The sequence below is a fragment of the Hibiscus syriacus genome, unplaced genomic scaffold, assembly GCF_006381635.1.
Source record: "Hibiscus syriacus cultivar Baekdansim isolate YM2019G1 unplaced genomic scaffold, ASM638163v2 tig00000340_pilon, whole genome shotgun sequence".
Taxonomy (NCBI): Eukaryota; Viridiplantae; Streptophyta; class Magnoliopsida; order Malvales; family Malvaceae; genus Hibiscus; species Hibiscus syriacus.
The window spans coordinates 2,430,999-2,503,087 of NW_024061783.1; the positions used below are offsets into that span (position 1 = coordinate 2,430,999).

At 36.6% G+C, this 72,089-nt stretch overlaps 2 protein-coding genes, 1 non-coding gene and 3 pseudogenes across 3 annotated transcripts; 4 read left to right on the forward strand and 2 right to left on the reverse strand.

Moving 5' to 3' along the window:
- Nucleotides 1-16,614: 16,614 nt before the first annotated feature.
- On the reverse strand, nt 16,615-18,638 carry LOC120202427 (annotated as a pseudogene).
- A 2,024-nt stretch (nt 18,639-20,662) lies between these two features.
- On the forward strand, nt 20,663-21,330 carry LOC120187620. Its single transcript, XM_039191320.1, has 2 exons — nt 20,663-20,988; nt 21,136-21,330. The coding sequence occupies exons 1-2, from the start codon at nt 20,663-20,665 to the stop codon at nt 21,269-21,271; spliced, it is 462 nt and encodes a 153-aa protein (XP_039047251.1). The 3' UTR covers nt 21,272-21,330.
- A 23,952-nt stretch (nt 21,331-45,282) lies between these two features.
- On the forward strand, nt 45,283-54,256 carry LOC120202436 (protein TSS-like). Its single transcript, XM_039202861.1, is given in 27 exon segments — nt 45,283-45,611; nt 45,846-45,881; nt 45,884-45,906; nt 45,986-46,078; nt 46,258-46,330; nt 46,412-46,672; nt 46,764-46,828; nt 47,063-47,194; nt 47,380-47,421; nt 47,523-48,047; nt 48,139-48,296; nt 48,428-48,941; nt 49,115-49,177; nt 49,266-49,367; nt 49,460-49,780; nt 49,866-49,958; nt 50,053-50,154; nt 50,251-50,355; nt 50,436-50,569; nt 50,944-51,127; nt 51,217-51,348; nt 51,437-51,549; nt 51,691-51,769; nt 51,852-52,173; nt 52,176-53,396; nt 53,399-53,550; nt 53,553-54,256. Coding segments are annotated over 27 exon segments (5,379 nt in total). The 5' UTR covers nt 45,283-45,541; the 3' UTR covers nt 53,817-54,256.
- A 1,626-nt stretch (nt 54,257-55,882) lies between these two features.
- TRNAQ-UUG lies at nt 55,883-55,954 on the reverse strand. The gene has a single exon. It is a non-coding gene; the product is annotated as a tRNA-Gln (tRNA).
- A 7,507-nt stretch (nt 55,955-63,461) lies between these two features.
- On the forward strand, nt 63,462-67,310 carry LOC120202444 (annotated as a pseudogene).
- Nucleotides 67,311-67,771: 461 nt separating this feature from the next.
- The window catches only part of LOC120187705, an 8,265-nt pseudogene continuing 3,947 nt past the window's right edge, over nt 67,772-72,089 (forward strand).

A 72,089-nucleotide genomic window follows, 5' to 3' on the forward strand; every position in this document is an offset into this window, starting at 1 on the left:
CGCAATTTACCCTTGTCGCAACCGTCTTTCTGGTTGAGCCCCGGAATTGGGCTTCGACTTGGATTAATTGGTTTGGAGTCGCCACCGATCATTTATTTTATGAAAAAATGGGTTGATCGGATACCTTATTTCTTACCTGATCTGCGTCGTACCAAAGATGTGTCGGATCCGGGAGTCGGTTACGGTCAATGAAGGATTAGCACCCTTGAACCACCCTTTCGGTACTATGTAATTTCCAGTTGTCTTTAATTAAGAAAATTGTAATTTAAACTAAAAGGTAAAATAACAATCCGAATTATTTACCTCTGACGAATTAAAATGTATCCTTTAAAAGTCAAAAGACGTGTTAGATAAAAAGAAAATTAAATAATTAAGAAAGAGAAATCGAATGAAATAAAGAAAATAATAATAATAATAAATAAAACGTAAAATAAAAAAAAATTAATGATAATATGCCAATCCTAGGCTCATGTTTCGAGAGTGTCAGAAACTGAGCACCTAAACATTGACCCATGAACATGTCCCTTTTAATTAATTAATGGGCGGTAGACTCTTGCTTTCTAAAACTGTGAGCTAGTCAAGTCTCAAAATAATATATAGTAAAATATAATTAATAATAAAAATGGAAAACAGACAAAACAAAACAAAACGTATATATATATAATAAAAAATATATATGTAAGTAACGTTATGTGGAAAAATAATTGAAAAAAACAAATAAAAATTAACACATGTATATAAGTAAAAAATGTTAGGAAAGAAAAATAATAATAATAATAAAAATGAATAAACGAAAGAACTAAAAAGTAATATCTATATATGAAAAGGAAACGAAAAGAAATAATAAAATATATATATATATATATATATATAAATAAAAATGTTAGATAAAAAAATTAAATAAAAGAGACTAAATTGAAATAAAAATAAATTTAGTGGCCAAAATCCGAAAAGAAAATCAAGATATAAATGCGATTGGGGGGTTAAAATCAGGCTTTAAAAACAGTGAGGGACCAAAGTGGGGACTTTCCCACTAATTCTTAAAAACACGCGGGTCAACATAGGCAACGGGTCGGGTCGGTTGGCTCGATGGGTTTAGTATAAAATCCAAAAACATTTTGTTTAGCTTCATTTCTCCACCTTTTCTCAAGAGAGCCCCCCTCCTCTCTTTATTTCTCTGCATTGTTCATCCAAGGGGATGAACACGCCACCGTGGGTTCATGGGAACCCAGAAATCGGCGCTGCGCCGCCTCTCCACCGCCGTTGATCGGCGGCAATTTTTTTATTTTTTAAAACTTCGAAAGCTTTTCGATTTTCCTCTTTTAGAATCGAAACTATTTTTGAAAAATCACCCCAGAAAAACATAGATCTAGGAAAAAAGTTTTCGAAAGATAAGGGCCTTACTTCGTTCATCGGCCAAAACTCATTGTTTTGTGTTTTTTTCGAATCGATATGAAGTGGAAACGAGCTAAAACCCACATGCAAACGAAGCAAACGAGTAAAGGTAAGGACATTTCACCTCTTTTATTGCTTTTCGAACTATGTACAAGGCTTGGATTTATCTCTGTTTTTGGTATTTCTCGTGCAAATCCTCGGTGAAATCGTGTGTGATATTGTGTACAGCCGTGTATGTGCTCACGTGTAAACTCTCTCTGTAAATCTTGTGATTTTTGTCTCCCCTCTTTATCGTGAGAATTACATGTTTATTTATAATAAAAAAAACTATACTTAGAATCCTATTTTAACTAGAATCCTAATTCTTGTTGTCTTCTCTTGTGATTTGCTTTATGCGTGACGTTGGTGAGGTTGAGGAATTCACGGCGCTGAGAAAATCGGATGAGGGAAACGTGGGTGGCGAGGACTCGTGAGGCAAGGATTACGGCGCTAAAGAGGGAAGCTGCTAGGGTTTCTGGAAACACTAGCTCCAGCTGGGTTGCGTGCGTGGGCTTGCTATTGTATTCGGGCACCAATTGGGCCTGAAAAGAGAAAAAAAATGTAAATAAATGTATTAGATATAAATGGATATATAATATAATTTATAATATAAATCTATATTATATAATATAATGACGCTTGAATGACGAAATTTAGTGTCTTTAGCTGTCCCTCTTTGCTCATTATCGTGTAACGAAAATAGAGCAAAGATTAAAAGACATAAATTTCGTCCCTATCGAATATCCTCTGTCGTAGAGTTGAAATTCGATGTTGAGACTGGTTTTTAAAACACGAGATGACTCCCTCGTCGTGAGGTTGAGTTAAAACTAGAAGATTCTGAGCCTGAATCCTTCGTCGTGAAATTGAAATCGAACTCGTGAAGTTGAAATCGAACTCAGAGTTCTGGAGGTAGCTCATGGATCGTCTTCTAGCCAAAGATACTTCGTTGTGAAGCTGAAATTGGGAAATTGTTTATTGACAACCAGCGGTCCCTTCGTCGTGAAGTTGAACTTGCGTTGTCTGGAGTCCAATATCCTTCGTTGTGAAGTTGAAATTGGCTCTGAAATTGAGAAGTTGACAGTCAGCGGTCCCTTCGTCGTGAAGTTGAACTTGTACTGTCTTGAGTCCAATATCCTTCGTTGTGAAGTTGAAATTGGGAAATTGTTTATTGACAACCAGCGGTCCCTTCGTCGTAAAGTTGAACTTGCGTTGTCTGGAGTCCAATATCCTTCGTTGTGAAGTTGAAATTGGCTCTGAATTTGAGAAATGTTTGTTGACAACCAGCGGTCCCTTCATCGTGAAGTTGAACTTGCGTTGTCTGGAGTCCAATATCCTTCATTGTGAAGTTGAAATTGGCTCTGAAATTGAGATGTTTGTTGACAACCAGCGGTCCCTTCGTCGTGAAGTTGAACTTGCGTTGTCTGGAGTCCAATATCCTTCGCTGTGAAGTTGAAATTGGCTCTGAAATTGGGAAATGTTTATTGACAACCAACGGTCCCTTCGTCGTGAAGTTGAACTTGCGTTGTCTGGAGTCCAATATCCTTCATTGTGAAGTTGAAATTGACTCTGGGTAAAACCTGCAAAGATATGCATATATGCGATGGTATGGATGTCATGCTCTTAGGTATGCCTAAAATGTGTAGGCAACATATGTTATTCTGGGCTCTGGAGAGAAATCTTGATCTCCGGTGGCCTGTCGTTGTTGACTCTTGATTTTGAAAGCTTGAAGTTCCGATCTCTGATCTTTGAATTCTTCAAATGTTTGAATCTGATGTGCACATTCTGGTTTTTTTTTTTGAAAGATGCTCCTCAACCATTATTAAGCATGTGCATGAGCCTTGATCGGCTTCTGGGTACCTGTACTTTTCAATGAATCTTTGTACAGTAATATGCGATTATCTTTTCACAAAAATAAATAAATCATTAGGTTTAAATCTAATTCAAGATGTTCAAAAGGAATTAGAGGAAAGATGGTCTTTATTCATAAGGGAGGTGAAGAACAAACAATACATGGCAAACATTCTAGAAGACGAATACACGGTGATGTGTAAATGAATGTCTTAGATCTCGATAACGTGGGCACTTTTGAGCTGAAAAGCCGTTTGGTGACCTTGAATGCAGCATTTGCCGAAGGATCTTTGAAAATGCGACAACGTTTGGGAGGGTGCAACATTTCTCTGATTTTTTGAGTTCGTAGAAGATTCATGTGCCGGGATGTTTCCACCGCTAATATCCAAATCGCCCTTTCCGGGTTTTCAACTTAGACTCATCCTTGGTTGCAAGACGCCCTTTGCGGGTTTTCATCTTGAACCCGTCTTATTTTTTTTTTCAACTTAGGACGCCCTCTCGGGTTTTCATCCTAAGCGAAGTATTTCTTGACGCACTTTACGGGTTTTCATCTTGAACCCGTCTTATTTTCACTTCTTTTGTTTTTTTCCTTTTTTTTTTCAACTTAGGACGCCCTCTGGGGTTTTCATCCTAAGCGAAGTATTTCTTGACTGCGTCCGAGTTAATGGGATGTGGCAGTTCAGGTCCGTCCATTTCAGCCAGGATGAGGGCTCCTCCGGAGAAAGCCTTTTTCACGACATAAGGTCCTTCCCAATTTGGCGTCCATTTTCCTCGAAAATCTTTCTGGACTGGCCAAATTCTCTTTAGCACCAGATCTCCCTCGTGGAATATTCTTGGGCGCACCTTTTTGTCATGTGCTCGGATCATTCGTTTCTGATAGATTTGACCATGATGAATGGCTTTCAGTCTTTTTTCATCTATCAGATTAAGCTGATCATATCTGGATTGTGCCCACTCTGCATCATCCAGTTTGACTTCTGACAAGACCCTGAGAGACGGAATCTCGACTTCAATGGGTAGCACTGCTTCCATTCCATAGGCTAGGGAAAATGGAGTTGCCCCAGTCGAAGTTCGTACCGAGGTTCGATAAGCGAACAAAGCAAATGGCAACTTCTCATGCCAGTCTTTGTAAGTTTCAGTCGTTTTCTCCACTATCTTCTTAATATTTTTATTTGTTGCTTCTACTGCTCCATTCATCTTTGGTCTGTAAGCAGTGGAATTGTGATGTTTTACGTTGAACTGTTCGCAAGAAGCACTCATCATCTTGTTGTTCAAGTTTGTTGTGTTATCGGTGATAATCCTTTCAGGTAGACCATACCGACATATAATTTCTTTCTTCAGAAACTTACAAATAGTGGATTGAGTGACACTGGCGTATGACGCAGCCTCTACCCATTTCGTGAAATAGTCAATTGCTACGATAATGAAACGGTGACCATTCGAAGCCTTCGGATGAATTTGCCCGATAACGTCCATGCCCCACACAGAGAAAGGCCAGGGTGACGTCATTACATGAAGTGGATGGGGTGGAACATTTATCTTGTCTCCATAAATCTGACATTTATGACATCTCCTAGCATAGTTTATGCAATCGCGTTCCAGCGAGGACCAAAAATATACGCATCTCATTATTTGTCTTGACATCATATGCCCATTTGCATGTGCTCCACAAACTCCATTTTGTACTTCTTCCATTATCATTTTTGCCTCTTCAGCATCGACGCACCTTAACAGAACTTGGTTATGGCTTTTCTTGTATAAAACCTCTCCGTCAAGGACGTATCCAGCTGCCAACCTTCTAAGGGTTCTCTTATCGGTTTCAGTGGCTTTTTCTGGATAACTCCGATGCTTGATATATTGCAGAATGTCGTAGTACCAAGGCTTAGTGTCTTTCACTTCTTTAATTTGGTAACAATGAGCTGGATACTCATACGACTGCATGTTGATTGGCATCATTTCAGACTCTCTACCAGCCTTGAATGCGGCTGCCAATGTAGCTAAAGCGTCAGCCATCTGATTTTCTTCTCTAGGCACGTAGTGGAAGGTGACTTTGTCGAACTCTTCGAGTAGATCCAGCACTAGTCTCCGGTATTCTAACAGTTTTATATCCTTAGTTTCCCATTCTCCTCGGAGCTGATAGATTACTAAGGCTGAATCACCATACACCCACAAAGTCTTTATATTTTTACCCAATGCGGCCCGAATTCCCAAGACGCATGCTTCATATTCAGCCATGTTATTGGTGCAATCAAAGTTCAGTCTGCTGGTAAATGGGTAGTGATTCCCTTCTGGGGAGACTAGGATTGCCCCGATGCCATTTCCTAGTGCATTTGATGCCTCATCGAAGTGCATTCTCCAGGAACTGTCCGCTGAAATGCTTGCTTCCTCTAAAGATATGGCCATTAAGTCTTTGTCTGGGAAATCAAAGTCCAACGGCTCATAGCTCTCATCAGTTCTGCTTGCCAAAAAATCGGATATGGCGCTGCCTTTTACCGCTTTTTGGCTCACGTATTCGATGTCAAATTCAGACAAAAGCATCTGCCATCGGGCTAACCTTCCGGATAGAGCAGGTACACCCATCATGTATTTTAGTGGGTCTAACTTGGAAATCAGCCAAGTGGTGTGATACAACATGTATTGTCGAAGTCTTTTTGTAGCCCAGACCAGGGCACAACAAACCTTCTCAATAGGAGGATATCGGACCTCGCAATCGGTGAACTTCTTGCTTAAGTAGTAGATGGCTCTTTCCTTCTTCCCAGACTCGTCGTGTTGACCCAGGACACACCCCATGGAGCTCTCGAATATGGAGAGATACAAGAACAGAGGTTTTCCTGGGATAGGGGACATCAGGACAGGAGTGCGAGACAAGTACTCTTTTACCTTCTCAAATGCACTCTGACAGTTTTTATCCCATGCTCCAGGGCTATTCTTTCGGAGGAGACGAAAGATGGGGTCACACTTGTCGGTTAACTGAGAGATGAACCGAGCTATGTAATTTAGTCTGCCCAGAAAACCTCGGACTTCTTTTTGGGTTCGTGGTGGAGGTAGATTCTGGATAGCCTTAACCTTATCAGGATCGACCTGTATGCCTCTCCTGCTGACTATAAAGCCTAATAGTTTTCCAGATGTTACCCCGAAGGTACACTTGCTAGGGTTTAGTCTCAGTTGGAACTTTCTCAATCTCTGGAAGAGCTTCCTCAGATTCTTGACATGTTCATTCTCGGTTTGTGCCTTAACAATCATGTCGTCAACATAAACTTCGATCTCTTTGTGCATCATGTCGTGGAATAGGGTCACCATAGCTCTCAGATATGTTGCCCCAGCATTCTTTAATCCGAAAGGCATCACTTTGTAACAGAAAGTTCCCCACATTGTGACGAAAGTGGTCTTCTCCATATCTTCAGGATGCATCTTGATCTGATTGTACCCCGAAAATCCGTCCATGAATGAAAAGTAGGCATTCTTGGCTGTATTGTCCACCATAGTGTCTATGTGTGGCAGAGGAAAGTTGTCATTGGGACTTGCCTTGTTAAGGTCCCGGTAATCAACACACATGCGTACCTTCCCGTCCTTCTTCGGCACATGCACTATGTTGGCCACCCACTCCGGGTATTTGGCTACTTGGAGAAAACCGGCATCAAATTGCTTCTTGACTTCTTCCTTGATCTTAAGGAGCATTTCTGGCCGCATTCTTCTCAGTTTTTACTGCACAGGTTTGAATTCTGGTTTGATTGACAGTTTGTGAACTACCATATCTGTGTCTAGTCCCGGCATGTCTTGATACGACCAAGCGAACACATCTTCGTACTCCTGAAGTAAGACTATTAGGTTTTTTCTTGCTTCAGTCGAAAGAGTTGTGCCGATTTTAACCTCCTTTCGATCTTCCTCAGTGCCCAAATTTAAGATTTCGATCGCCTCCTCATGTGGCAGTATTTGCTTTTCTTCTCTTTCTATCATTCTCAACAATTCGGTAGGCTAGTTGTACTCCTCTTGATTATCGCATTCATCAAATTCCCTAAGATAAATGGTTGATTCAAAATCCACCTCTAGATCAGGATCATCAGTGCCCACATTATCGTTATCTGGGAACCTGAAAGGAGGAAGATATGCATGTGTGAGAGGATAATATCCCACACGGAACGGTCAAGAACTAACTTTGAGAGTAACTGGAAATGAAGTACTGGAATGAAGGAGATAGAGAATGAATTCAAAAATAAAAGAAAAGTTTGTTTGCCATGGAAAAGAAAAATGCATCTTTTATTAAACTTAAACCAAATGTTTATTTACCCTTACAAAAGATCACCTATTGCCCCGGGTATAGGCAAATAGGGATAGTTCGAATATTACTCTGAAAGATTCTTGTAAACCACAGGTAGTTCTTCCACCGACCAACTGCTAGGTACAAACCCATGTGGCAGAGGGCATATCCTGGATCTATCTCCGTTGTCAACATCTTCTGTGGTCACGGCATTAACGTTCAGATCTTCCAGAGCCGTTTCTAACTCGGATATGGTGGTCTCAAACACATAACCACCTGACTTGAATGTTCTGAAGAGCGGCGGGAATGTCATAGGCTTCCATTGGAGTTCGTTTCCAGTCAATCTGGCCAACCTTCTCTCCCGGTTCTTTTGGATTTCCTTTCTCTTTACATGATAACTGGCTGAAAACCGAGCCCAAATTGGTCTAATTTTGGGATAGGACGGACAGGATTGATCATTCCTTGCAAATATTTCCCAAAACCTCTCCCGGTTCTGGCGCCTCGGCCTAGGGTTTGCTTGATCTCCATCCTTGTGCATTTGGAGAGTCGAGGTCTTGGGATTCTCTTTCCTTCCGCCACGAATGTGGCATTCACAAACTCCAAGGAGCGGAACGAACATTCTACCGCTTCCTCGTCTACTTCGATGTATGGAGCCTCCGTGGTCACGCTTGCCACGATATCTTCCTCAGCGTTGATAATTACTAAGGCTCCGTCAATAACAAATTTAACCTTCTGGTGCAACGTGGAGGGTACTGCACCTGCTTGATGAATCCACGGCCTTCCCAAAAGACAGCTATAGGACGGCATGATATCCATCACAAGGAACTCAACATCATAGGTGGCTGGTCCGATGGTCAATGGTACCTCGATCTTTCCGATTACCTCTCTTTTGGTCCCATCAAACGCTCAGACCACATTCTGACAAGCTCTCATATAAGAGGTATCTATTGGTAGCCTCTTCAATGTAATCGAAGGCATCACGTTCAGGGCTGAACCATTATCGATTAAGACACTTGGTAAAGCGTGCCCCTTACAGTAGGTAGTAATGTGTAACGCCTTCGTTCGGCCTCTTCCTCCTGATGGAATCTCATCATCTGAAAACGAGATGAGATTATCAGCTTGAATATTGTTCACCAGTCAATCCATCTTGCTGACTGGTATGTCTTGTGGCACGAACGTTTGATTAAGGACATTCAACAACGCTTCTCGGTGTGCTTCCGAGCTTAAAAATAGTGCTAGCATTGAAGTACGTGTAGGTAAGTTGTGGAGCTGTTCTACAATGTTGTAATCGATGTGCTTCAAGATCTTGAGGAACTCTTTAGCTTCTTCCTCCTTTATAGGTTCATTGACAACTAGTACATCTTCTTTGAACGGCTCCAGTGATCTTGAGGCACTTGCCGATTGTCCTTATATTGAAAAGGTCGAGGTGCTGAGATTACCACCTTGGCTGGTGTTGTTACTGTCATGCTTGCCTTAGGGGTAATTATCAAAGGACTACCCCTACCAAATCTTCTGTCTGATGATTCTCCAGTGGCACAAACATCTGCTTCCAAGGACTCTTGAATTTCTTCATAAAACTCCAGCTCATTTCGATCCATCACGAGCTGGACTAACAATCTGAACTCTGGGCAATCTTGCACTTTATGCCCTTCTTTGTTGTGGTAACAACAATGGTTACCATCTTCATTTTCTGTCGTATCTGGATATGGTGCAAGAAATCCTGCCTTTACCATTTGGCTCCATACCCAAGCCAAAGGAGATTTAATTTCTGAAACACTTGATTTAATTCTCCTTCCCCCTTCAGTAGTAATGGCATTGATTCCTGTCTCCTGATGATTGGGCAAGGGATTCTGGGCGACGTTTGGTGCTCCGGAGTTGAAAGTGATCCAATTCTTGTTTCTCATTCGTTGCACAAGTCTCTTGAATGCGAGACAACTTTCAATCGAATGCCCCTGCACACCGCCATGGTATTCGCAGTGAGCGCTCTCGTTATACCATTTCGGGTAAGGGGGATTTATTGGATTCATAGGATAAGGCGACACTGCATGAGTGTAGAAGAGCTGTTGGTATAATTCTTTATACGTCATGGGAATGGGGTCAAACTGCTCCCTTTCCCTTTCTCTTCTTGGTTCTCTCTGGTTCTGTCTAGAAGTACCGGATGGTACAGCTGCTGTGGAATTTGAGCTTGAGATCGTAACCCCCTTGCTGACACTGTAGGTGTTTACATTGTTGATCTCTCGCTCTTTGTTCTTCATGGGAGGTTTTTTACTGGAGTCTCCTCCCTCAATCTTTCATTGTTTAATGGCCAACTCGATCATTTCACCGGCCATGACTAAATCTGAAAAACTCCCCGACGTGATTGCTACCAAATGCCCGAAGTAAGGTGACCTCAGGGTCTGTACAAACAGCTTTCTAGTTTCCTTTTCATCCAAGGGTGGATGAACTTGCACAGATAAATCCCTCCATCTCTGTGCGTACTGTCGGAAACTCTCATTGTGTTTCTTCTCTAGGCTTTGTAACATGACCCGGTCTGGTCTAATATCGTTGATATGCTTATACTGCTCCAAGAAAGACTTGGCTAAGTCTTTCCATGTCTTGATATGAGTTCGGCTAAGCTGGTTGTACCACCGAATAGCTGAACCGGACAGGCTCTCCTGAAAACAATGGATCAGGAGTTGGTCATTCCCGCCATATCCTGTCATCTTTCGACAGAACATAGTGATATGGGCTGAAGGGCAACTGTTCCCGTCGAACTTCTCGAACTCAGGAACTTTAAACTTTGGTGGAAGCACCAAGTCTGGAACTAGGCTCAGCTCCATTGCGTCCACTCTATAATAATCATGGTCTCCTTGAACCATCTTTATTTGATCTTCTAATATTTTTATCTTTTCTTCCATCTTTTTGGCTTTATCTTCCTCATCAAAGTCTGGGACATGATAATCATCCGGATGATCATCAGGGATGATTGTAGAAGTTTGTATCTTCACAGTAGGTGCAACTTTCGCTTTGGTAACGAATGAGTCCCCGGGTAGTGCTGCTTTCCCTTTAGTAGCAGATGCGTCCCCGTGTAATATTCCGGGTGAGATAACCACTTGCGGGGTTGGTGGTATGGCCACTCCCTCGGAAGAAATGCCCCCTGATGCACTAGCTTGCTGTAGACCCGACAACTTGGCTACGATTTGGTCGACCAAGGACTCCTGATTTTTCTTGATGGACTCAAGAGTACTTTCACTGTTCTGAGCCATCTTATCTTCTAGTTCTTTTGAAGTCTTGCCATGTGCTCTTCGATCTTCTCCATTCTGGCTTCCATTTGTCTCTTTTTTGCTCGAGTATTGTGCGGGTGATGTGTATCTGATGCTTGTGGTGGTAAGCTCGGTGTCTGAGACATGTTCTGTTAGTTAATACGAATGTAAAAATATGGAAAAATATAAAATAAACAGACATGAAATATAGAATGCAAGAAATGCAATGCATGATGTATGCAATTGGAGGCATTGATCCAGAAAAGTGTTCATTATTATAAATAACCCTTGTTTAGACAAAAATGTCTTATCTTTTAAGAGACATAAAAACAGATTAAAGGTACATTCGGACTAAATCCTCTAGACCCCGAACAGCATCCAGTAGGTTGACAAGTCTTCTGCCTTCATCTGTCACTGGTTGAATGCCTTGTCGAACCACACCAGCTTCCCTTGCTAGGCCGTGAAGATGACGGGCTGCTTTTTGCACTTGATCCAGGAAATCTCGGATGGTTGCGTCTCGAGCCCTCACCCTTCGCTGTGCTTGTTCCCAACGGAAACGCCATTGTAATCCTCCGTCGAAGGGCACCATCTGAAGCTCGTTTGCTTGCCTCTTGAACCCATCTACAATAGCTTCTAACTCAGCTATTGTCTTGCCATCTTTCTCATGTTGTTTTTCTAAGTCAGCTACCCGAACTCTCAAGCGCTGGTTCTGATATTGACTATCTGCCAAGCGTCTTTGGGCAGTCTTCATCTGTTCCTTTCAAGCTTTCTCATCAGGCCCCTCAAACTTCCTTTTCAGGCTATGAGCTTCGTCTTTCCAGTATTCAGAGGTTACCTTCAACTTGGAGTTATCCTTGACCTTATCTTGATACCCCTTTCTCAAGTCTTCGAGCTCAAAACGGACTCTTTTTTGTTCTTTTTCCAATTTTTCTGCCCGATCTTTCTGAGAGTCAGCATCAAGCTTCCACTGATAACGTTCAGCTTCAAGTTCTTTTATCCTTTGCTTCAGCTCATTATTCACGGCTTCAAACTCGGTCTTGGCTATCTCGAGTTCAGAAGGGACATGCCTGAGATGTTCTTCCATGGTCCGGGTGTCATCACAGTCTGGCACAGGGATGTTGTCATTCTTTCTTAATCTTCGCCACTCCACATAATCCGGAGTGAGCATGCTTCTGGCAGCTACAACATCCATCCGGAATACTTTCCTCCACGAATCGGCTGCTTCTTTGATCATCTTCTTATAGCTGTCGCCGTGATACTCAAACTCTGACCTGGCCAACCCGCATGTTGCTGGGACAAACTGACGTGCTCCGTACTGTCTAAGTGCTAATAGCGGAGCATACCCGACTGCTCCCCAAAGTCCAAGTAAGGTCACAGTGTCAGAGTCACCACATCGGAAAAGAACGTCACTGAGAAATAGCCAGGGGGCTCTCCAGACAATATCCCGGTCCTGAAGATGCGTAAAGACCTTTATCCATTTTTCCTTCGAGGCGCCTTCGTGCCATTTTAGGGTGATAAATTCACCTAGAGGTGAATAGGTGGTGCTGAAACGGCGGTAGGCAACCCCGTTAGTCTTCCAGAAGTGGCTGTGAATCCAGACCTGAAGGAGCTGGATGCACCCGGTGAATCTTCCTCCGTCCGTTCTTCGGCAATGGTTGAGAGATCGAAAGGTCTCGGCCAAGATGGCTGGTGCTGGGTTAACTCGTTTAGAAAGTTGCTCAAATAGTTCCACCACGGCAGCGTCAATGCACCCCAAAGCTTTCAGAAAGATAATCAAACCGTACAGACCCAGTGCAAAAAGGTCTATAGTCTTCCACTCATCAGGGTGGTTTTTCATTAGTTGCTTTATGTGGATCCATTCAATTCCTTCTCCACTGCCTCTACGCTGAGTCCGATCGATTACCCATTTCTCATCTACTCCTGCAACTTTGGCCAGTGCATTCTTGAAGGGCTGGCTTTTGATGTGTTTAATGTAGGCTCGCTCAAGCTTGATGCTTTCACAATGCAGCAGTGTAGTGTATTCTTCGATGGTGGGCACCATGTCCTCTTGGTTAAAAGTGAAGCAACTATATCCCGGGTTCCAGAATTGAACCATGGCTCTGATTAAGGGCTCATCAGTCTTAACATGAAGCAAGAGTGCAATGTCACCGTACCGTTGGCTGAACTTCTGTCTCCGATCATTCTTCCAACTATCCTAGATATCTCGAAGCTCTTGTACATTGTTCTGTTTTAGGCTGATAGGGGTGTAGCGAACCAACTCTGACACATAGCTTCCTTGAAGACTGTCTCCCTTTTCACTTTGAGTCTTCTCGGACCATAGTCGTGCCTCAGCATTTTCAATCTCTTGTATTACAACACCTTTGTCCATAAATTCAGATTATTTGAGTTTTAATAAACACCTTTTTAGGGATCAATGGCCTCTTGTTATGATGCAAATGCTAAAAACAAACACAAAGGCAAAAAGGTTAGTAAAATAGAAATAACTAAAAATAAATAAAAAATAAATGGTAAATGAAAAAATATAAGGACACAAAAAAAAGGTTAGGAAAGAAATGTCCTAGGTTTTGGAATGTGGTTTTGGGGTAGGCTATATTTATTCAAAGTCTCCCGGTTTAGGTTCTAAAAACGGTACTCGAGTTCTCCTTGCTGGTGCCCCCTTGGACCGACCAGACCCTTAGTCCAAAACCCATCACAGGCTTGTGTGGACTAAGTTAAACTCGAGAGGACACATTCCCTTATGCCCATACGGAGAATAAATTCACACGAAGACATAAGGTATATGAATCCCGAAGGCTACTTGCTAGGCCCATACGGTGAATAAATTCACACGAAGGCGTCGCTTTCACCCCCACTTAAAACGGGTTCGGAGCTCGGGTTTAGAGCCTTAGATGAAAAACGTTTGGAAAGCTGAAATCATTAGAAAACGGTCAGTCCAACTATTTACTCGAAAAAATATAATCAAAAATAAGTAATAAGGATCGAAATATTACCTTAAAATTTAAACTTACCCTTTTCGTTAAAAAGACAACTGGAAATTACTTAGCCTGACTCACTTACCTGTGTCCCCAGCGGAGTCGCCAAGCTGTCGCAACCGTCTTTCTGGTTGAGCCCCGGAATTGGGCTTCGACTTGGATTAATTGGTTTGGAGTCGCCACCGATCATTTATTTTATGAAAAAATGGGTTGATCGGATACCTTATTTCTTACCTGATCTGCGTCGTACCAAAGATGTGTCGGATCCGGGAGTCGGTTACGGTCAAGGAAGGATTAGCACCCTTGAACCACCCTTTCGGTACTATGTAATTTCCAGTTGTCTTTAATTAAGAAAATTTTAATTTAAACTAAAAGGTAAAATAACAATCCGAATTATTTACCTCTGACGAATTAAAATGTATCCTTTAAAAGTCAAAAGACGTGTTAGATAAAAAGAAAATTAAATAATCAAGAAAGAGAAATCGAATGAAATAAAGAAAATAATAATAATAATAAATAAAACGTAAAAAAAAAATTAATGATAATATGCCAATCCTAGGCTCATGTTTCGAGAGTGTCAGAAACTGAGCACCTAAACATTGACCCATGAACATGTCCCTTTTAATTAATTAATGGGCGGTGGACTCTTGCTTTCTAAAACTGTGAGCTAGTCAAGTCTCAAAATAATATATAGTAAAATATAATTAATAATAAAAATGGAAAACAGACAAAACAAAACAAAACGTATATATATATATAATAAAAAATATATATGTAAGTAACGTTATGTGGAAAAATAATTGAAAAAAACAAATAAAAATTAACACATGTATATAAGTAAAAAATGTTAGGAAAGAAAAATAATAATAATAATAAAAATGAATAAACGAAAGAACTAAAAAGTAATATCTATATATGAAAAGGAAACGAAAAGAAATAATAAAATATATATACATATATATATATATATATATATATATATAAATAAAAATGTTAGATAAAAAAAATTAAATAAAAGAGACTAAATTGAAATAAAAATAAATTTAGTGGCCAAAATCCGAAACGAAAATCAAGATATAAATGCGATTGGGGGGTTAAAATCAGGCTTTAAAAACAGTGAGGGACCAAAGTGGGGACTTTCCCACTAATTCTTAAAAACACGCGGGTCAACATAGGCAACGGGTCGGGTCGGTTGGCTCGATGGGTTTAGTATAAAATCCAAAAACATTTTGTTTAGCTTCATTTCTCCACCTTTTCTCAAGAGAGCCCCCCTCCTCTCTTTATTTCTCTGCATTGTTCATCCAAGGGGATGAACACGCCACCGTGGGTTCATGGGAACCCAGAAATCGGCGCTGCGCCGCCTCTCCACCGCCGTTGATCGGCGGCAATTTTTTTATTTTTTAAAACTTCGAAAGCTTTTCGATTTTCCTCTTTTAGAATCGAAACTATTTTTGAAAAATCACCCCAGAAAAACATAGATCTAGGAAAAAAGTTTTCGAAAGATAAGGGCCTCACTTCGTTCATCGGCCAAAACTCATTGTTTTGTGTTTTTTTCGAATTGATATGAAGTGGAAACGAGCTAAAACCCACATGCAAACGAAGCAAACGAGTAAAGGTAAGGACATTTCACCTCTTTTATTGCTTTTCGAACTATGTACAAGGCTTGGATTTATCTCTGTTTTTGGTATTTCTCGTGCAAATCCTCGGTGAAATCGTGTGTGATATTGTGTACAGCCGTGTATGTGCTCACGTGTAAACTCTCTCTGTAAATCTTGTGATTTTTGTCTCCCCTCTTTATCGTGAGAATTACATGTTTATTTATAATCAAAAAACTATACTTAGAATCCTATTTTAACTAGAATCCTAATTCTTGTTGTCTTCTCTTGTGATTTGCTTTATGCGTGACGTTGGTGAGGTTGAGGAATTCACGGCGCTGAGAAAATCGGATGAGGGAAACGTGGGTTGCGAGGACTCGTGAGGCAAAGATTGCGGCGCTAAAGAGGGAAGCTGCTAGGGTTTCTGGAAACCCTAGCTCCAGCTGGGTTGCGTGTGTGGGCTTGCTATTGTATTCGGGCACCAATTGGGCCTGAAAAGAGAAAAAAAATGTAAATAAATGTATTAGATATAAATGGATATATAATATAATTTATAATATAAATCTATATTATATAATATAATGACGCTTGAATGACGAAATTTAGTGTCTTCAACCCTAAAAATTGTTTTTGCTTTAGATTTGCTGTTTATATTTCAATTATTTTAATTAAAAGTTATTGTTTTACAAATTTTAGTAAAACGGTGTCGTCTTACTATTGAGAGAGAATGTTTCACTATTATAGTTCACAAGAAAACTATATGTTTATCATTTACATTTCTGCCGGTCACAAACCTTTACTCGAGTTGGCCGCTAAAACAAAGGGGAAAGTGAGTGATCTGAAAGGAAGTACACGCAAGTTCTTGGGGCACCTGGAGTGTACTCTAATGTTTAAGAGAGGGTCTTAGACCAACTAGATTAAGTCATAGTTTGCTTTAACATATGGGGTTTTATGGACATGGAAATCTGCAACAAATGCTTGCTGCTCAAATGCCATTATGAAGAAACATACACTAGAAAGGTGTAACTCTCCCTGCCAGAAGAAAAATGCAGCTCACTGCAACCCCAAAGCATAGGCATTCAATGCACATCATAAAGTGAAATCCAATAGGTGCTTAACACGATCCGAAAAGAAGAATAAATTTCAACTTGGGAACGATCAATGGCCGGTAACCGTATCAGAGATTAAAAGCTAAACACAATCAACAGACTTTCTCTAACATGATATCGAGAAAATCGGTAGAAAACAAAATGAGTCCTCACATGTTGAGGTCACCTTTCACTTGGCATTTCTGTTCACTTTGAGATACGGCAAGGCACCGATCACATTGTCGTAGTCACTCCGGCTAACTTCGTGCTGCAGACAGAAATTGCAAAAAGTACACTATAAAAATAAAGTTTTTATACTGAGATAGAGACCTAAAGATTTAAGTTCAGACGTCCAGCAATACGTGTTTAATTTCGATTTATCTCAGCAACTTAAACGGTCTGTTTAAACGAAATAAGTTAATGGATCAATTTCTCGTATGTACCAAGGCATCTTGAAGCATGGCCACTAAACACCAAGGATGCAAGTCCATGATGTTAAAAGGCGCATTTGAAGCCTAAGTGTAGTTTATGAGCAAATTCTCACAATGGTGATGTTTTAATCCCAATATCCAGCATATATATTTTGTATTTGAGTTCCAGTGAAGAGTGAAGACTCGACCGATCATGGAACCTTCTCACAATACCAGTTCATCTTGGGAAAAAAAAAGGCTAACAACAAATAACAAGGATTTCACCTTGAGATACAGTAACAGATGAAGTGGACACTCAGAATATACACCCTGGTTATCATTACATGAATTCCTAGGAAGAAACATCTAACCACGTTATCGACTCAGCATTTAATCAAAACATTTTATTGGTCACAGTGCATGTTACTTTTGAATACCTTCGATCATTCCTTAAGGTCAATGTTCGTGCACATTCTGTGTTCGACCTCACCATACTCAACTAACAATTGATAACTAATAATAACCACGATCACCGATGAAACCATAGTTACATAATTCCACTCTAAAAGAAGGTAAGATAGATGCTTTGTAGGACATACGAATCCTCTGCCGGTACAAGAGATGAAAATGTACCAATGGCAGCTGATCCTTCAGGATTCATTTTGGAAATTTTAATTAAAAAGGGTGATAGGGAGATTGTGTTATAGAAAATATTGACATGCCGAGGTACAGTTCATTTACCAATCCGAATGAACTAGGGAAACTACATTAGCGAAACGACCAAGTTCCCACTAATGCGTAAGAAAGGAGCCAGTGAGGCAGAGGAGGTGAATCATGGATCCACCAAAATTAGGGACATAATTTCGGAACCAAATCTCCCACTCCTAACATAAGACCGAATCCAGCATGAATTTTGGAGCAATTACTAACATAGCACACACCTTTTTTCTACTTTCTAAAAGCTCAAATATTCAACAAGAACAAAGCACAAGCAAATCAACAACTTTGGTGCGAGGGAAAAAAACAAACCATTTTGGAGAGGCGCAATTTACGCTTTGTGTTCTTCTTAGCCAACAAATGCTGCTTCCCAGCTCTTCTCCTAACTATTTTCCCTCTTCCAGTCACCCGGAACCGCTTTGCAGAAGCCTAATCAACCATAAGACAACACCAAATCCATTAGAACAACAAAATTTCCAAATGTCTAAGCTATAATATTTTATTACCAAGACAAATTTTGAACCTTTTTTTTGGATGATTTGATGCAAATAACCGAATGTGCTTATAAAATTTCCAACTTTTGAGAATCCTAAAACAACATCGGAAAAAACTGGTCTCTTTTGACCCAAGTTTCAATTCAATACAGCGAAACAAATTCACAAATCGTTCTGAGATTAAAAAACTGAATATTTTCTTCGATTAGTAAAGAACAGAAGCAAAGTACCTTGTGGGTTTTCATTTTGTAGCCTTTAGCAGCAAAGACAGTGAGGGATTGAAGTCTTTGGGGTGCCGAGGTAGAACTGCAAGGCTTTTGGGAAGTAAATGAAGGGAACCCAGAAAATGCTCTGGGTGGAACTGAGTTTCAAGGCTTTCCCAACCTTGTTGAATCGGGGGAGCCGGACAGAGCCACGAACGAGTTGAGTGGAGGACGGCGGATTTGAACGAGAAAAGGATAAATTAAAAGACATGGTATTTAAAATCAGAGAGGAAGCCATTGATGAAATCAAAGTTTCGCTGCTTTGCTGTTGTTAGTAAGATAAGAACCAAAGGTTTCCTTGTGAAAAAAGAAGGAAAGAAAAGATATCGAAGGTAACATAGGCGTTTGTGGCTGTAATTTGTCTATTTCTTTTTTGATAAATAATTTGTCTATTTCAAATATTAATAGTTAAAGAATTAAAATGTACTTTATCCCATTTTTTAAATTATTTTAAAAAATACACATTAACATGTATACGTAATAGACATTAGATCTGAATTCGATCCGGCCCGATCGGGTAGGGTTTTTTAATGTAATGTTAGGGTTAAGTCGAGTTTGGGTTTAGGGTGAAAATATCCGATCCGACCTGAAAAAAAATATAATTTTACTTTATATATTTAAGAATAATTATAATAACATCCCTCTATATATTAGTTTTTTTTAATTAAGTCATTGTTTTTATTTAAAAATAATAATATTTTATTATTATTTCGGGTCGAGTCGAGTTTTTAAGTTATATATATCGAGTCTGGTTCGAGTCAATCGAAAACTTATTTTGGTCAGGTCGTGTTTCGGGTGGAGGACTCCTTGTTCTCGAGTTAGATCGGATGAACCAAAAACCCGACCTGACTCATGCCCATCATATGCATACGTACATAATTACACAGAACATACAATAATATTCATTTAAAAGAAAATTAAGAATGTACAAATATAAACTTGATTATGTAAAATATTTAAAAATAATAAAAGATAATCAATGGAGCAAATTATACTCAAAATCGAAAATAAAATAAATTTATTTTCAAAAATCACAACGAAAAGAGAAATGAAAATGCGTTTGAAATAAGAAAATTTTCTTATTTATTCGGGCCCATATTTAACCTAAGAGAAAATCGCCTCAGTGACCAAAAATGCCTTATAATATACGATTTTAATTAACTTTTTTTGGATTTGCCAAAATGACCAACAAAATCGCAATGCGAAACAAAAATCGCAACGCGATTTAGAAAATCGCAATGTTGAAAAGAAAATCGCAACGGTCAAAAGAAAATCGCAATGCGATTCAAAGAATCGCAACGCGATTGAGAAAATCGCAACGCGATTGAGAAAATCGCAACGCGATTCCAGGAATCGCAATGCGATTGAGAAAATCGCAACGCGATTCCAAGAATCGCAAAACGGCAAAAGAAAATCTCAAAAGGGTGGGTTGCCGTATACAAATTGTTTCATTTGGTATGCCAAAATTGTTTTGTTTAGTGAAAAAGGGTGGGTTGCCGTATACAAATATAATTTCTACCCGGTTATGCATACATGTGGATTTATACACAACAATTCTACATTCAAGACTCTCCTCATAGCTGATCAATTTCTTGTAGATTTTTTGTTGCTTTGTGATATTGGAGATAAAGTTACAAGTTATGATTTTAAATTCTCTACTGGATGGAACTGGAAGCATAGTTCAAGTTTATTACAAGGTCCAAAGTTCCACCAAAGGTTGCAGGGACATCATTTCACGACAAATAAAAGCAATTTACTTGGCTTATGGTTTATTAGTTACACTTCTTCAAATGAACTAATCTCCAACAATTTTAGTGAATGGCACAGTCAAATTAAGCACACAAAATAGGTTGACATGTGAAGGTTGTTGGTAATGTTCAATCCCACATAGTATTGGAAACACTATTGGGAAGTGTATTTAAGGTTTGGATTTCTCATTTCCTTGTTGAGTGAAAGAGAACAAGGGGGACTCTCGCGCGCCGCCGCCGTCTCGTGGTCGTGGTCGTGGTCGTGGTCGTGGTCGTGGTCGTGGTCGTGGTAATATGTGTCTTCGACACGTCCGCGCGGATACTATCTTTTTAGAGAAAATTTTTAAGAAACAAATGCAATACGAACAACTCTACTGCTTTTGAGATTTTCTTTTGCCGTTTTGCGATTCTTGGAATCGCCAAATTCAAAAAAAGTTGATTAAAATCGTATATTATAAGATATTTTTGGTTACTGAGGCGATTTTCTCTTAACCTAATTACTTCCTAAAATAATATAGTCCAAATGTCTAGAATACCCCTTTTTATTCTAGCGGAATTTATAACATATAGATAGATTCATGACATAGTTTGCAATGGCATTGTTGGAAATTTCTGTGAAATTACGTACTGTTTTCTTTTCCTCTATGGATAAGGGTAATGAGATATCTCATCGGATATGTGATGAGAGGAAAATGTGGACAATACACAAAAGCTTAACCTTCAATGGCATTCTTCTCTCCTCCCATCTTCCCGTGACAAGGACCGACTCAAGATTTGTTACCAAACTGAGTAAAAGAAAAGATACCGTCTGTCCGAGTTCGAGCAACGATCGATTTCCGAAGTTCAAACTCGGAGTTTCGAACACGGTTCTTGCGAGGTCTCTGGTTGGTTTGTTTGGACTTGGATTCATTGATGCCGGGTAAGATTAACCACCTTCGTTTCTCTATCCACTTCATTATTTTTGTAACGTCGGTTTATATTTTCCGGGTCGAGTTGAACGTTGTATACAAATATGTAAAAGTATTTAACGAGTAGTGAACTTCATTTGTTATTGCGATGTTTTCAGGTATAGTGGGGACTGGTCGAGGATTGGTGTGATTTCAAAGGATGCTGAGGACTTGTTGAAGATTGCTGCCTTCGTAGTTGTTCCTGTGTGTGTCTTTCTTGTAATTTCCTTTTCCAAAGAGCCTGCTGACTCTTGAAGATTGTTCAGTTCGCTTCTGCATAATCATATTCGAGTTTAATGGTAAGTATTAGATACGAATAAAAATTATCCATTGAAATACAGTTTGAAAAATTAATAAAACTATAGTCTTATTAGAGATGTCGAGTAATATGAGTGTTTTCATAACGATATTAAGTCATTTGAACGTCTTTAAACCTAAATTTTAATTTTTATCTTAGAAAAGAAAAAGATAAAAATGCATTAGAGGCTTATGTAATTTTAAAAAAACATCGTACTATTTTTCTCTCTCAATGTGCCTTTCTAACTTATAAAACAAATTCAATGTGACCATTTGACTAACATTTTCCGTCGTTGACTGCTATAGTACTAATATGATAGTTTACGGTGCTAATGTGAAGGTCCATGATGTTGGTGTAGAAGTCTATTGTGATTGATGACGTGACAGATGACATGACAAATGGGCTAAATTAGGTTTTTTTATTGATTTTGTTCGAGAGCTAAATTGATTTTTGTTGAACTATATTTTGATATAACAATTAAGGCAAAATATTTTTGGACTTGAATTGAATTTATTCAAAATTTTCAAAAAATAATTCAAAGTCTATTTAACTTGGAATTAAACACAAAATGTTTTTTGGACAATAAAGTACCGATATTGTTCTTACAGTATCGATACCTCATGAACAATATTGATATTGTTCATATGGTACCGATACCAAATGTAAGGGAAGTATCGATACTACCAACAATGCTCAAATTCTAAAATGCAAAAATGGTATCGATACTTAAAGGGGTACCGATACTACTTTGTATAGTAGTATCGATACCATAGGCATAGTATCGATACTATCAGGCCACAACGGCTAGTTGATTTAAAAATAACAAAGGTAGTATCGATACTCCCTTTAGTAGTATAGATACCCTCTGTACTGGACAATTTTATTTTGCACGAAAATTGATCCCCAACGATTCCAAAACGCTTCTAACGGCTAGAAACGGCCACAACAACATTCCAACATATAAATACAAGTTCAAGATACTTGAAGAATGGTTAGAACACCTATCCAAGCAATCAAACAAAAGATGGGTTTTTTATTCCTATTTTACTTTCTCTTGTAAATAGTTTTGTTCTAGTGAGCTAAATTTGTGAACACCATACCTTTGAGAGGTTTTATTGTTTACTTCTTTTTACCTTTTGTAAAAGGGGATTGGTTCTATCTTAACCAAGTGAAAATATATAGAGTTGTAAATGTTATCTCTTGATCCTTGTAAAAGAAAGAATAAATTAGTGAATTTGTTAGAAAATCCTAACTGAAGAGCTTAGGTAGTGAAAATAGACTTGGTTGAGGAGTCGAATTACTATAAATCCTTATGTCAATTGTCTTATCTTTTTATCTCCTTACTTCTTAAACAAATTTTATCAATTACCCCCCTTTGCACATTTTCGATTGTTCAATTGAGACTCTCCAAATCTTAACAATTTTTTTAAAAAAGTTCAAGTGTTTATTTAATCCACATTTCTAAATTTGTATTTTATTTGGTAATATTTTTTTTTTATTTTGTAGTTTCGATGGATGTCCTATTTAAATATTAGAATGGATGTTTTAAAGAGAAAATAACCTCAGTGACCAAAAATGCCTTATAATATACGATTTTAACCAACTTTTTTTGGATTTGCCAAAATGACCAACAAAATCGCAATGCGAAATAAAAATCGTAACGCGATCTCCAGAATCGCAAATCAGTTCCCAGAATCGCAACGCGATTATGAAGAATCGCAATGCGATAGTACAAATTCGCATTACGATTTTCCAGAATCGCAACGAGAATATGAAAATCGCAACGCGAACATATAAATCGTAACGCGATTCTGACTATTGCAACTAGTATCCGTAAAATCTCAACGCGTATCCGTAAATCGCAACGAGAATACGTAAATCGCAACGCGTATCTGTAAATCGCAACGAGAATATGTAAATCGCAATACGTATCCGTAAATCGCAACGACAATACGTAAAATCGCAACGCGTATCCGTAAATCGTAACGCGATTTTTAAAGCGCCATTAGAATCGCTACGCGTATTTTATTTTCAAATTCCAAGCACGAATATTAATTATCGGAACACTGAACCGTCAACAGTATATCCCGTAATCGCAACTCATAACCTAAAACCTAAAATCACAACTCAGTCCCATCTCCATCTCTCACTCTCTACGACGAAATCCGTCCCCATCTCCGAAGATTTCCGTCCCCATCTTCGGCGAAATCCCTCACAACCATTCACGGTCAGAAATGGAAAATCAACCTCCAAAGGTTATTTTTTTAATTATTTTTATTTTGAAATTTTTGCATTATTTTAGGTTTTTCATATTGAAATTGATGATAAGTTTACTGGTAATTTCAATAATAGATTAACCATTTCACTTAGATTTCTTATTAAATTCATTCGATTGATGCCAATACTGCTAAACTATTTAGTCTTTAACCATGTGAAGTTAGTATTTGTCTTTGTTTTTATCTTTTGGTTGAAGTAATGCAATCCATTAAAGTTTCAATTTGCAGAAGAAGAATAGTTTCTAAACTTAAAATCGCAACACGAAAATGACTATCGCAACGAGAGAATCGCAACACGAAATGAAAATCGCAACGAGATAATCGCAACTCGAAACCAAAATCGCATTGTGATTTTCATTTCGCATTGCGATTCTCTCGTTGCGATTTTAATTTCGCGTTGCGATTCTCTCGTTGCGATTTTCATTTCGTGTTGCGATTCTTTCGCTGCGATAGCCATTTCCGCATTGCGATAGTCATTCTCTCGTTGCGATTTTCATTTCAACCAAAAGACAAAACAGTGTTGCAAATTTTAGTTTCAAGAATAAACTACTACTCTTTATGTTTATTGTTTTTGGTATATCTTCACAGTGTAGTTTTTGGTATATCTAACTTGGTATGTTTATTGTTTTTGTAGAAATTTTTTCGGCTTCATTGACATTAAGGAATAAAGTTAGCCTAGCCACTACAATTGTTTCGAAGCTTTCACCTGCACAAAGAAAATTGTTTGAGGAAACCTGCTTCGGGCCATGGCTGAGAGTACATCATCCGGGTGGAGATGCTAATTTGACCCATTTGTGGCTTCAGACCATGACTAGTGATCTACCCGACAATATACAACGTGGTGAGGAAGAGATATGGTTTTATTTTCCACCGGCGTATACTTGTTTTGGGCGGAAGGAGTTCTGCTTAATCACTGGTCTATGATTCGGACACGATGATGTAGGCCGGTACACTCCTCATATCACCCGCCTATCATGGTTATCCCGGGTTTTTCCTGATGAGTCAATAGAGAAGACGAACTTACACGTCGACGACCTGAAGAAATTGTTTAATAAGAAAGATGGTTTTACTCGGATGAATGACGTTGATGTTGTCCGAGTATGCCTTCTAGTACTTTTGTATGCTGGCTTTTTAGGCAGAGAGGCCAGACAACCTATTCCTCAGGAGCTAATATTATTGGTACAGGACCTAAATGCATGGAATCTGTTTCTATGGGGTTCGTATATATGGAAAGCTACATGGACTAAGTTGTCGTCTGCCTTTGATGACCGCAAAAGTTTGCGTGGCGATGGGTCGAAATACACTTTGTCAGGCTTTGTTTGGGCCTTTAAGGTAAGAATTTCTATATAATGTTTTCAAAATTATAATTAATTATTTAACAATTACTAATGTTTGTTATTATATTGTTTGTAGATTTGGATATTCGAGGCTTTCCCCAGCATGCAGACATATGCATTAAAAACTTCAAATGATATTCCTAGGGCTATTTCCTGGAAGAGGAAACGTCTGTTGGATTGGGAAGACTTAATACCATATGCGACAATAAATAATGTAAGTTAACACAAATACTATCATATATAAACAAGTTATTAATAGTAGACATTTAACTTTGTTTGAGTTTTTATATTTTTAGGAGGCCAATACTCCATTACAGAGACTAACACCCACGAAGGCTGAGCTTGCCACTGATTGGTGGCAAGGTAGTCAGCGTTTTTTTGATGGCACGAATGATGAGCAGCCTTCACTTCCTCCACTTCGAGAGCCATCACCTCACCCAGAGTCATCACCTGATCGACCCGACTATACACCTCTACAACGAGAGCCATCACCTATCCCGTCACATCATCGAGCCTCTTCTCCACCATCACCTCATGATAGGCGACCAGCAAAGATGCCACGACTTCTATGTCCCTGTTCTCCACCTCCACGGGATGAGTCAAGGGAGTTACGTGATGAGGCCAATGCCTTACGTGAGGAGATCGGTACTCTACGCGATAACGATGGTGCATAGCGTGTGGAGGTGTCTACTTTACATGGTGAGGTTGCCGCTCTACATAAGATGGTAGTATCGTTACAGAATGAGGTTCATACTCTACGCAATGAGGTAAGTTTAAGATTTTCCATATTTAACTTGATGATAAATTTACTCGTAATTTCACTTAGATTAACCATTTCACTTAGATTACTTAGTAAATTTATTCGGTTGCTGCTAATACTGCTAAACTGTTTATTCTTTAACACTGTGAAGTTAGTATTTGTCTTTTGTTTTGTCTTTTGGTTGAAGTAAATTTATTCGGTTGCTGCCAATTCTGCTAAACTATGTATTCTTTAACACTGTGAAGTTAGTATTTGTCTTTGTTTTGTCTTTTGGTTGAAAGTAAATTTGTTCAGTTGCTGCCAATTCTGCTAAACTGTGTATTCTTTAACACTGTGACGTTAGTATTTGTCTTTGTTTTGTCTTTTGGTTGAAAGTAAATTTGTTCGGTTGCTGCCAATTCTGCTAAACTGTGTATTCTTTAATACTCTAAAGTTAGTAATTGTCTTTGTTTTGTCTTTTGGTTGAAGTAATGTAATCCATTCAAGTTTCAATTTGCAGAAGAAGAAATAGTTTACTTTCGCAACACGAAACTTAAAATCGCAACGTGAAAAATGACTATCGCAACGCGAAATGAATCGCAACGAGAGAATCGCAACGAGAAATTAAAATCGCAACGAGAGAATTCCAACGACAAAATCGCAACGCGAAACTATAATCGCGTTGCGATTTTCATTTCGCATTGCAATTCTCTCGTTGCGATAATCAAATTCGCATCGCGATAGTCATTTTTGCATTGCGATAGTCATTTTCGCATTGCGATAGTCATTTTCGCGTTGCGATTTTAAGTTTCAGATTCTATTCTTCTTCTGTAAATTGAAACTTGAATGAATTGCATTACTTCAACCAAAAGACAAATAGTAACTTCACAGTGTTGAAAATTGAAGTTCCAAGAATAAACTACTACTCTTTATGTTGTCATTGAACCTGCACTAAACCTATATGTTGTCCTTTTAAATGTTTATATAAGTGCTTACTTCTGGAATGTTATCTGATGCATTTTGTGAACAATGATATAATAATGACTTGGGTGAATACCGTGCAAGTTTGAAATATATTTGTCTTTGTTCTCACTGTTTAATATCATGTCTGTTTATTTACTGATTTATGTATTAATTTATTTTTAGCGGCCCGCTAAGGTGGATGCTCTACGTCGAGTTTTTCTTGCAAGACGGAGTTCACGCATCAGACGGCGTGCGCGTGCCATTACGTCTCTGTTCATCCCAATAGTGCGAAGAATCCGTAAGAAAAAGCCTGAATCACCTGTCATCGTTCAAGAGGCCTCCCCTATCGTTCAAGAGGCCCCTATCATCCCTCAAGAGTCCCCTCCCACTGTTCAAGAGGCCATTGTCATCGTTGAAGAGGTCCCTCCCAACATTCTAGAGCCCGATTCACACAGCGTAATATATCGAATTATTGAGAAGCCCCCTCACGTTCCGGACATGATGGATGACTGTTGGCTTTCGTATAAGTTACCGCCCAGTACCATTCCGGCAGATGAAGTGGAGAGGAAACAACTACCGGAAACAATTCTGGATAATACACTTTGGGCTAAGACCGCAGTTGATTTTTATCTACATGAGCGAAGCCAAGGGTGTTATGCTGACATATACAAACTCAACGATGATATGCATTTGTTGATTGAACGGTCTTGGTGGGGTGTATTATTAGGGGTTGAAGACAACGGCTATTTCGATGGGGGGTAAGTCTTATATTTCTTATATTTCAGCTTGATTAATTTTTTTAAAAATTTATGTAATTCACTAATTTATGTCTTTTTTTGTAAAACAATATATTGATGCATGGGTGACACGTCTTCTAATTGTAAGGAAATTGAAGAAAAATGTTAAAAAAACGCGATATACAATTATGACGACGTCTTTTCACGTAGTTCACTTGAAGAATCAACGAGAGGAATCATATGTGTTGGCTAATGGACAAGCTAAACTTTATCCTGCATGGTGGGAGGTCGATAAGGTTAGTATATTTGTTTAAATATTTTAAAGGTGTTCATATATAAGTGCGCAATTTAAATTATTACATTTCGATGCAGGTGTTTATCCCTGTTTTGGACCGTACTCATTGGCTTCTCGTCGAGCTTCAGCTCCCATCCCTAAAGACAATAGTATATGACAGTATGATAAATTACATATCATTGTCTGATTTGAGAGATATGATTAAGGGATGGAGCTCTCATTTCGCTAAATTCTTGGATGCAATTGATTATTGGACTAAGTCTGGAAACAAGAAGCCAAAGAAGTTCAATGTTACAGTTATCATAGACGAGACCGCGCCACAATAAACGAAGGAAGCCAGAGGGGATTGTGGTCCTCTCGTATGCATGTGCTTGGAGCGTTTGACGACAGGAAGTACACATTTTCTACCTCCTACTGATAGAGATAGAGGTGCAGTAGGCTTGTGGTTTCGGCATTTTATGGCTAGAGCGATATATGCGAGACGCTGTCTACCTGCATCCGCGTTATGAAAGTGTCCATAAATAATTTGTAAGTCAAATGCAAGTGTTGTTAAACATATTTACTCTTTTTGGTTTGAAAATGTTTGGTTAAGTATCTAGAATTCAATAATTTGCTGTTTGTAGGTTTTAGATGTGTAGAAAGTGTTGTTGATTCAATGTTTAGTTTCTGCAGGTTAATCCTGAAGTGAGCTGTGTGAAATGTATGTATGAGTGCAAAAGTTGATTTCATTATTATTTTTTGATTGTTTAATTGATTTGTAAAAGATGATTTGTAAATGTTGATTTGTTTAATTGATGTGTACATAATATTTGTACTTGTTTAATTGATTGAAATGTAATAGTTGATTTGTTGATTTCAATCTGCATTATGTTGAATGCAAAACAGACTATCGCAACGCGGAAATGACTATCGCAACGAGAGAATCGCAATGCGAAATGAAAATCACAACGAGTTCGCGTTGGGATTTTCATTTTCGCATTGCGATTCACTCGTTGCGATTTTCATTTCGCATTGCGATTTTCATTTCGCATTGCGATTCTCTCGTTGCAATAGTCATTTCCGCGTTGCGATAGTCAATTCTACATTGCGATAGTCATTTCCGTGTTGTGATAGTCATATTCGCGTTGCGATTTCCGCGTTACGATAGTCAAATGAATGTCTAATAAGTGATAACAACTGAACTTATCATAGCAATGTTCAAACTCAAGTTACTAATACATGCCTAACTGAAAATGTTAAAAGTTCACACATAATATACACATAATACAACGTTTGCATTTAAAAATCACCTAAGTTAACAGTCCCAAAAGGTGAAGCCGGTTGTGATTGGGATTTTGATGAGGATCCATATTTTGGTAGAGGAAAAGATGATTGTGATGGCACTGGTGATCCGCATGTCAACCTTGTATGACCACTTTCCTTGCACCGACTACATGTCGATCTCTTCTTCTCTTCACCCTTAGACGGTATACGATCGTGACTTTTTGGTCGGCCAGGTAACCTTCTGTCCATGGCTGGTGGCAAAACTGTTTGTAAGTCATCTGGTATGTCCCACTCAGAAGGATGTGGAATAGGGTAGACAATCTCGCCATAAGTCTGTCGATATACTTCTGTAGTGTAGCAATCCATAGCGTATGCGCTTGAATCGTCTTGGTTTAGATGAAGAGAAACTTTTATAATATGGCCACACGGATAACCAGATGTTTGCCATTTCATACAACTACACGTCTTTGTATTTAGATCGACAAGCCCATTTAAGTTATTATCCAGTACTTCAAACAAAGTGTTTGAACATGGTTCAACTCTCCATGATGTTGACTTCACAACACGTTTCGTTATCTTTTTTTCTGTCCATGGTGTAACACGATGTTCCAATGTTCCTGTAAATTTAAATAAATAATACTTAGTAAAATATAGGATAACTTACGAATTTAAAGAAATAATACATGCATGGTTTCTTTTCTTGTAGTACCACTGTTGAATAGAGGCTCGAAAAAACTCCATTAACATAGTAATGGGTAATTTCCGAGAATGACGACTTAGAGCGTTGATTGATTCTGCACTATTAGACGTCATGAAACCATATCTTGCTCCAAGTTGATGTACTCTTGACCATCTTTCAAACCTGACATCTTCTAGTGTTTTAGCACACTGAGGCAAAACACGTCTTAAACAATTTATATGCTTATTAAAATCCACTTCCCGATAAACTTTTACAGCCTTCCAGTATGTCCATTTGTGATTTTTTATACCAGCAAACATTGATTTTAGATTTCTATACAAATGAACACCACAAAGTCCATGAAAAGCATATGGGAAACACCTTCTAACAGCGTTGTCAATTGAGTTTGCCCTATCGGATATGATTTTCAGATTGCTAATAGGACCTATGCAATCCCTAAGATGCCCCATAAACCATGTCCATGAATAAGAGGTTTCAGATTTGCCAACCCCGTAAGCTATTGGCAGTATCCCATTGTTAGCATCCATGGCTACTGCTAATAAGTTTACTCCAAGGTATCGACCTTTTAAATGTGCTCCGTCAACTATAATAACTGGGCGCATGCAATTAATAAACGAACGAATCTACAAAATCATATACACAAGAAATATAATCATTTAAATGTGAAATGCATGTAACTAACGAAAATGAGTCAACAAAATTATATTGATTTACTAACCGCAGCACCAATGGCGATAAACAGCAACTCAAAGCGTCCATCTCTATCTGTTTTGATATGAGTTATCGACCCAGGATTTTTCAACTTTAAATTGTGACAATAAGCCGGCAGTTGGGCAAACGATGCTTCTGGCGACCCCCTCAACAATTCCAAGGCATAACATTTGGCTCTCCAAGCTTGAGAATATGAGTTACTAATCTTGAACCGAGCATTCATGTCAGTCATAATTTCATGTCCCCGATATACCCTACCATTCAAAAACATTAACTCAGCCAGAAAACCACCCAACACCTTTTTGTTTGCCTTTCTATGGTGAGGAAAAACTTGGGTTCTTGAACATGTATGTTTATCAATAAAAGTCCTAACTTGAAACATTTCGCAATCTTTTATCCTCTTTGCAATCATACGCCACATACAGTTTTTGTCAATCATACACCTTGTTTCGAAACGATCTTTGCTTGATTTATTAACTTTTAGTTGATAGCCATCTTCCACACATTTCATATACAAAGCTATCTTCAAGTCTTCCTTTGTATCAAAATAATCATCTTTCTTGATACGAATAATTTTTGTGTAACAATCAACTACTATCTTTACCAACTCTTCTTCCGGTATCTGAAGTTATTCTGGCATATTCCAGTTATACTCCCGTGGCATTTTCTTCGGGGGACTTTTCTTTGGGGATTTCTTCTTCTTCTTTTTCTTCTTCAGTGTTATATGAATTACAGAATGGATGTTCAACATGTTCATTTACATTCATAACTTCCTCCTCATTATCATCAACAACATCTTCCTCGGCAACAGCTGTTTCATCATCAAAATTCGGGTATTGACCAATATCAAAATCATTACACGCAGGGTCTGTTTCTTCTTCTGAAAAATCATCAAAATCCGAGTATTGACCAAGATCAAAGTCCGGGTATTGACCAAGATCAAATTTCGAATACTGACTAGTACTCGCAATTTTTTCTGTTGGCTCATCATCGTCTAACTGGTCAATACGAAAACCGGAATTTGGTGCTGAAAGTTGATTGGGATTTGGATTAGGGAAAGGTTGTGGGTTTTGAGATTGTGTTTGGTATTAGAAATGTGGTGAAACAATATTTGCTTGGTGATGAATTATGGTGGAACCATTAAATTTTGATCACCATAAACTAGGGTTGAAAAACTTAGTTGATTACTACCCGCTACTGACCCAACTTCACTACTTCTAGGTTCAACAATATACAATGTAACATCATCACTTGAAACACTAATGTAAGCAATGAATCGTTCAACATCTTCATTGTCGGTTAACAAATAAACTTTACCATTTCTCTGATAAGATAACCTAAATCCACTTAGGGGATCTAAATTCAATTTATTTGCAACACGTAACATTAGAGTTTCATAAGTTAACTTTTTTTAATGACAATTTTAGTTGAAGATTCATGGGTAAAGGCATATATTGTAAAACACCATGAACATTCTCCCATGACCCTCCAAAACACAAATCTATCCAAACATGATCAACATTAGATGATTTCATTATTGTAAATTAATTTACTAAACAAACGAGCTGCGAAACTAAAACCTGTTGTCGGATGGGGAAGGATGTCGTTGGATATAGGAACGGATGTCGCCGGAGAGAGTGATAGATGGAGATAGAATGAGTTACGATTTAGGGATTTAGGTTATGAGTTGCTGCTGCTGCGTAGTTATATACCCAAAACATTTGTGTTGCGAAATTAAAACCTGTTGCGAATTCAGAAATCGAGTTACGAATTTGAAATTCAGTATTGCGATAGTCAGAATCTCGTTGCGATTTACAGATTCGCATTGCGATTTATAGATTCGCATTGCGATTTACGTATTCGCATTGCAATTTACATAATCGCATTATGATTTACGTAATCACGTTGCGATTTACATATTCGCATTACGAATTAGGAAAATCGCAACGCGAATTTGGGAAACCGTAATGCGATAGTCGGAATCGCGTTGCGAATCTGGAAACTGATTTGCGATACCGAAGATCGCGTTGCGAATTATCGATCGCGTTGCGATTTATGGATACACGTTGTGATTTTATGTATTGTCGTTGCGATTTACGGATACGCATTGCGATTTACATATTCTCGTTGCGATTTATAGATACGCGTTGCGATTTACGTATTCTCGTTACGATTTACGGATACGCGTTGCAATTTTACGTATTGTCATTGCGATTTACGGATACGCGTTACGATTTTACGGATACTCGTTACGATAGTCAGAATCGCATTGCGATTTATATGTTCGCGTTGTGATTTTCATATTCGTGTTGCGATTCTGGAAAATCGCAATGGGAATTTGTACTATCGCATTGCGATTCTTCATAATCGCGTTGCGATTCTGGGAACTGATTTACGATTCTGGAGATCGCGTTGCGATTTTTATTTCGCATTGCGATTTTGTTGGTCATTTTGGCAAATCCAAAAAAAGTTGGTTAAAATCGTATATTATAAGGCATTTTTGGTCACTGAGGTTATTTTTTCTGTTTTAAAAATGTCATTGTTGCAACATCATTATCCTCTATTCCGCTTGTGTCGAGGCTGACACAATATTTGCTTCATACACATCGTATTTGGCTAGTACTGATTCACTAATACCATCGTAACTAATCAGATTATTCTAATCAATAACGTCATTTTTACGTGATATTTTTTGAGATTTCACAACTCATATTTTTTTATATTCAATGGTGGGATTATTAACCAAACACTTCTACATTCGATATTATTCACTTATTATCTATAGTTTTTAATGTCAACAATATATATATATATTGATACCGATAATGTTGAGCATAATTCGATCAAAATGATAAAAATAGTGACGATGATGATTACGTTGAAAATCAATTATTACGACAAAATTTCATGTGACACCGACAACCATCGCACTATAGATCTCATTCACGAAGAATGGAATAAATAATCAATAATAATGTTGCGGAAGATAGCTATCAGATAGAGCAAAATCGCAACTGATAATTTGAGAAAATAAAGAAGACACAAATTTTACGTGGAAAACCCCTAAATAATATACGGTAAAAACCACAGGCAACGATAGAGGAATTTCACTATGAGAAAATAAGAATTACAACTTCTCTCAATCTACCAAGGAGAAAACAATGATAATTATCTCTTGATAAAAGGGAGAAAACAACTCTCAAGAAATTCTCTAAATTCTCCAGTATTGGGAGAAAGCTAGAATGATTTGGGATAGTTTTTAAGCTAAATGAACTAGGGTATTTATAGTTGAAGCTTAAGGACTAATTTGTAAATACCTTAAATTACAATAGCTAAAATTGAGGTTCTACCATTATTGAAAAATGAACAATTTCTGCACCCTTTTGACAATTGCACATTCGGTGCATTAATGCACCGAAATCTTCCTCCCATATTTGACTTTCTACAATCTCCCACTTGAAGATTTGATTGGAACAATCATATCTTCACACCATTCTTTCTACCTTGTACCATCATGTTGCTTACGTCTCTGACATGCCACAAGAGGATCGACGCCAAGTAAATTTGTCAGCATTGATCGCCTTTGTCATGAAATCTGCTATGTTGTCTTTGGTATGGATCTTCTGCATATCTACCGTCCATTCTTCCACATTTTCACGAATGAAATGGTTTTGAACTCGTATGTGCTTTGTCCTTGAATGAAATACTGGATTCCTTGCTAGATGCAAGACGCTTTGACTATCACAAAACAGAGAGACATACTCTTGATTGTGCCCAAGCTCCTCCAATAGCATCTTCAACCAACTTGCTTTTTTACTGGCTTGTGTAGCTGCTATATATTCTGCCTCTATTGTGGATGTAGCCACAACTGACTGTAATTTTGAAACCCAGCTTACAGCTTCACCAGCAACTTTGAACACATATCCTGTAGTAGATTTGCTTTTATCCAAATCCTCTGCATAGTCAGAATCTACATACCCATTGATTAGTAAGTTTGATCCTCTGTAACATAATGCAACATTTGAGGTCCCTTTAATGTATCTCATGATTCTCTTTACTGTATTCGAATGCTCTTTTCCTGGATTCGCCATGTACAGACTAACCACTCCCACTGCTTGTACAATGTCTGGTCTTGTGCATATCATAGCGAACATTCAACTTCTCACTGCTTATGCATACGGTACTCGAGACATCTCCATCCTCTCTTCTTCACTGCTAGGACTCATACTGGAGGATAATTTGAAGTTAATAGGAAGAGGGGTAGAATTTGGCTTACAATCTTGCATGTTGAATCTTGACAAGATCTTCTTCAAGTAATTCTTTTACGAAAGCCAAATCTTCCTATTACTTTTGTCTCGGTGAATTTGTATCCCTAGAATCTTGTTTGCTGATCTCAAGTCCTTCATTTCAAATTCCCTAGCCAGTTGTGCCTTCAATTCTTCAATATGATCTTTGTTGGGTCCTGCAACCAACATGTCATCCACATACAACAGTAATATAACAAAATCGTTATCACCAGACCTCTTGAAATAAGCACAAGGGTTTGTATTAAGTCTGTTGTATCCAAGGCACATAATGAATGAATCAAATCTCTTATACCAACACCTCGGCGCCTGCTTTACACCGTACAAAGATTTGTTCAACCTGCAAACCAAGTTCTTCTTTTCTTTTTCTTCAAAACCTTCAGGCTGGAGCATGTAAATCTCTTCTTCAAGATTTTCATGAAGAAAAGTTGTTTTAACATCTAGCTGCTCTAGATGTAAGTTCAATGTAGCACACATTGCCAAAACTACTTGAACTGTTGTTAGTCGAACCACAGGAGACAATATTTCATTGAAATCAATACCTTCTTTTTGAGCATATCCTTTGACCTCCAGTCTTGCACGATACCTCTCCACTTGATCGTCACCATTTCGCTTGATTTTAAAGACTCATTTGTTACCAATTGTCTTCCTTTCTTGTGGTAGTGGCACAAGGTCCCATTTATTATTTTTATGAAGAGCTTCAATTTCTTCTTGCATCGCCATCATCAACAGTGAAGCATCTGAGTTGTTTATTGCCTCCTGGTATGTTGATGGCTCACCGTCCTCTGTTAAAAGGCAGTATGCAATGTTACCTTCTATAACATAATCTGAGTGCCAATTGGGATGTATTCTCACTCGATCTGATTGACGAGTTGTTGGAGCTTCAAAACTCTCTAGTTCTTGTTCATCACGTGCTGATTCTACTTCAGAAGAATATCTCTGTTCAAACTCCTTTTCCACATGTATATGTGTAGTCTCTGACTTTTCAGCACTACCATCTTGTTCTTTTCTTTGTAGCTTATCTTATATAAAGATAACATCCCTGCTAATGATCACTTTGCGGGCAATGGGATCCCACAAGCGATACCCCTTTACTCCATCAGCATACCCCAAGAGTTTGCATTTCATGGATTTTGGATATAACTTTGAAATTTCTTGGGAGTTGTACATCACGTACATAATACTTCCAAATACATGGAGGTTCGAATAATCAGCTGGTTTACCAGTCCATATCTCTATTGATGTCTGCAGTTCTATTGTAATTGATGGAGCTCGATTCACCAAATAACATGCGGTATTGACTGCTTCTGCCCAGAATGATTTTTCTAGGCCTGTATCCCTCAACATTGCTCTTGTTCTTTCTAACAAGGTTTTGATCATCCGCTCTGCCACTCCATTTTGTTGAGGAGTGTTCGCCACTGTGAACTGTCTTTTGATGCATTCTTTCCTGCAAAAGTCATTAAATTCTTCGCTTGTGTATTCTCCTCCATTATCTGTTCTGAAACACTTGATCTTATTTCTAGAATCAAGTTCCACCTGCGCTTTGAAGTTTTTGAAAGTGGAAAAACATATCTGACTTCTTCTTAATAGGGTACACCCAACATCTCCTGGAGTAGTCATTAATAAATGAGACAAAATATTTTGCTCCACCTAGGGATGTAACTGGTGCTTGCCATACGTCAGAGTGACCCAATTCTAGAACACTTTTGCCTCTAGAATTTGATGTGTTAAATTTCAACCGGCGGTGCTTACTTGTTATGCAATGCTCACACAAAGTAAGTGATACCTTTGTTAAGCCTGGAAGTAGCTTTTGCTTCACAAGGACTTTCATTCCTTGTTCTGACATGTGTCCAAGTTTCTGATGCCATAGTATTGCAGAATCTGAACTACATGAGACAACAGAGGCTTCTGCTTCTATTAAAGTTTCTCCCTTCAGCATGTACAAGTTTGCTACTATCTTTTTCTCATTTCAACACCACAAGCGCTCCACGGAACACCTTCATGATTCCTTTTTGTGTTTCAATCTTGCTTACATTATATCCAACAATCCGTAGGATAAAAAAATTTTCTTCAGTACTTTCATGTGCCGCACATCTCGAACAACTTTAATTGTTCCATCATACATCTTCAATTTGATGGTTAATTACAACTAGAAGGCATGATCATTGCAACTATACACAGATCCTCCTGAGACATGTTCATAATGATGGAACCATTCTCTTCTTGAGGTCATGTGATATGTTGCTTCCGAATTAATGAGCCATATATCTGCATATCTCTTTCTACCTTCCACGATGGTTGACGCTTCACAGCATAGAGCATCTCTATCATCTGAAGTGTTTGCGGTATTGCCTTGTGGATTGGAGTTTTTATTTAGACTCCAACAATCATTCTTCAAGTGGCCCTTCTTTCCACAGTTGTAACACTTTAAATTCTTTTTGCTCATCGACTTTGATCTACCATATTTGTGACTGCTGATTTGGCCACGTTATGTTGATCTCCCTCTCATCGTTGTCAATGCTTCTGCTTGTTGCAGATTTACTTGTTTGTCTTCATTGTTATTGCGCCGATTTTCTTCTTGTAGAACAGCAGCTGCAACGTCATCGAAGACTAGACTGGTGACATTACTGTTTGTCAAGTTGATGATGAGTTGATCATACGAATCTGGTAGACTTTGAAGTAGAAGTTCAACACGTTCTTGTTCTTCTATTTTACAGCTTAAGGATGTAAGCTGAGAAAATAAAGTGTTCAGTGTTTTTAAGTGCTACGTCATTGAAGTAGATTCTGGCATACAGAGAGTGTATAATTTTCTCTTAAGGAAAATTTTATTGTGCAGCGATGTCGCCTCGTACAGTTTGGTGAGATGATCCCATATCTCCTTAGCTGTCTTCTTTTCCTCGATACTTGATAATACTTCATCTGCTAATGCTAGATGAAAGTTTGTCATAACACTCCCATCCATTTCGATCAATTTGTTGTCATCTGTAAAATCTACCGGCCTTTCACTGATAGCATCTAGACAACCGTCTTTCCTCAGGATAGCCTTCATCTTCAATTTCCACAATGAGAAATTTATCCCATTGAATTTTTCAATATCAAATTTCGTTGCCATAGCTTCTATTACGGATAGCTCCCACTCTGGAACCTTCAAAGAATGGGTAATACCTTCTTACTTTCTTATGTTAGAGGATCCACCTTTTGGTGGCAACCACAAAGACAATAAGTAGATATTACACATTCAAATATGGCTCGGATACCAATTGTTGCGGAAGACGGCTATCGGATAGAGCAAAATCGCAACTGATAATTTGAGAAAATAAAAATTAAAATAAAGAAGACACAAATTTTACGTGGAAAACCCCTAAATAATATAAGGTAAAAACCACGGGCAACGATAGAGGAATTTCACTATGAGAAAATAGGAATTACAACTTCTCTCAATCTACCAATGAGAAAACAATTATAATACCCCAACCCATATCCGAGTTCGAGGTGTCACATTGACTTTTCAAAACATTTACTTGTATAAAATAGTGAGTAATTTACAATTTTTATACATATAACTTATTCAAAACATTTACAGAACTATTCAGAGCTTATACAATATATTATTTTGAATACATGCCAACTAGAACTTCATATATTAAAATACATGTGTTATTCACCTTTCTTCTGATATGACATTTGGTAAGGAAACTGACCTGTCTTGCTCCACATTGCTCTTTACTCTTCTTACTTCTGTAACCTACATGTGAAACAATCACACGCTAAGTCTATGACTTAGTGAGGCATTAACGTATAAAAGTAACTCTAAATACTCAAACATGTATGTGCATATCATCTCATGCTATCACACACAACAATATAATTTCACATATAATCAACTGTACACATATACCCATTATTCATCATTTCCATCGTTAATCTTATTCTATAATCCATATTATTATCATTTATATCTTTTAATCATACCTTCTTATACCTAATCTTTTTTATTAGCATATGACTCCTTCAAATCATATACACATCATCATATCAATCATATAATACAATTCATATCACCAAGAATCACACATAGCATCCCATAATCTTTGTAATCCATTTTTCATAACATATCACTCATGCACATATCACATACAATATATTTATATTATTTCTTTATTAGACCATGTATACTTTTGAAAACTTAAAGTATGTGAGTACATTGAGGTTGTGCATCACTACGCTGTCACCACAGCTCGTATAAATGTCCCGAATGACCTATCCAGAGGTCACAAAGACCCCGGTAACTATCCAGAGGTCATAAAGAACCTCAGCAACTGTCCATAGGTCTTGAATAACCTAGGTAAACTATCCATATGTCTCGAAAGACATAAGTAAACCCTCGACACTTGGCATACCAACTATACCCATAGCTCTCATATCAGATAACATGGGCATTATCATTTATAACAGTTCACATATTCACATCACTTAATCATATCATTTCTCTTCTTTTCTGTCACATATTATATGTGCATATAATCATATAGTTTTCTTTCATGTAATTCATGTCACTTTTCATATGATTTCAATATCATATGTCACTTAGTTTATAACACTTCTCTTGTGTTCATATGATATGTAAATCATTATCATCTCTTGTTCTCATATGCTTCATTTACATCACATATACCACATTCATATCACATATTTATAGTCATATAAGTTCATAAATTTATATGCATATCTATATCATGTAACATTCACTATAACATATAAACACATATGCATGCAATCATCCCTCTCATAGTCTATCGCACAAGCATGTGAGTACATTCATATGAGTCATATAACATATGGTGAATCATATGTAAACATCTATAACTTATACACATTTAATCCAAACTATAATATATGCATGTTCATACTATTATACTATGACATTTATCTCGGAAATAGACTTATCGCAAGTCTTATTTCCATTACCTTATACTTATAATATGCACTCACCTTGGCCTCACTAAGTTTCGATCCACTTTTATGATTTCCTCTCTTTCGATCGAATCTTAACTTGATAATCATTCCGGAACTTATTCATGTTCGATATCTACATAATCATACATTGATACATATCAGTATCCAATTGATATACTCTAATCTATCATTTCTTAGACCAAAAGAAATGTCTATTTCTATTTCCCCTTGAAGTGCATCGATACATTTTATAGTGTATCGATGCATCCCTTAACATGTGCATCGATGCATCCCTTAACTTGTGCTTCGATTCATCCCTTAACTTGTGCATCGATGCACTATCCCATGCATCGATACACAAATTGTAACATCCCAAATTATAGGTTAGTGACTAAATTGTAAAATTTCAGAATTTTGTGATTAAAGTGGAAAAGTTGAAAAGTTCAATGATTTATGTGGAGATAATCCCTGGAAGTTTTTAGTAATTATCCAAAGTAGTAAAGGGCAAAATGGTCATTTGATAATAAAGATATTTTTATCCCCTTTAATAGGAGATTGAAACGTGGAAGATGAAAACATTTCATCTCTTCTTCCTTTCTTCTTTCTCCTCCCGTAAGAGCTCAATGGCAAAGGTAAGTTTCTTCATTAGTTGATTATTTGTTCAACTAAAGGTTGGGTGTTATTCATTGGATAGTAATTAAGCTTAAGGAAAGCTTTATTGGTTATAAAACAACAAGATGAAAGGTATATGAGAGATTAAAGATTTTGAGTTTTTGAATGAAATCTTGAAATAAAGTTGATAAGTTGAATTTTAAGTTGAATTTGACTTGTCAATAGTTGAATTAAGAGATTTGGAGTGATAGAAAGGAATTTAGAACATGTTGAAAATTGAGTATAATTCTTGAATTTCATTAAGAGGAGAGGATTTTGAGAATTAAGATGGATTAAATGAGTACAAATGGGCTTAAGTATGTGTATTTGAGTTTAGTATATAGGAGAGGTTGAAATATGAAGTGTTTAAGATGAAATGAAGTAAATTTCGTACTGAAAATATGATTTCTGGGCAAGGGGAATCGATACCCCTCAAGCGAACCAAAAATTCAAGAATCTCATAGGGGAACCGATTCCCCCACAGGAGGGAATCGATTCCCCCTAAAGGAAAAATATGAATATTGGTTTAATAAGTTCGTTTAAGTTGCTAGTATCCAATTACAAGGTGTAGGTATCTAATGATTGCCTCAAAATGTACATTTATGTAGATTCTACGCGTAAAGCAATTCCGGAACATTTGACAAGTAAGATTGATCAAGGGAAAGATAAGAGATTGGAATTGACTAGTGAGGCCAAGGTGAGTGCATACTAGTGATATGTAGTGTTTAATGGAAATAAGACTTGCGATGAGTCTATTTCCTAGAGTAATATGCATGAAGTCATGGACATGATTATGTGTTGTTATAATTATATGTGATTATCTGTATTACATTGATTGTATGTATGCATGACTAAAGATAATGATATACTTTGTATATGTTATGTGATTATGAATAGGTAGAAAGGAAACAAATGATGATATAAGAATCTATTATAAGATATATGATATGAAAATATGATAGTGAGCTATGTGAAAGAACTAATAGATATATGAGTTATATAGAAAATATATGCGAACAAGATATGACATCTATGTTTATATGAAACAATGCAAGGTGATACGATCTATGTGATTATATGCACATATGATATATGTTATATGAAATGACATATGAATAGGCAATACGTGATATATATGATATGATATGGAATACATGGTTACACATACATGTGGTATGTGACAGAAGAGAAATGACAAGTAATGTGAACTGTTAAATGATAATGCCCATGTTATGTGATATGAGAGCTAGGGTATAGTTGACATGCCAAGGGTCGAGGGTTTACCTATGTTCTTCGGGACATATGGACTGTTTACCTATGTTCTTCGGGACATATGGACTGATTACCTAGGTTCTTCGGAATCTATGGACTGGTCCTTCGGGACATTGATCGAGCTGTGGTGACAGCATATGTGTGCACAACCTCAATGTACTCACATACCTTAAGCTCTCACTAGTGTACATGGGCTAATAAAGTGATTAAACAAGCATATTGAATGTGATATATATACGATGGGTTTATAAATGGTTATCAAAGGTAAGTGGTTTGAAATGTGTTACATGAACTATATGATGTTATGTGTGTTTCTTAATGATAATGATATAGATTATGATAATGATGGTATATGTTTATGTATGCTTTATGTTATATGAAATATTATATGTTTTATATGCCTCACTAAGTCATCGACTTAGCGTGTGATTGTTTCACACGTAGGTTTGGAAAGCGAAAAGAAAAGTAAAGAGGAACAAGACAGGTTAGTTCTCCTTACCGAATGTCAGATCAGAAGAGAGGTGAATAATATGTATTTTTGTATATAAAGTTCTAGTTGGCATGTAATCAAAAGAATATATTGTATAAGCTCTGAATAATTTTGTAAATGTTTTGAATAATTTAAATGTTATAAAAGTTTTTAAATTACTCACTATTTTATACGAATAAATTTTTGAAAAGTCAATGTGACACTTCGGACTCGTATCCTGGTCGGATACGGGTTGGGGGGTGTTACACAAATTACATTTGATATTTTCATTTTAAGGGGGTGCATCGATGCACTAATTGCATTCGATGTTCATTTATTTGAGAGTGCATCGGTACACATTGAATGTGCATCGATGCACACAACCCAGAAATTCCAGTTAGAGCACGAATTTCACTTTCTTTTTAGCTCAACTCTTCATATTTCATCCCCTTTTATATTCTTAACTTACATACACATATTCAAACTCATTTCTATTAATTAATCACCTCTTTAACATCAAAATCCTATTCTCCATATATAATTCAAGAATTACACTAAATTTTCAACATGTTCCAAATTCAATTCTATTGCTTTTAACTTCTTAATTAGACCCTTGACAAGTCAAATTCATCCTTAGAACTTCAAAAACCTTTCTATATTAAAACTTCATCTATAAACTAATGGAAATTCCTTTCTAATTCTCTCTTCTTGGTGTTTTAAACTTATATAAGCTTTCCTTAAGCTTATATAACCCACAAAGACTCAAATCCAACTTAAAAATTCAAGAAATCAACAGCTAAATCAAACTTACCTTTGCTCTTGACTTTCACGAGAAGAAGAAGAAAAGAGAAGAAGAGAACTCTGGAGAAATCTCTCCCTTTCCACGTGGTTCCCTTTTCTTATAAAGGAAAAAAAATAAAAAAACTTGTTTGTCAATTAACCATTTTACCCTTTAATTCATTCCATAATTACTAAATAACCTTCATCATATATTTCTAATAAATCATTGAACTATTCAATTATCCTACTTTAATCACCAATTTCTAAAATTTTTCAATCTAGTCACTAACCCGATTTTGAGGATGCTACAACAATGATAATTCTCTCTTGATAAAAAGGAGAAAACAACTCTCAAGAAACTCTCTAAATTCTCTAGTATTGGGAGAAAGCTAAAATGATTTGGGATGGTTTTTAAGCTAAATGAACTAGGGTATTTATAGTTGAAGCTTAAGGACTAATTTGTAAATATCCTAAATTACAATGGCTAAAATTTAGGTTCTACCATTGTTGAAAAATCAACAATTTCTACACCCTTTTGACAATTGCACATTCGGTGCATTAATGCACCGAAATCTTCCTCCCATATTTAACTTTCTACAAATAATTCATTTTTATTTTTATTATTTATCGGTATTGTAATTTTTTTATATATTCCAAAATCTTACATAAAGACTATTAGACCAAGCTGATATTACAAGCTTTATTCCATGCGACGAGAATAAGTATTATTTCAAGAATTAATTAAAAATAAATCTTAATATATAAACGAATTTATTAAAGAGTAAACAACGTAAATGGTCCCTGATTATAGGGTATTGCTTTATTAAATCCTTTGACTATCAAAAGTTATAAAATGATCATTCGACTATAGAGTGTTGCTTTGTTGAATCTCTCGACCATTAAAAGTTACAAAATGGTCCTCCGACTATTCATTATGTTCCAAACTCGTCATTTTCTGTTAAAAATAGACGATATTCTGAGTTGAATTTAACTTGTTGACTGTGATATGATAAAAATTGATCCTAAAATCTCAAATAATTATTGTACCCGGTCATCATGTTAACATCCAGCTTAAACAACCACTAATTTTTTAACGGAAAAGGTTAAGTCTAGAATATAATGAATAGTCGAGTGACTATTTTGTAAATTTAAATAGTCGATGGACTTAAAAAACAACACTTCATAGTTAGATGATCATTTTATAACTTTTAATAATTGAATGACTTTTTTTTTATTATTTATCGGTATTGTAAATTTTTTTATATATTCCAAAATCTTACATAAAGACTATTAGACCAAGCTGATATGACAAGCTTTATTCCATGCGACAAGAATAAGTATAATTTCGAGAATTAATTAAAAATAAATCTTAATATATAAACGAAATTATTAAAGAGTAAACAACGTAAATGGTCCCTGATTATAGGGTATTATTTTATTAAATCATTTGACTATCAAAAGTTATAAAATGATCATTCGACTATAGAGTGTTGCTTTGTTGAGTCTCTCGACCATTAAAAATTACAAAATGGTCCTCCAACTATTCATTATGTTCCAAACTCATCATTTTCTGTTAAAAAATATACGATATTCTGAGTTGAACGTTAACTTGTTGACTGTGATATGATAAAAATTGATCCTAAAATCTCAAATAACTATTGTACCCGGTCATCATGTTAACATCCAGCTTAAACAACCACTAATTTTTTAACGGAAAAGGTTAAGTCTAGAATATAATGAATAGTCGAGTGACTATTTTGTAACTTTAAATAGTCGATGGACTCAAAAAAGCAACACTTCATAGTTAGATGATCATTTTATAACTTTTAATAATTGAAGACTTAATAAAGCAGTACCGTATAGTCGAGGACCATTTGCGTTCTTTACCCTTTATTAAATGTTGATATAATGGTAAAAATTCATTTAGATTAGTGTTCTAATTCATGTAGTGTCGATTATAAGTTGTTGAGTTCCAAAATTTTAACATGTGATTAGGGAACGGTGTAATCCCACCACTTAATTAGCAGCTTCTGGTATCCAATCACAGCCTTCCAAAAGTTAGCCATAGAAGACTGCAATCAAAACAAGACAAACCCAGAGAGAGAGATGATGAGGTTGAGGTGCTAAGGAAGAAATAAGTTGAAGAAAATAAAAATAAAAGGAGGGGCCTGAATTTTTAGCCTTACATTTTTCATTCCACCATTTTGGATTACCTGTTGTGTACAAGAAAAAGGAGTTAAGGGCCTCATCTCTCTATCTCTCTCTCTCTCTCTCTCTCTCTCTCTCTCTCTCTCTCTCTAAATCTTCTTCAAAACCAACACTTTCACTCAATTCTCTCTCAGTAATATTTCTGGGTTTTTTTTAAAATTTCTTTGCTTCCATTTGTATCAGAAACAAGGGACTTGGAGTGTGGCTTATCTTATCTTATCCATCTCAATTTTCTCTCTTGCCAAACACTATACTACCACTTTCCTCCCCATCTGTATTTTATCTCTTCAATGCTCTCGTTTTACACTGAAAAAAAAAGAAAATTATGGTTCTTCTAGAGTTAAAGGTTGGGTTTTGTTTGTCTTAGTTTTGTCTAGTGTGAAGCTATCGAAAGTTCAAAACTTTGAGTGTTTGGACGGAGATTTCTCTTGGGGGTTGCGAGCAAAAAGGAAGTAGTCGATAAGTTCAATCTGGGTCATTGTTATTATCGTTAAAGAATTGTTACTCGATTGAAGCAGCCAAAGAATTTGATATCTTTATAAGCAATCCGGGATTTTGGTGCACGAATGGCTCCCAAGACAGGCAAGGCGAAAGCACACAAAGCCAAGGGAGAGAAAAAGAAGAAGGAAGAGAGAGGTAACTCTTTTCTCGGTGTCTACTTTTCCTATTAACAATCCTGTTTGGTTGCTGAGAAAACGATGGAAAATAGCCTCATCGTATCATTGTTTATGGTTCAAAACTATTCCCTTTTGGATGTTATCTTATCGTGTTATTATCTTTGGTTCAAAACTTTCCCTCCTGGATTCCTGCATTTTAATATACAAAAAAGGAAAAGTGAAAATCTTTCTCTCCATGATTTTCTGTTTACAGTTTTGCCTTCTGTAGTTGAAATTACCGTTGAAACACCTGAGAATCCCAAGTTACTCTCAAGGTAAAAAAAAAAAAAAATTTATCATGCAGGTGATTTTTTTTATGTTCACGTTTTCTTTTTCTCTTTTACATTACGGCAGGGAATATCTTCGGACAAGATTTTGGATGTAAGAAAGCTTTTAGCGGTCCACGTTGAGACATGTCATTTGACCAACATCTCCCTATCTCACGAGGTAAATTTAATGACAACAATTGAACGTCCCTTTCTATTTGGGAAATGAAAAGTACGCCATTAATGCAGTAGACCACCAGCGCAGAGCAGCTTTTTTCCAGTCATCAATGGATGTCACCATCGGCTTTCGTTTTCATTTACTTTCCAACTGTATTAAAAGTTCGAGAATTTGATCCACAGGTACGAGGAAATCAACTTAAGGATTCCGTCGACATTGTCTCGCTTAAACCTTGTCAACTGTCTATCATCCAAGGTTGTCTTGCCCGATTCTGCTGTCACATTTTGGTTTCTTTTAGTTAGTCATTTTTAACTTGGAAAAGAATTTTTTGTGCAGAGGACTACACGGAGGAGCTAGGGGTGGCCCACATCCGACGGCTCCTCGACATAGTCGCCTGCACAACATCCTTCGGTTCGCCGAAATCAGCTAGTGGAACCAGTCCCAAAGAATCGGCTGCCGTCGACAATGGTGGTGAATCTCCCGACAAGGCAAAGGAAACAGGCGACGCTACTGCGGCGGCGTCGATGTGTCCTCCGCCGCGGCTCGGGCAGTTCTATGATTTCTTCTCCTTCTCTCACCTCACTCCTCCTATACAATGTAATTTCTTTTTATAGCCATGCATGAACTCAGCTTTTTTTTTTTTCTTTTTTAGAGGTTGAAATTATTTTCTTGTTTAAATTTTTAACAGATATTAGAAGATCCAATCGTCCATTCCTGGAGGATAAAACAGAAGATGATTTTTTCCAGATTGATGTAAGTGAGATAGTTTTTTTTCCCTCCGTTCCAAGGGGTTTTGCCTTGATAAATATAGACCGACCTGAGTCCTACACATGATTTTGGTGGATGAGTCTGGAGATTTTTGAGATTTTTTGCATATACAATTACTTTAACCAATCCGTTGATTGAGATAGTTTAATTTTGATGATATTTTTGTTTTAAAAAAAATGTGGGCTAATTGGATTCAATGGTATCTAACTCAAAATGTAGATTCGAGTTTGCAGTGGGAAACCGATGACGATCGTTGCTTGCCGGAAAGGGTTTTACCCGGCCGGAAAACGGCCACTTCTCTGTCACTCTCTAGTCACACTTCTTCAGCAGATTAGCAGGGTCTTTGATGCTGTAAGTTCCACTGCATCTCCCATACTACTAAATTGCGGTAGTGGATCGCGGTGACATTAGAAAACGTTGCGACGCATTGCAATCGTAATTTAGTACTATGGCATCTCCTTGAAGATGTTTAACGTCTGTGAAGTTCTTTTGGGTATATAATTTCTTCATATTGAGGAACGCTAATCTCCTTGCAGGCATACAAATCTCTTATGAAAGCTTTCACTGAGCATAATAAAGTACGTAAAATTTTCGATCGAGTTGCTGCATTCGATTCGAATTAGAACGGATGGTTTGGAACTCACTTTTGTTTTACTTTGTTTTGATCTTTAAAACTCAGTTTGGCAACCTTCCTTACGGTTTTCGGGCAAATACGTGGGTTGTTCCTCCTGTGGTAGCGGATAACCTGTCGGCATTTCCGCCACTTCCGGTGGAAGATGAAAACTGGGGAGGAAATGGAGGTGGACAAGGAAGGGATGATAAACAAGACAATAGACATTGGGCAAAAGAGTTTGCAATCTTGGCAGCTATGCCTTGCAAGACAGCGGAAGAGAGGCAAATACGAGATAGGAAAGCGTTTCTGCTCCATAGTTTATTTGTCGACGTTTCGGTCTTTAAAGCTATTGCAACGATCAAGAACATCGTCGAAAGCAATCAGAACGCTTTGAATGATCCTTCTGCTTCGATTTTGCACGAAGAAAAAGTGGGCGACTTGATCATTAAGGTGACAAGAGATGTTCCTGATGCAAGTGTGAAATTAGATTGTAAAAACGAGGGAAGTCAGGTTCTCGGACTGCCACAGGAGGAGCTCGCTCGGAGAAATTTGCTTAAAGGCATAACTGCAGATGAGAGTGCAACTGTCCATGTGAGTGAACCGTTTTAGCTGAATGTTTACTTCAGTGAACTAAGAAAGAGGCTATGCTTTTGCTAACTTTACTCCTTTTTTGGCCTTGTAGGATACTTCTACTTTAGGTGTTATGGTTGTAAGACATTGTGGCTATACAGCCGTAGTAAAAGTTTCGGCCGAGGTAAACTGGGAGGGCAATCCCATTCCTCAAGATATCGACATCGAGGACCAGCCGGAAGGAGGGGCAAACGCTTTAAATGTCAATAGGTCGAGCTCGTCTCATGTCCATATCATTACCGAGTTGTTCTTATTGTAAACACAAAGGGAAATGTGCACACACTTGCTTACACTATAGGGTTGTGAGATATTAATGTCTCTTTCTTATAAATACTTTTCAGCTTAAGGATGCTATTGCACAAGCCAACCACACCTGCATCAGCTCAACGATCACAGAGTACAGATATTGGGAACTTGCATTCCGCCAGGGCTTCGGTGAGGAAAGTGTTAGAGGAGAGTTTGCAGAAGTTGCAAAACGAACCCTTTAATAACACCAAGTCCATTAGATGGGAGCTGGGGGCATGCTGGGTGCAACATCTTCAAAATCAAGCGTCCGGGAAAACTGATTCTAAGAAAACTGAAAATGTTAAGCTCGAGCCTGCCGTGAAGGGTCTTGGAAAGCAGGGTGCATTGCTGAAGGAAATAAAAAGAAAAACAGATACCGAAGGCAGTAAAAATGAACAGAATATGGAGGTTTCTCCAGGTAACAGCCCCGATATGAAGAAGAAATCAGAAGCCAGTAACCAGAAGGAACAGGAGAACCAAGACGAGGAAATGGAAATGATGTGGAAGAAACTGCTTCCCGAAGCGGCATATTCGAGACTAAAAGAATCAGAAACCGGCTTTCACCTCAAGGTTAGTTGCTACTTGCATACATCCACAGAATAATGACAACAAAAGTTTTGATCCATCCATGGGATCATATACATTAAACATCTCTATATGATATATCTTGATCTCTCAAAAGAAAGAAAAACACACTGCCTAAAGTTTTTTTGTATTAATACTTCTGTTTGTTCATATGCCAGTCTCCTGATGAGTTGATTGAAATGGCACATAAATACTATGCTGATACTGCTCTTCCGAAACTGGTTAGTCCCTTAGCAATCGATGTTTCCTTTTTCTCCGAGATGTTCTAGTACTTAACATATTTGGCTGGTATGACTTCAAATCTTTCAGGTGGCAGATTTTGGCTCCCTCGAACTTTCACCGGTTGACGGAAGGACTTTGACAGATTTTATGCATACAAGGGGTTTGCAAATGTGTTCCCTGGGGCGTGTGGTAAAAATATTAATGGTTTTGAATGAACCCCCCAAATAATTTCTGATTTCTCATCTCTTATCCCCATCTTTTCCTCTTTCCTATCATCTCAGGTTGAGCTTGCAGACAAGCTGCCTCATGTGCAATCACTCTGTATACATGAAATGGTCGTTCGAGCCTACAAACACGTGTTACAGGCTGTTGTATCTTCGGTCGATAGTGTTGACGATTTGGCTGCATCAATAGCGGCGTGCTTAAATATATTGTTGGGAACACCATCGGGTGAAAATGGTGCCCAAGACATCATTAATGATGAAAAATTAAAATGGAGATGGGTGGAAACCTTCCTTTCAAAGAGGTTCGGATGGCTGTGGAAATCGGAAAGATGCCAGGATCTGAGAAAGTTTGCCATTCTTCGTGGCTTGTCCCACAAGGTACAATCATCTTGCCATAGTATGAGGAACCTTAAGATGTATGCTTCTCCCTCTCCATTTTCTAATTGAAATGACAATTTCTCAGGTGGGGCTTGAGGTTGTTCCGAGGGACTATGACATGGATACTCCATCTCCTTTTAGGAAGTCCGATATCATAAGCATGGTCCCTGTATACAAGGTGAATAAATCACTAAATGGAATCCAAAATTGGAAAATTAATTGTCTTGCTGTTCTTGCTTTGTAATTTGTTTGACATTGTTTCTTTCCCGCAGCATGTTGCATGTTCATCGGCAGATGGCCGTACGCTGTTAGAGTCATCTAAGACTTCTCTGGATAAAGGTAAATTGGAGGATGCAGTCAATTATGGCACTAAGGTATGATGAAGTATCTCTCTGTATGTTGTTTTAAATGTTTTTTTCTTCAACAATATCAAAAACATCTAAACCAATATTTGACTTTCGATTTTAAAGGCACTTTTGAAACTCGTGTCGGTCTGTGGCCCTTACCATCGGATGACTGCAGGAGCATACAGTCTTTTGGCTGTTGTGCTTTACCATACTGGGGACTTCAATCAGGTATTTTCTTTTACATTTTTATGAATTCTATCCACGCATCACCTGACCAATTTTTTCTGATCTGTTTTGAATTTGTTTAGGCAACAATTTATCAGCAGAAAGCGTTGGATATAAATGAAAGAGAGCTCGGGCTTGATCATCCTGATACGATGAAGAGTTATGGAGACCTAGCTGTCTTCTATTATCGTCTTCAACATACAGAGTTGGCATTAAAGTATGCTTTTACGTCTTTCAGATACATATATTATTTGCTTTATCACCCATTGTTTTTAAATTTGAGGTCAAAAATCAGTCCGAAACCTTAATGGAAACAGAAAGGAAACCTTCATTGTGATTTCTGTTAAAAGAATGCATGCTACTGGTCGACGGAAGACAACGAGTTATGCTTAGGCCATGTACTTAACCAGACGATAGGTTGTTAAGGTTTATGAATGTGTTAAAAGCTGATAGTTGTTTTTTCTGTATATGTTTAGTGCTTCAGAATGCTTATTCCTTTGCGATTCTGTAATGACTTGCATTGTAAGAAACATCATTGAATGAATACCGTATTAGAGTTCGGGCCTAATCTTGTCCTTTTTCTCGTTCTAGGTATGTAAATCGTGCGTTGTATCTTCTGCATTTAACATGCGGGCCATCTCATCCTAATACAGCTGCGACGTATATTAATGTAGCAATGATGGAAGAAGGGTTAGGAAATGTTCATGTTGCTCTTCGATATCTCCATGAGGCCCTCAAGTGCAACCAAAGACTACTCGGAGCTGATCATATACAGGTAAATTATCATATTAACAACAGAGAAATGAACTAATCTGCTTGTTATTATTATGGGGTTCATTTCTAATGTATTTCTGGCTTCAACAGACTGCAGCCAGCTACCATGCCATTGCTATTGCTCTCTCCTTGATGGAAGCTTACTCCTTAAGCGTTCAACACGAGCAAACTACACTACAAATATTGCAGGCAAAACTAGGGTCCGAGGACCTACGTACGCAGGTATTTTGATATTTGCTTATCATTAAACCCAATTAAAATAGTGATTTGCTAGTCCTCGGATAATTTGACATTTTTATGACTTATGAAGGATGCGGCTGCATGGCTCGAGTACTTTGAGTCTAAGGCTTTAGAGCAGCAAGAAGCTGCACGGAATGGTACTCCAAAGCCCGATGCATCGATCTCCAGCAAAGGCCATTTAAGGTACAATCTAGGAGCAGAATAAGTTCGGTTCAATCCATGCTTGGTTCAAGACAATTCAAAAGTTCTCCTGATCTTTACCTCGCTTCACTTTGTGTTTTTGAACCTGAGAATTGTTTACAATAGTTTCCAACTTTGTATCAGTGTATCGGACCTTTTGGATTATATAACCCCGGACTCAGATATGAGAGCAAGAGATTCCCAAAAGAAAGCTCGCGCAAAGGTTATCGTCTAAGATGTCCTTTTGGTTATTATTTATCTTCATTGATGACATATCTGAACAAAGATTTTCATTCAATAAGCAGATTAAGGGCAACCCGGGCCAAAATTGGGAGACAATCTCAGATGAATATCAAAACAATGAGTTTCCGTCACCGACTTCTCCTGCTATGGAGAATTCTAGTGATAAAGAAAACAAATCGGAAGATGAATTTGTGGAATCTGTTATCGAGAAAGCTGATTCACTGCAAGCAGATCAGCTGGTGTTGGTTAAAAATGTGGACCAAGAACAGGATGACATCTCAGATGAAGGGTGGCAAGAAGCTGTTCCTAAAGGTCGTTCACCTGCAGCTCGTAAGTCTTCTGCTTCAAGGAGGCCAAGTCTAGCCAAACTGAATACAAACTTCATGATGTGTCCCAATCCTCGAGATATCGGGGAAAGCCTAATAATTTCACTTCTCCGAGAACAAGCCCCAATGAGCCTACTGCTTCAGTTGGACCTAGTCCTCCGGCTTCCAAAAAGTTTGTTAAAAATACAAGCTTCAGTCCAAAGTTAAATAACCCGAGCAGCACAATTGGTGGAGTGGAGAAACTTGTAATCTCAAAATCATCCCCTGGTAGCCCAGCTGCATCTGAACAAGTTACCAAGCCGACTCAAGTAGCTGGTCCGATCAGTGTGCAGGCAGCTGGAAAACTATTCTCCTACAAGGAAGTTGCTTTGGCCCCACCCGGTACGATTGTAAAGGCGGTGGCGGAGCATTTGCCAAAAGGGAATCCTCTTCCAGAACAAAATGCTCAGGCAAGCCAAGAGAATGCATCAGATGCAACACCACCAATGGCTGCTAGTGAAGAAATTCCGAAAGCCATTGGGGACAAAGAGTTTCTCGGGGAATCAGGGGTGAGAGAAGCTTTGCTGGAAAAAAGGGGAACTCCAGTTGAAGACATAAAAATAGAAGCTGAGACCGTAGAAGTCGAAAGTGGTGTTGAAACCACTAAAAATGAAGCTGATAACGGATCTGCAGATTCGGATACTGGATCTCTAGACAAATGCCAAGTTACATGCTCCAACTCAGAACCTTTAGTTGTTGTAAACGAACATACAGCTCAATCGCCAGTGAACGATGCCTCTATTCCGTTGGGAAAAGTGTTTGATGAAGATTCTCAAGAGCTGCCAGTTGAAGTTAGTGACAAGCAGTTGCCCACTGAAGGAGAAAAATCGAATGAAGCAGAACCCGGTAAAGAAACTTCAAAGAAACTTTCTGCAGCTGCACCCCCATTTAATCCATCGACAACTCCAGTTTTTAGCTCAGTTACAGTTCCCGGTTTCAAGGATCCTGGAGGACTCCTGCCCCCTCCAGTGCATATACCTCCAATGCTTCAAGTCAACTCTGCCCGTAGATCGCCTCATCAATCTGCAACAGCTAGAGTTCCATATGGACCTAGGCTCTCTGGAGGTTATAACAGATCCGGAAATCGTGTTCCACGAAACAAGTCTAGCTACCACAGCACTGAACTTTCTGGAGAAGGAAATCTCTACAGCCCTCCGAGAATAATGAACCCGCATGCAGCTGAATTTGTACTTTGCCAACCTTGGGTGGTTCCTAATGGCTACCCTGTCTCCCCAAATGAATTTTGGCTTCCACCAATGGTTATCCCATGCCACCAATGACCCCAAATGGTATCTATGTGACTCAAAATGGATTTTTGGCAACCCCTATAGGATCAGTAGAATCACCGGCTGTTGTAACTGTTTACATTGGAGCCGAAATCAAAAGTGAAGCAGTACTACCGGGCAGACTCCGGAGATTTCCTCTGCGGAAATCGAAGGTGAAAATCAACCAAGTGCGCAGAAGCCATTGAAAGATCAATCGTTAGACGATGAAAACAAGCTTCCCGAAAATGAAGGAAAGCCTGCAGATGTGGTTCCTTTGACCGGTAGTGTCACTGCAGGAAAAGAAGCTTGCAGCCAAACACAAGTTGATGCGAAATCGAGCAAATGCTGGGGAGATTACAGCGACGGTGAAGCAGAGATTGTCGAGGTTACAAGTTGAAGACGACAAGATTATTTTGGATACAGAATGATTTGTCCAAAGGGTAGAAATAAACAGTGTAGAGCCAGTAGAGAAGGGGCAACAATGAGGAAGTTTATTCTGCCAAGTACCGGACATGTTTGATAGTTAAGTATTCAAACCGAGGCGGTTCGAATACTTTGTGTTAAATTTGATTTTGCCACACAAGGAGGCTTGCTGACAGACTGGTATGCGGAATGCACGTACCATGACTATTTTCCGTTGAGTAGTTTGTTGATGACTAGTACTTTTTACTCTCTTTTTTACCCAAATTTTTTGTTATTTTTCTGCCATCGGTTTTATTGGATGTCAATGGAGGCATGAAACAATGGAATATTTCTACCTTTCTAGGACAATAATTTCTTGTAAACTAGACTATAATAAGGCCTTGGGGTCTTCCTTCCTATAAACATAATGCAGTAAGCAACATTCTGTTTTCGGCTTTCTGGTATTGAGGTACATGTATTCGACGACATCAATCAAGTCAGCAGCGTCTTCTTCTTCATCATCATTGAATCTTTACGTATTCACGCTTCGAAGGAAACCCTACTAAGAGCAAGTTTTTGTCAAGGAAAAGAAATACAAAAAATAATGTGAGATTTAGTCCAAAATAACCAGAAAAGAAAAAATTAGGTCCTACCGGGAGTCGAAACCCAGGTCGCAGGATTCAAAGTCCAGACTCCAGAGTGCTAACCAATAAACCATAAACCATCCGATGAAGTCTGTTTCTCATCACCATTACTCTTCTTTGTGCTCATGATTTCAATGATGATAGGCCTATTGTGGAGACCAACATGGAAGCAAAGAGAATTTGCTTCAAGAGCGGTGAAAATTGCAGACTTGAAGCCACGTCGAGCTTTTTCCGTAAGAGAACTTGTTTGGTGACACATATGAAGCATGGGAGAACTATAGAAAGAACCCCAGATTCTTCCAACTCCAATCATTGTAACAACTTCTCATTTTGATCTTCTTCAACTTCCGATATTGGCGGGCGGCGGCGGCGTTGGCCGTTTTATTGGCGGATATGGCTCAAGCTCTTTACAAGCTTTCTCTGTAGTAAACAGATGACTGATGAGTGACATTAATATAAAAACGGTTCTAACTTCCAAGTGCAACGTGTAGAATATCTAAATAAAATTATATAAATTACATTAAAATTCGATTAATTAATGTAAAATGTAACTAAACTAACATAAAACCGTTATATAGAAATCAAAACAATAATCAAAAGAAAATATACATTCATACTAGAGGTATTCGTTTTTCGGTTTTAATTGAATTTATCGATCGAACTGAATTAATTTGGTTAAAACGGCCGGCCACTAAATTAGTCCGGTCGGAAACAATGATTTTTTTCTCAATATTTAACGGTTAATACGATTCTAAATCGGTTAATTAACTGAATTAATTGAATTAGTCAAAAAATATTAAATATGATATATTATTTATATTAAATACATATTTTATGCTCAGTTGGTAGAGCACAAGGTTCTTAACCTTGAGGTCGTGTGATCGAGTCCCACGAGGCATTTCATAATTTGGAGGTCTCCACGGAAGCTGCTCTCAACCGGTGTTGGGGGCAACCTACTATCTTACGTCCCCCTTACCCCATTACATATGGGAATAAGGGTCAGCTATTTTTTTTAAGCTCAAATCTATTAGAATTAAGATCCAATTATTTTTTAATCACACTAGATCCATTAAATTATTAAGATCTAATTAAATTTTGACCCAAATAAAAATATATATATTAAATTTAAATTAGTCTAATTAAAAATATATTTAAAAATTGATTAATTCGGTCTTTGACTGTTCACAATATTTTTGACAACATTCATATATTGTGTGCCTAATTCAAAATATTCTCTTAAATTATCGAGATCGTTTAATAGATTCTTAAAATGTTTTTATTTGATTGTATAATAAAAAGTTCAAAATCTATAAATAAAGATCTTGATTAACATTAAGAGTAAAAAAAATATAAAGGTATATTAATCTATCATGTTCAATCCCCCGGGCCATCCAAAACAATACAAAAAAACATGTGAAGGTCCTACCGGGAGTCGAACCCAGGTCGCTGGATTCAAAGTCCAGAGTGCTAACCACTACACCATAGAACCAACGGCTGTGGCTTGTTTTATCACTAATTATATTGTTCTGTTTAATTTAACTAGGTTATTCTTTCCTTTTTTTTTTGTTATTTTATTGTTTTCGGTAAGTGGTATTTGAAAGCACACACATTTTGTTTTCTCCGATTTTTTTTGCTTGCGATTTTAATGATGATGAGCCTCTGGTGGAGACAAAAATGGAAGCAAAGCGGTGAAATATGCAGACTTGAAGCGACATTGAGCATGGGAGAACATAGACAAGGAACCCCATTTTCTTCCCACTCCAATCATTGCAACAACTTCTCTTTCCGTTCTTCTTCAACTTCCGGTGATGGCAGACGGCGGCGGCGGCGGCCGTGATATTAGCGGGGTATGGGTCAATCTCTTTATTATTCTTTTTTTCTTCTTCTCAGAACTTAACCTCTTTAAATATTCATCATGACGTACTAATGAAGGATGAATTTTTCTTGTTTGGATTGCCACCATTTGTCCATTCAAAATGAATGATTTGCAATCTCTTTTCTATGTCTATGTTTGTTTAGTGTGTCTTGGGGTTTATTTTCCATGTTTTGTTCAATGACTCCACTCAAAGAGTGGTTCTTCGTGCTTATTGAGCGGAGTGATAAAAAGTTTAATGTCTCCTCTTAAACAATATCAATCAATTTTTGGTGCATGCACGGATCAAGCAGTCTCTGCGATAAAAGAATTGTTGTTATTCCTTGCATATCCGGGTATGAGCATTATGAATGCCAACGGGTGTGAGCCTTCAATTAAGAGATTGAAAGTTAATTTTGAACATGTAATATATAGTACTTATTTTTAGATTAATAAAAAAAATCAATTTTTAGTGCATAATCGAGTGAATATCTTAATAACTAGTCCATCCAACAATACAATCTACAATTTGTTTCATTTTAGCATCCGTTCAAAATTACGTTAATTTTTTAAAAAATTAAATGTTTAAGTACTAAAACATACCAAAACTGATAGTTTAGATACAAAACGTGTTAAGTTTTTAACAACGAGATACTAAAATGAAATGAAAACTAAACATTTGTTATGATTTTGAAAAAAACTAAAAGTTGAAATATTAAAATAGACAAAAACTTATTGTTTAAGTATTAAATGTGTAATTTACCCTAAACTAAATGATTCTGCATTAACACTGTCGCCAGTTTTATATTTGTTACTCTACTAATCATGTAAAATTTAAGCTACTTTAGTTCTATAAATATAGAAATATTTACTCAATGAATATATAATATGACTAAAACCACATAAAATCAATCTATAGATATAATAGTACAATATTATTATTTATTTTAATTTAGAAATAAACAATGTAAATCGTGGGTCCATGCACCATGAGAAAGTTACGGATTTAATTTTTGTACTTTAATTTTATAATTTATTTCTATCACTTAAATTTTAAAATTTTGGTATGGACTCGAACGAAAATAATTTTTTATTAATCTGGGGTAAACACAATGTAATATTTGTTCAAAATAATTATCAAATTACACTTATGACATTCCTAATGCTCGAACTGAGACTTCAAGGAATAGTATCGATTTCTTTACCGTTGAGGTTGTTCGGTTCATGCCAAACGACAATCATTAAATATATTTAAAATGTTGTTGATCATATAGTTCATGTTCTCTACTTTGATCATTTTAAGTCATTATAATTTAGTCATATTATTCATATATTATTTGAGTTCGTGATTGAAATTTTAAGATTGAAAAAGTATAGATATTAACATTGATCAAATTGTAATGCGTGGACTAAATTTACAACTTATGCATAGCACATGGACTAATGACATGATTTGACTTATCTATAGGCTTAATATATCAAATGGACCCTAAATTTATTAAATTTTCTCAACTTGGTACCTGAATATTTTTTAGACCACTTTAATTTTTCAAATTGGTACATGGGTTAACATTACATTTCAACAACTAATCATATTGTCAATGTGGCATTGGACATCCAAATATTGACGTCATAATTACCTGTCACAGCCTAATTAGTTGTTGAAGTTTCATGTTAACACTAGTTACTAATTTGAGAAAAAAATTCCAAGTTTAGGTATCAAAGTGGTAAAATGAAAGTTCAAGTACCAAGTTGAAAATTTTGCCAAACCCATGGGCAGATTGATAATTAAACATTGTTTTCCTTTTATTTTTTAGGCGCTGAAAGTAACAGCCAACGTGGAAGCATCAATTCCATGTGGCATGGAGGAATAGAATAAACGCACTCCAACAAAGATTGCATTTAGCATGGGGAAGACGAAAACTAAGGTGCTACAGCTAGAAAAATCGATATCGGAAATGTTATTATTTTTAGTAAAATGTTATTTAAAATATTATTTATTTTACCGGAATGTTAAAATTGAGCGTTACATAAACATCATTTTTTTATCAAAAATGTTAATATTGGAAGTTACCTAAAATATTATTTTATTCTACCGAAAATTAGGTAGCAAAACTAATATTTTTGATAGAACAAATAATTTTTAAGTAGCGTTTACCGAAAATATTACAAATATAATAATATTTCCGGTAATCCATTTACTTAGCCGTATATTAAGTTGTTGTACGGTAGAACTACCCATTTAGCATAATACTGTTAGAGTGCGTTTGGTTTACGGAATGTAAGATTACAAGTGGGAATGTAAGATTACCAGGGAATAGGATTATTGGGAATATTGTATTTTGTGTTTGGTTGGCTTAGCAGGAATGTAAGATTATCGTGTTTGGTTAAAGGAATAAAAGATTATTGGAATGTATATTTGACCAAATTGTCCTTATTATATATTTGTATAATATTATAAGTTGAAAAATATTTATATATTTTCTTTAAAAATTTAAATTCATAATATTTATATATATATTTTTACAAAATTAAAAATATAAAAAGGTTTAATGAAAGGGTAAAATTTTATTTTAACCCCTGAACTTCATATAAAATTTTAATTATATACTTTTTTTGTAAATCTATAATAATTTAAGGATAAATTTGTAATTTAATCTTCTTAGAATTTTTATTATTCAATGACAGAAGAATGATGTTTTTGAAAAAAATAAAAATTTAAGGACATTTGAGTCCAAAACACCAGTAATCCAATAATACTAAGGAAAGGGAGGTAATGACATTCCCGGTAATATACCCCAAAAAATTCACTATTGGTAATCTTACATTACCGGGAATGGGATTCCCGGGCTAACCAAACGTGGGAATGTGGATTCCATTATCTTGGGAGGTGAGGTAATGTCCTTCCAATTTGAGTTTAAAGCTTTGATTATGAAATCAAATTCCAATAATTAATGGAGTTTGATTCAAGTGGTAAACGGTTCAATATCGTTTAATTAAATTTTAAATTTAAGTTATTATATATGCAAAAAATTCTCGTTGGGCGGCTCACCCACCAAAGTTAGATATACAACATGAGTCGGTCCAAATTAATCAAAACAAATTCTAAAACCGAGAGGATAAAAAAATCTAATAATTAGTATTATTATTTTAGTTACATCGATGATATTATTATTCAAAAATTGATAGTGTAATGATATTGTGTCTCAAATCTTTTCTATTTATCAATTTTCATACTAAAAACTTGGGTCAATTGACGCATTTCTTCATGTAAAAGTAATAAGGAGTAAGCAAATGATTTTTTCCATGGTCTCAAAGAAAGTATGCTATTGACCTGATAAAACAAATAGAAAGTTGACAGTGAAACCTTGTAATACTCTAATGATTTCAAAGAAAATTCAGTTAAAATATTGACGTGACAGTTTGTTGTATTGAAATTACGATTCAAATTATCGATGTGATAATATATTATGATTGATGACACGACATATGACATGATAGATGAATAAAATTATTTTTTTAGTTTTGTTGTAGGGCTAAATTGTTTTTTTAGTTCAAATTCTTATTTAATTTTTATTAAAATAAAAATATTTTAAATTATAAATATAAAAATATTCAAATATTCAAAAATAAAATAAAAAATGCTAAAAATGAAAATAAATTATTAAAAAATTATACATTCATACTAAAATACCAAAACTATTATAAAAAATAAAAAATTAAATATATATCATAAGTTATAAAATGATAACTTATAAATTATCAAAAAATTTAAAATATTTTAAAAAATATATATTATATATAACATATCCATATAACATATATACATATTATCAATATTACTACAAAAATTTCAAGACTTAAGAAAATAATCAAAATTCATAATAAATCTCGATTATTAATATTGTAACATATATATACATGTTATTAATATTGTTTCCCGCGTACCTTTTTGCCAAGTTATTTCAATTTTTTTTTTTGGAGAGATCTCTTAATAATGTATAATTGTACAAACATTCAATTACAAAAAATAAAAAAATAATAAAATGGTTATAATTTATATAAGTTTTATTGTCGATCTTATTTTACAATTTCTGTTGTTTTTTTTAAAAGGTTAATTATGTAATTGATGACTTATATTTATGTTTTGTTTATATTTTTTTATTGATATTAAAAACATATATATAGTCACTTTCGTTTTTATTTAATTAAGATGATCACAACGAGGTAACTGTCATGAAATATTTTGATATAATCGCACCTTTAATTTTGTTATTCACATATTCTCTCAATTTAATCATATTTTTAATAAATTAAAATAAATTGAATTATCCAATTTAGTTATATTTTTAATAAATTAAAATGAAAACAAAAGTGAATATATCTTAAATAAATAAAAACAAAATGACGATTATTATATTTTTTGAAACCAGTGAGAGAAAATAAATAAAATATATAAATTTAAATGATCAATCGTGTAGTTAACCATTTTTTAAAAGGACCAGAGTAAAATTAGTTGACTGGACAATTAATTAAGCTTTAGAAACAGGAAAAGGATGGCTGAGTTAGCTAATTTCCAAATGGGTATTCATGCGTATCTTGCTTCGTCCTCTCTGACCAATTTTCAGATAAGTATAGGGTTATTATTTCAATGGAAATATTATCTATCTAATAATCGTCAATTCATGAACATTGGATGCATGCATGGCATGTATGCATGCATGCACGCATCGCTTGCTCTTCTGCTCCCTAAACCAACCTGCCATCAATGCTACATGGACTGTATCATTACCTTTCATGTTTATATTACAGGGTTTATATTTATATCAGGCTTAATTATAAAATAAGTAATTAAATTACACTAATTTTTCTAAATAGGTGTTCAAACTTTTATTTGAATCATCCGGATGTTTAATGTTATAAATGTTATCACTTTAGATGTTCGGGCCGTAATGACCGTTAAATAACATAGGTAATGTTTGGTAATTTTAAAAAGTTCATTTAAAATAAAAAATAAAATGATATATTATATATTTTTCAAAAAAACTCAAACAAATTGAAAAACTAAAAAGAATCTCAAAATCTTGAAAACTCTAATTTCAATCCTAAAACTCGTGTCAAACGTTACTGTTTGACGTCGATCGAGCTTCCACCCTACGACAAGTCAAACATGACCATAAATTTCGCGTCACCCATGAAGAAAACGACCTCGCGACCCACAATTGAATATTAGACGAGTTCAAATCCCTAAATTTGCGACACCCAAATGATCTAGCGATGCATGCGACGACAAGGGAGATGGCAATGGCGGCCGTGGCTGACATGGAGGTTAGGGTTACAGATTTAAGGTTAGTAGGGATTTGAGTTTTTTTTGTAATTTTAGAAAAAAATAAGTTTTTTTATTTTTTAAAAAATTCAAAATTATCAGAGTGTTACACATGTTACTTAATGGATTTTTTAACGATTTTTACTTCTCATACACCTAAAATGATAATATTTGTAACGTTAAACACTAGAATGATTGAAAAAATTTAAAACATATTCATAAAAACGATATAGCTGTAACACTTATTTTATAATGAAGCCTTTACATTATTATTAATAGTATCTTTAAAACCTAAACATAATTTTTATAATAATAGAATATATCTTATTTATTATACAATTTAACCAAACTCATTCCATCAAGTTTTGATATTAAACTCCATCATTTTTATTAATAATGTGACTAATTTTAAATTAAATACTCAACATAATAGTCAAATTACTGCCGTTTTATTTATTTATTTATTTATATAAATGTCTTTCATCTCTTTCTAGGTTTCTTCTTGCGGTAAACAATGAAGCTTTGCATGCATATTTCATGTCATATTTCACATCAAGAAACATACTCTACGTAACCTATAAATATACCATTTTAAAAGAAAATTGATTAAAAAAACACGTGGGTTATAATGATGACTTGGTTGCTAGGATGTAGCTACACCAAGACATAGCCCGCCCATAAAAACCCTAAAATAGTGATCATTCAAAAATTAATACAATACTAATATTTAAACTCCAAATATTGATATTATAATTAAAATACATTATATTATATTTAAAAGTAATTTATAGTGAATTAAACATTTGTATCAACCATTAATCGAGATTGATTCAAGTGGTAAACAGTTTGATATCGTTTAAGTAAAGTCTCGAGTTTGAGTCTTTGCGTATGTAAAAAATTCATACTAAGAGATTTACCCATTAAATCTAGGTGTATGACATGGATCGATATGAATTAGTTAATATATACGAATGATATATCCTCCCTTTTTGGTTCACTGGCTTTATTTCTTCTCCAAAGTCAGTGAAATAAGAAAAATGGCTCAGATAATGTAAGTGAATTTTTTTAATTCCCAATATAATTCACATCGGGGATTATTTTCCCATTTAGGATGAATTGCACAGTATCAACCTAAAGACGTCAGGTTCTCCACCCGTCTTCAAGCTAAATATAAAGATTTTACGACTGCATGACGTCTTCAGGCAAATGGAGAAGACCCTAGGAGTGCACAACATCTTCAGACTAATAAGAAGTAATAGTTCAAGAAATAATACGGTGGATGCCTTATATATGAAAATAATTTTTTTCACAACCTTATATGGACAAAGAAACTTAGTGAAATAAGAAAAAAATGAATAAAATTAGTTAATTTTTCGATTAATTAAAATAAATATAAGATAATATTTATTTTAAATAACTTTTAATCATTATATATTTATTCCCTTAATATTTTTAACATTAAAATTTGAAATCTTAAAAAATAATAATTATTATTTTATCATTAAAATCGTTTGGTTCACGTAAATATTAAAAATAAATAAACGAGGGTGCATGTTAGTGATGAAGTGGAGTCCAGTGAGTACAAATTTTACAGTACTCACGTCTCTCTCAATTTCTACACTCTTCGTCCTGACACCCGTATCACCACCTGATTTTCTCTATTTCAGTTTCTTTCCTTTTTGAAAATTTCACAGGAAACAAAAGGAAAATGGACAGTTTTTACTATTTAGGCTTTTGCTTTGTTTATTTGTTTATATATATGACAAGTATTAAAGTATTGTTTATTTCAAAGTTGTGTTTGTCGACTGAGATAAAGAGAGGGCGACTCAGTTAAGAACCAATAAAGGAAGCATTGCCGCAGAGTGTGGGAAAAAGAAAAAGGGTGACAAGTTTTTCTTTTTGGTTTAGTTTTAAGACCCTGAATTTAAAACCAGAGAGAATGTTGGTCTTTCACTAGCATTTGATTTATAGAGTTTTAAGAAAATGGGTCTTTATCTTCTCCTCTTCTTCTTCTTCCTCATCATCCTTTCTTGTTCTACTGTTTCTTTGTCATATGAGCCTCGCAACCATGAAGGTAGGTGATAATTCATTTTGGTTGTTTTTGAAGTAAGTTTTGTCCTGGGGTTTGATATATTTTTCTTATGTTATTATTATTTTTTTTGTAGTGGAAGCGTTGATAAGTTTAAGGAGAGAGTTGAATGATCCACACGGGGTGTTAAATAACTGGGATGAAGACTCTGTTGATCCTTGTAGCTGGGCAATGATCACTTGTTCTTCTGAAAATCTTGTTATTGGCCTGTTAATTTCTCTACTCTATTCAACACTTTCTTCTTTAATTTCTTGTTCGTTAATGTTTGCTTCTTATTTTTTTTTTTGGTTTTTAGGGGAGCTCCAAGTCAGTCATTATCAGGAACTTTGTCCGGGACGATAGGAAATCTCACCAATCTTCGCCAAGTGTATAAGAAGACATCACAATTTTGTTTCCCTGTTTCTATGAATTAGCATTTTTATTTTTGATTTCTTTGATGAAGGTTGCTGCAAAACAACAACTTATCTGGTACAATTCCACCCGAACTCGGCTCTCTTACGAAACTGCAACTTTGGATCTATCTAACAACCGATTCTCCAGTGAAGTTCCAGGCTCATTTGGACAGCTAAATAGTTTGCAGTACCTGTAAGTTTTCCCCCCACTGGTTTTCGTATGATATGGGGTCCTAAATTATAGTAAAAATCTCGCTGTAGATTAAAATCATATGCTTTTATGTTTACATATCATGTTTGTGATGTTTTACTCTTATTTTTAACATTGATTGTGGCATCTGAGTACATTTTCATTCTGTCCTGTAATGAGAGTAGGAGGCTGAACAACAATAGCTTGTCTGGGCCTTTTCCTGCATCTTTAGCAAAAATCCCTCAACTTGCTTTCTTGTAAGTGTGAATTTCTTTATTTTTTCCATATATTTATCGGACCGCCGCTTCGATTTTCAGAATCTGGTTATTGGTGTTTTAGGGACTTCTCTTATAACAATCTCAGTGGACCTGTGCCCAAGTTCCCTGCCAGAACTTTCAAGTATGATTTGATGTGCTGAAGCTCTCTGACCAGTTATTATAATCATTTAGTTCTAATTTTACCTATTGGTGCATGGATTTCAGTATTGTGGGAAATCCATTGATTTGTGGAAGCATCTCTACTGAAGCTTGCTCGGGAACTGTTGACGCCGTTTCCTTCTCATTTTTCCTGGGTTCAAGTGGTAACTCTCTTCAAACCTACTTGCAACACTCCCCAACTCTTCATCCTCTCCTTATTAATGGTTTATGCATGTATTTCTTATTTTGCCTTATGAATCAGGGGCGCAAAAATCCAAGAGGTTAGCTGTTGCGCTCGGAATCAGCCTCAGTTTTGTCTTTCTCATACTCCTCGCATTTGCACTCCTTTGGCACAGAAAGAAATGGAAGAGGCTAATGATTCTGAATATTAGTGGTTGGTGACAACAACTAAATAAATGTTAAAAGTTTTCATTTATATGGTTGTTTAAAGTGATTTAATGTTGCCACATGTATGTTGCAGACAAACAGGAAGAGGGCCTTATTAGCCTCGGTAACCTTAGAAACTTCCCTCTCAGGGAACTCCAGTTTGCAACGGATAACTTCAGTTCCAAGAACATACTAGGCACAGGAGGGTTTGGTAATGTCTACAAGGGAAAGTTAGGAGACGAGACCCTTGTGGCTGTGAAGCGGCTAAAAGACTTGACCGGAAGTTTTGGGGATTCACAATTCAGGACCGAGTTGGAGATGATCAACTTGGCGGTTCACCGTAATCTGCTTCGTTTAATTGGATATTGCGCTACTTCTAACGAGAGACTTCTCGTCTACCCCTACATGTCTAATGGAAGTGTGGCATCCAGGCTCAGAGGTTGGTCCTAGCTTCGCTGTAATTTCTCTCATTCAATTCTCATGCAGGACAAGTTGATTATCTATTTGTTTGGTGAATGACTGCACAACCACTGTATTGTTGCACTTTAAATGTCTGATATTACCATGGACCACCATTGCTTGAAATGTGAAAAAATATGGTCCAGTTTGTGGATCCCGACCGTGTTTGGAGTAATTATTCCCTTTTTTGTTCTTTTAAAATTTATTTACCGTTCCAAGTAGTTACTAGCGGACAATAGTTTTCATTAAATGATAGTCCATCTCTTGTGGGCAGTCATTCTGGGGTTCATTTATTTACTGTATTTTCATTTCACTTCAGTTGGGTTGAATACTAATAATAATGCATACCAAAAGGGAGGACCATTCTTTTCAGCCGGTTCAGGTGTTTATAAATGTTTGCCAATTTAACTTTCTCGAGTTTCATAGCTGCTATGGATTAATTGTTTATTTCAACATGATTAGCTAAATAGGCTGTAATCTAGGACTTGAAATGAGGAATATGGTCTGTTCTTTATTAGATTTGAAGACGATTTAGCATACCTCTAATGTAAATGAATTGGGTTTGGCAGGAAAACCGGCTCTAGACTGGAATACGAGGAAGAGAATTGCGATTGGAGCTGCAAGGGGACTTCTTTACCTACATGAGCAATGTGATCCAAAAATAATCCACAGAGATGTGAAGGCAGCTAATATTCTTCTGGATGATTATTGTGAAGCTATTGTTGGCGATTTTGGCCTTGCAAAACTCCTCGATCATGCAGATTCCCATGTCACCACCGCTGTCCGTGGCACTGTTGGGCACATTGCACCAGAGTACCTTTCGACTGGCCAGTCTTCGGAGAAAACTGATGTGTTTGGGTTTGGCATTCTCTTGATAGAGCTCATAACTGGAATGAGAGCTCTCGAGTTTGGAAAAACAGTTAGTCAGAAAGGAGCAATGCTAGAATGGGTTAGTTTTCTCGGCAACTATAGCAATCTTGTGTCTTGCTTTCTATTTTCGTGACCCCCCTAGGACCTCTGTAGGCACGCTAAATAATATTTCTGGTAAAAGGACAGTGGTCGAGGATGTTTTTCTGGAAACCTTCAGGTTTAGAGTGGCTGCTGCCATTGTTTTTATTAAGTGTCATACTTTACATGCATTTATTCTACAAGTCGGTACCTTTGCATGAAAGTATCTCCTTTTACACACTTAGGGAAAGGTGTATTAGGAATTTGAACTTTTTATCATTCTAAATAGTTGAAATCAAGCTTATTGCAAAAAAGGATATAAGTATGAATAAAGCTGATGGAGAAACATTCGAATTTTATCGTGACAGGTAAAGAAAATACAGCAAGAAAAGAAAGTGGAAGTATTGACGGACAGAGAGCTAGGGAACAACTATGACAGGATCGAAGTGGGGGAGATGCTCCAAGTGGCTTTGCTATGCACTCAGTACCTTCCGGCCCACCGACCGAGAATGTCCGAAGTGGTCCGGATGCTTGAAGGCGATGGCCTAGCTGAGAAATGGGCGGCATCGCACAATCATAGCAATTCCACCTTTAACCACTTTCCCAACAGCTTCGGCAACAAAAGTAAGCCATTGCCACCCCCTACCAGTGGATCAAAACATGATGGAAAAAGTTATAATGATGAATCGAGCAGCATGTTGGGCACAGGAATTGAAGATGACGATGATTATGAACATTCTTTGGATTCCTATGCCATGGAACTCTCCGGTCCAAGGTAAAGAAAGAGGTGAAAGTGAAAACATAGAGAGTAGGAATTCTTTATTAGATTCTTTACAAGTTATCTAAGTTTGAAAACTTCGATGTTAAGATTATATATATATATTTTGGGATTGTAATGTAAATATATCCTTCACACAGTTTTATGTTAATTTTATTTTAAAAATATTTTTTGGTATTTTCAATATATTTGTGCTGTGAAAATGAAAGGATAATTTTCAATGGTGTGAGACTGAGACTGTGACCGGAAAACATCATCTTTTTCATCATTCAACTTCTCATGCTCGGTCACTCATGAAATTTTCTTAAAAAATATTATTATTTAATGAAATAATTAATTTATATTCTAAAAAATTGAGTCGGGTAAAAAATATATATTTTTAGGATTGAATTGGATGTAAGATATAAAATTTTTGAGTCGGTGAGACTGAAGATATATATTTTTCGATAGAAGATATATATAAAGTGGGATGGAGGTTATGTACGTTGTCATTGGGTTGAAAAGGTTCCATCATCCTTACCAAGCAAAGCACTGTGTTCATAGCCAAAGAGTAATTTCTCTCTTCTCCTTTTTCGCTGAACTCCTTTGGGTAGAGTTATGTTGGGGTCTGAATTGTTTTTTTAATACAGTAACTTGTTGCAAGAGCATGACTATTATTCCACTCTGAGATATGCAAAAGTTTACTTGTAGCTAGGGATCGGGTCTGATTTTTTTAAAAAAAATTTCAGATCGAGTCTCGGTGGAGGATTACTTGTTCTTGGGTTGGGTCGGTGGATCAAAAACTCAACCCAATCCGACCATGCCCATCACTACTTATAGCCAGGTTATTTTCAGTCCTTCAAAATCATTAACTTATTATTTTTGGATATCCTTTCAGTTAATAATTCAAATCTCTTACGAATACTACCGACTAAGATTGAGGTAAGAAATGGATCATAGACTATTCTCAAATAAAAGACAGAGAAACAGATTATGTGTTTCATATTTTTAATCATCAAGCTCCTTGAATCATTGGGCTTTTGAAGAACAATGAGAGCATCTAATCTATGAAGCGTCAAGTCAAGTAATACTCACTGAACAAATAACATTTTCTTTATTTGGTTCATGAAGGTTTTTTTTAATAATTTTAATTTTCTGTTATTTTCTTTCATTCAGGACTTTGTGCATTCTCCCCTAGTTTGGATGGTTGCTTTTGGCTCTTCCTGCCAGCACGACCAAAGGTGCTGTATTAGTGTACAATGTCATGGAGCTTCAGTTGCACTGTGAGGTTGTGACATAAACTCTCATTGTATACTCTAGAAATTTGACCTACGATATAGAAAATAATCAAAATTTTGAACGAGTAATTAAGTTGGTTCAGATAAGTATATTTATTCATAGGACAACAATCTAAACTTCGTTTGAGCTGGAAATGACCATTTCTACTCATATAAACATCTCTGCTTTTTAATATTGCATAGACAATTGTATGATTGCCCTTGAATGGAAGAGATCTTTTTTCCTTTGTGCCATTTAATCCTTTAGATCTGTCACTTTTTTATATTTTTCATTTATTGAATCAACTGTAGATAGATGCTCACCGGGCTCCTTTGGCTGCAATTGCTTTATCTACCAATGGAAAGTACATTGCAACAGCATCTGAACAGGGAACCATAATCAGAGTTCATCTGGTTTTAGAAGCAACTAAGGTACAGAAGAATTTGATGAGACTCGTATATGAAGTGTCTTTTGTACTAGATCGTTTAGTAAATGGAGTCTGTTAGAGATACAATTATTCCTTGTTACTTGTGAAAAAGAAAGCAATCTTGAGATTACGTGACATCCTCATGCTGCTGAATTGCAAAGACAAACTTGCTAATGTAGCCTTCAAGTCATTTTCAGTCAGTTTGATAGGACTTGATTTATGAAGTGTGTCTTTGGTACTAGAAACATAATAGTAAATGCAGGTTGTTATTGCTACAATTATGCTTTTGGAGGTGAAAAATTAGAATGTAGACTTGTAATGAACTGAATTCCTTTAGTAGCATGCTATTAGTGTTTATGTCCCCTTAAATTTTAGCTTCATATATGGAATGTAACCATCCTTTACTTTCTCAGTCATACAGTTTTCGGAGGGGGTCATACCCATCAACCATATTTTCATTGTCATTTTCGCCATCATTACAACTTCCAGATATTCTTGCAGCCACAAGCTCTTCAGGTTCTGTTCAATCTTCTCTCTGAGGTTTGAGACAAATCATAGGTGAGGACTACAAATGAAATCTCTTTCTAGTTTGTACTGGAAAATGTTCCTGACAATCAACATGCATATTATATGGTACTTATATTATAAAAGAATTTAAAAATTACAGCATTCTTTCACCTTTTATCATGCTGGTTGACTGATTATCTTGTCATCTTATAAATCTTGTTTCCACAGTAGTATTTTTGTCATTGCATATGTGTCTTCCAATAAGTATATATGAATGATTTACCGAGTTATGTGACCTTTCTCAAATTTGTACTGCTAAGCAGGAGCAAAAAGTCAGGTAGTTTTCTTGGATCGATACTACCCGATTCTGTGAATGATGCGCTAGACCCAGCTCACCATCATGTGCTTCACAATGCTGCTTCTGTGGGAGTCTGAAGGTAAAGCGCATTATACCTGATTTAAAGGATTTGTTAGCTCATTATTACAATATGGAACAGCTTCACTGGGGGCAACCTCATGAATCATGATCCCTATTAACTAACTCTTGAAGTTGATTAAATACTGATCAAGTGCACATGTTTCCGCTAATTTACATATCTTTTCCTTGAGCAATGCTCAAATACGTGCTGGTTAATTGCCACAGAAGATGAAGATCATTGAAATCGCCCTTTTAACTTTTAAATTAAATGAGTTTATATATATATATTACTATTTTTTTTATAAAAATGGGAGACCTTGTTAAAACCCCTTCATAACTGTTAATTGTTGAAAGTATTAAAATGGTTTTCAAGTTTGGTAACCAACTTTGAAAAAATGGTTTTCAAAGTTTGGTAAATGTTTCTTTGAAAATTGTTTTCAAAGTTTGGTAGATGTTTGTTGAAAAATGATAATGAGATAATCACAATTAATCCCTAGGTTTTAGGGTATTTACAAGATTAAGTCCTTAAGTTTCAACTATAAATACCCTAGCTCATTTAGCTTCAAAACCATCCCAAAAATCATTTCTTTCTCCCAATACTAGAGAGTTTTCTTGTGAGTAGTGAGTGTTTTGTAAACACCTGTAAATTTTCTCTCTTAGTAAAAGATCTGCAGCAGTCCGGAGACGTAAGCACAATTGGCTGAACTCCGTTATCAATTTCGAGTATTATTTTTCCGCTTTTATTTCGTATTCTCCCAAATCTGACTATAGGGAAATTACTTGTTACTTGGTTTATTTCCCAACAACTGGTATCAGAGCTTTTGGGTTGTGAATTTTGTCAATTTTTTGCGAGGTTACTATTCGGCGATACGAGTTTGTCGACGGAGGTGTTCTAATACACGGCGGTTCGCAGAAATTGTCAGAAACGATCCAAACGAAGCCAGATTCGAGTGGGAGCGATGGCTGCAGACGAAGGGAAGGTGAAAATTGAAAAGTTCGATGGTGCGGACTTTGGATTTTGGAAGATGCAAATTGAAGATTTTTTATACCAGAAAAATCTATATCAACCCCTCTCAGGAAAACAACCAGAGGGCATGAAGAATGAAAACTGAGCTCTTCTAGACAGACAAGCCCTCGGAGTTATCCGACTGACGTTATCCCGCAATGTTGCTTTCAACATAGCAAAGGAAAAGACCACGGCGGGTCTTATGACGGCTCTCTCCAGTATGTATGAGAAGCCATCGGCATCAAACAAAGTTCATTTGATGAGGTGATTATTTAATTTGCGGATGACGGAAGGGGCATCGGTGGCACAACACCTAAATGAACTCAACACAATCATAACCCAATTGAGTTCAGTGGAAATTGAATTTGATGATGAAGTTCGAGATTTAATTCTCTTATCATCTTTACCAGACAGTTGGAATGCTACTGTTACAACAGTCAGCAGTTCGTCGGGAAACAGCAAATTAAAATTCGACGATGTTCGGGATCTGGTACTGAGCGAAGAAATTCGACGGAGAGAATCGGGTGAAGCATCAACCTCCTCAGCCTTGCACACGGAGTCCAGAGGGAGAACTTTAGAAAGAAATTCAAATCGTGGCAGATCGAAATCCAGAAGGGGAAAATCAAGAACAGGAAATAAATATTTTACCTGTTATAATTGCGGCAAGAAGGGCCACTTCAAAAGAGATTGCCGAGCACCGAAGAAAAATACCGGCGCACAGGAATCTGCCAACATGACGGATGAGACAGGTGATGCTATGATTTTAAGCGTCAACAGTCCGATTGAATCATGGATTTTGGATTCAGGGGCATCTTTCCACTCCACGCCATGCCAAGAAATCATGGAGAACTATGTCAGTAGTGATTTTGGGAAGGTTCATCTTGCTGATGATGAAACCTTGAAGATCGTCGGAAAAGGAGACATCCGACTAAAGCTGCCAAACCAGACCACCTGGAAGCTGACAGGAGTGAGACATATTCCTGGTCTCAAAAGAAATTTGATTTCTGTAGGACAGCTTGATGGAGAAGGATACAGTACAACCTTTTCAGGCTGTGAATGGAAGATTACCAAAGGAGCACTCGTCATTGCTCGTGGTAAGAAGACTGATACTCTCTATGTAACCTCAAATTTAGAGAATATCATTACAGTAGCAGATGTTGATGGAAAATCAA

What these genes read in the sequence shown, in the direction of transcription:
- LOC120187620 (XM_039191320.1), top strand. Translation starts at nt 20,663, where the DNA reads ATGGCATTGTTGGAAATTTCTGTGAAATTACGTACTGTTTTCTTTTCC. An exon ending in CTTGGATTCATTGATGCCGG is followed by an intron (nt 20,989 to 21,135) that starts GTAAGATTAACC and finishes CGATGTTTTCAG; the next exon opens with GTATAGTGGGGACTGGTCGA.